At 38.5% G+C, this 72,089-nt stretch overlaps 2 protein-coding genes across 10 annotated transcripts; both read right to left on the bottom strand.

Annotated features, from left to right (window-relative positions):
* Positions 1–17,821: 17,821 nt before the first annotated feature.
* LHX9 (LIM homeobox 9) lies at positions 17,822–41,244 on the bottom strand. Of its 9 annotated transcripts, none has more exons than XM_072648303.1 (6): positions 34,437–34,682; positions 34,029–34,147; positions 31,651–31,853; positions 30,198–30,553; positions 23,519–23,721; positions 17,822–19,254 (listed from the first exon to the last, which is right to left on the bottom strand). In XM_072648303.1, exons 2-6 carry the CDS (start codon positions 34,143–34,145, stop codon positions 19,198–19,200), a joined length of 936 nt encoding a protein of 311 aa, XP_072504404.1. In that variant the 5' UTR covers positions 34,146–34,147; positions 34,437–34,682; the 3' UTR covers positions 17,822–19,197. The 9 variants fall into 9 exon arrangements, with proteins under 9 accessions (XP_072504404.1, XP_072504407.1, XP_072504403.1 ...); XM_072648306.1 differs by lacking the exon at positions 34,437–34,682 and adding an exon at positions 41,173–41,244 and having other exon boundaries at positions 18,562–19,254; XM_072648302.1 differs by lacking the exon at positions 34,437–34,682 and adding an exon at positions 40,048–40,197 and having other exon boundaries at positions 18,562–19,254.
* Positions 41,245–45,518: 4,274 nt separating this feature from the next.
* Positions 45,519–54,763, bottom strand: C2H1orf53 (chromosome 2 C1orf53 homolog). The gene is made up of 4 exons (XM_072638179.1): positions 54,568–54,763; positions 50,452–51,062; positions 47,092–47,193; positions 45,519–45,661 (listed from the first exon to the last, which is right to left on the bottom strand). Exons 1-4 carry the CDS (start codon positions 54,761–54,763, stop codon positions 45,590–45,592), a joined length of 981 nt encoding a protein of 326 aa, XP_072494280.1. The 3' UTR covers positions 45,519–45,589.
* Positions 54,764–72,089: the final 17,326 nt, after the last annotated feature.

Genomic DNA, 72,089 nt, shown 5'->3' on the forward strand with positions numbered 1-72,089 from the left:
TTTGGGTCATGTTTATTGTGTTGAAATCATATTGTATGTCAATAAGAACATTTTTTAAAAAGTAATTAATAAGGAAAATTCCCAAATGAGGAAACATATTCCATCAATATAGGTCAGTTCCTTCTCTAAAACTTTGAGTCTTATAGTAGTACCTGAAGCACTAGGGCATTAAGCGACTTGTCTATGGCCACACAGCCAATATGTATCAGAGCTGGGACTTGCATAAAAGACTATCTGACTTTCAGGCCAATTTTTATCCACTATTTAGTGTTGCCTCTCCATCAAAGAAACAAGATAGTCAATAGATTACCTGGGAGTTCTATTGTAACCCTAGTAAGATCAAGAGCCCAAAAGGAAGCATATCAAGTGGACCTCCTGTGATGAATTTAGGGAAAAACATAACAAGAGTCACATAAGATGTGCAGGCTACGATGGGTTGTGAGCTGTATCATTGGAAGGAGACCCAGATCAATGAGATTCCATTGAAGTTAGTACAGTGGATAGAGCAATGTGCCCAGAGTCAGGAAGACCAGAGTTTAAATGTAGCTTTAGATATGTACTAGCAGCATGACCCTGGGCAAGTCACTTAATCTCTGTCAGTTTCCTTATCTGTAAGATGGGGATAATAAAAGCACTTACCTTCTAGGTTTATTATAAAGATCAAATGAGATAATAATTGTACAGTGTTTAGCACAGTGCCTGGAACACAGGAAATGCTATATATATGATAACTATCACTATTTTAACAGAATGATGAATACATGTCATGGGTGATCTTTCTCATCACCTGATCCTAGGACTTCAAGAATTCTGTTCCTCAGTTTGAAAGGAAGGGGAATTTTATGAGATCTTTTCCTTTCTCACAGTCTCAGCTATGAAATTCACTACCACAATAGTCAAAAAAGTAACTCCTAGCTTCCTGTCTCAAACCTTTTCCTTCAATCCCAAAAAAGAGCCAGGAAAATCAAAGGAAATGAGAGGGCAAAAAGAAAAAGTTCTAGAATTCATCACAGCTAAGGTACCATATGGGAAACCCACTTCTGATTCAGCACAGGATAGTGCCACTTGAGACCAACTTCTATTTGTTTCCCCATAAATTGTGACCTTTGATGTATTCAGTTTAATTTTAGGAGATTGCCAGAGGGGATTCATGATACAGGCAGAGGATAGACTGCATTACTTCTGAAGTCCCTTCCAACCCTGGAATTCTATGAGTCGACCCTTAATGTAATCCTTTGTTTATCTACAAAGTCTTTCTTTAACATATATTAACTAAGAGCTTGAATTCACATAGCATTTTAAGATTTGCAAAGTGCTTTATGACTATTAGCTCATTTTATCCTCCCAACAACCTTTGAAAATAAGTGTTATTTTTATCCCCATTGAGAAAAGAAAACACTGAAGCAGATAGAGTGACTTGCCCAGGGTCGCACTCTCCCAGGCTAGTGAATTCCTGAGACAAAATTTGAACTCCAATCTTCTGGACTACACATTCAGCACTCCAACACTTTACCACGTATCTGCCTCTGCTATCAGAACATAACTGAAGATCCTTGTTCCCCTTTACTGGTCTGACTATGTGAATCATCTCCTCTAGCTAAAGCCATTCAGGTTCAAGTCTTCTCATCACAGGAAGCAAGGTTCAAGTAACATATTTGTTGCTTAAGATATTTAGGAATTCATCAAAGACTTCTGTGAAAATTTCATAGATCAACTACTCAGTGAATAAATATTTGTCAAGCACTGCCTAGGACCATGCCAGACATTTGGGGAAGATATGAAAAGAATATAAAATATTATTGCTGTTCTTAAGGAGTTTTAATCTTACAAAGGAGAGAAGACTTACAACTGAAATAGAGAATAGAAAATAGCAAATAATTAAGAGAGAATATGTACGGCACAGGCAATTACAAAAGATGTTGTGTTGTCATAAAATAAGAAGTGAGTTTGAAATTATAAGACCAAGATTCAGTTCCTGGCTCTATGGTTCTGGAGCAAACAGTCTCTGAATCTGTTTCCTCATCTGTGAAATGGAAATAATAAGTATCTCCTGCATTAAGTTGTTGAAAGGATCAAATGAGATCTAGTGTGTAAAGCACTCTGTAATCAGAGCAAAATTATAGAATTTGACTATTATGTATTTCTGGGTGATCCAGGTCCCCCTGATCTGCTGGACTGGGCCAATCTGCTACAGAACTGAATATGGACACTCCAGCACCTGGGAAAGGGCCATGTGCCCTACAGATTGAGGGGTTCCCTTAATCATCCCTGTTACAGAGACAATGTGGTAAATATGTTGTAGGAGTCCAGGGATTCATTTTCTTTACTATTGGACATACATGCAGCCTTTCAGTGGTCTTCTAAGGATGAAAAAGAAAGCCTATATATGTGTATATGAATAAATGTGTTTGTAATTCTATTAAATCACTATCTAATATGCCATGTGAATTTCAGACAAATACAAAAAAAAGCAAGTTCCCAGAACAGGACTGCTATCAGCACTACAGGTGGAAAAAAAAAAAAACCACCCCAGGACACTCTCCCCTATTAGCCAGAGAGGAAATAGGAACTTCAGTTCTGACACATGTCAGCATCAAGGGTGAAGAGGAAAGCACTCATGCAGATACCAGGGAGCACAACTGCCTTTGATTGCACTCTCTGCTCTTTATTCTGGAAGCAATCGACAGTCACCACAACAGGGGATTTACACACCAGGCAAGCTGTCCTCCGGCTGTGCAGACCTTTGGAAGGGAGGCATTTTTTTTAATCTTGTTTTTGCACTTGTGAGTGGACTGTGAAATTTTAGGAAATCTTGGAAGAAAAGAAAAGACTACTGTATGACTAGAAAGAGCACAAAACACTTGGCAAATTTCCCAGTGTAATGCTATATGGCATATACTACATGTGTGACTATCTTAGCTAAATATTCCTTCCATGAGCCTAATAATTCTCTTAATTCCTAAAACAGCATGTCCTAAGTCAGCGATATCAAACAAATAGAAATGAGGACCACTAATCCACATACTGACAGTCTTAAAATGTAACATTATCTATGTTTTATTATATTTTATTTATTGTATTACATATTTCCCAATTAATTTTTTTAATCATTTTAACAGTCAGGAGTGTTGTGGACTGTATGCCTTGGGATGTGTGTTTGATCCTTAAGATAAGATAAAGGGACTGAGAGTTTATGTTTTCATTTGAGTGCTCATTATTATGAAAAATGGGTGGGGGTTTTTGTTTTATTTTATTTTTTATTAAAATGCCAAGTGTATCAGAGGCCATCCCCTTTCCCTCAGCACACATAAGTACTCCCTATCTACTTCTGGCCACCATGTGCATGACTCAGCATTTAGACATTTTGGAAGATGACAGACTTTCTGGCTGCTTCCCAATTTGTGGTGACCCATTGCTGGAAAGACTTGGCATTATCATATTACGGTTCCCTTCTGTCCATTCACACAGCTACCACTCTCTTGAAGGGTTTCATCACTTCTTGCCCAGACTATGGCAATATCCTTCTAACTAGTCTCCCCACTTCAAGCCTTTCCCTAGCCCAATCTATCTTCTACTTAACTGCCAAAGTGACCTTTTTAAACCATAGGTTTTACCATATCACACCCTGCCCTCCCCCACTTCCCCACTCAATAAACTACAGTTTACCCCCAGGATCAAATATAAAATCTTCTGTTTGGCATTTAAAGCTCTTTCCAACCTGGAACACTCCTATTTTTCCAGTCTTCCTATACTTTACTTCCTGTATACATTTTACGATTCAGCTACATGATACTCCAATCTCTTCCCTCCATGTATTTAAACTGGTTGTCCCTCATACCTGTAAGGTATTTCCTCCACACCTGAGACTCCTAGTTTAAAAGGCTTCCTTAAAGACTCAACTCAAATGTCACCTTCTATAGGAACCCTTCTGATGTTAACCTAAGCTCCCAAGACTGCTTACCATTTACACTGTGTGTGTATGTGTGTGTTGCATGTATACAGTTATTTATATATTGCCTCTGCCCTCCTGTCCCCAATAGAACCCTTTGATAGCAGGGACCCTGTTTTTGCCTTTATTTGTATCTCTGGTGCTTAGCACAATGCCTAGCAAATAATAAGAGCTTAATAAGTGGTTGTTGACTTACTGACCGAACTCTGAATGATCCTTCATTTTGTACTGAATGAAAGTTTTTTTTTTTAAAAAAAAAGATGTTTCTGCATATCCTTTTAGTTTACATCCAACACAAGGTACTCTGAATATTTAGTAAATGCTTATTTTTTTGTGTAGTAACATAGAATATTAGAAAGAGCAATGAATTCAGAACCAGAGGACATTGGTTAAACCAGAGAGCTTCCAAAGACCCCTCGAGATCTGAAATCCTGTGATTCTGTGACCTTAGTTGGAATCTCAATTTTGCTGCCTACTTCTGGTATAAGTGCAGCGTTCACCCTTTCTGGGCTTCAGTTTCTTCATTTGTAAAATGAAAGAATTGGATTATATTATCTCTAAGGACCCTTCAATATTTCACATTGTGAGATTCTAAGAGAAAAAGATTCTTCAGTTTCTCTAAAACGCATGGTACACTGTATCCTTAGATATAAAATAAAGATAGAACTTCCTAAACTCAGTTGATGAACTAAAATACACTAAGTGCTTTCTACTATGTTAGGATCTATGTTGAGGTAAAGATATCAAGACAAAAATAAAATAGTCCTTGCTTTCAAGGAGCTTAGTCTATCAGGGAGAATAGCATGTTTACATAAAAGTATAATGGGGGATTAGAGCATTCCCAGATCATCTACAATTGAGAGACCCAAGTGGGAGCCACCAGAGACCTGCTTCTGGGAGAAAGACTTGGTGCGTTCCTGGACATCCTACAGTTGGCCTACCATGTGACTGGGACTAGTCTCTTTCCATTGGCTGTATAGCTACAATTGACTGCATCTTTTAGACCACTTAGTTGAAACACTCTCAGTCTCTCTTTATTCTGGATGCCAGGAGGAAAGATTCTTTTACTCACAGAGGTGATACCACCTAAAGAGGAAGGGCGAGAGAGCCACCTGCCTCTCCCCTTAAGACATGGCCCCCAAAAATACTGTTGGGGTTTTGGTCTATTTTGTGTATTCTTTTGTTCTAGGTACATGGAATGGAGTCTGTAACCCAGGAGTCTAAGCAGTGAGGATCTTGGAGCAGAAGATTCCAAGCTAGATGTTGCAGCCAGCTCAGCAGGGAAGCCCTCAGAAGCCAGGGTCCCAAGACCCAAAGGAGGGGGCCATGTGTTAGGTTTGAATTTGGGGAAACTAATGCTAAGAAATAACTGAGTTAAGCTGCATATCTTATCCCATGTCTCTCTCTAAAAACTGAGGTATAGGAGGAATTATATTCCATTCCACTTCCATGTTGGGGGAAATGCTTATGTTTATTATTTGTTATGCCTTCTTTGCAAAGCTAATCTGACTATTAAGTGATTTAATGAAACTAGGGTGTTTGGACACCCAAAACTAGGGGAACATAATTGATTAAGTTTGCAAATGGCAAAGAAGAGAGACCTCTAACCTAAGGGGGGGCTCTTCAGGCAGCAGGCACCAAAGAATCAATATTGCATAAGTACATACAAAATATTTTGGGTAGAAATGCTCTAACATCTGGGGTGATCAAGAAAGACCTCATGTAAAAGGTTGCATCTGAGCTGAGCTTTGAAGGAAATTAGGGACTCCAAAAGGTAGAAGAAGGGTATAACACACTAGAATTTTGCCAGAATTCCCTGAATACCTGAGGAAAAAAGAAGTATCTTACTTTCAGTATTGTACCCATCCAGATAATCCAGAAAAATCTCTACATCACTCTATATGGGGACTCTAAGACCTTTTTTAATAAGCATATGGTTCATAAAATTTTTAAACCAGACATTTGACTGAAAAATTGAAAGGGAAAAAAGAGCAAGAACCTAAGTTAGAATCTATAGGAAACACCCATCCTCTAATGAGTTATCCTTTTCCAAAGACCCACAGAGACTCTCAGGCACTTGCTGACAGTGGCAAATTTGCAAGTTCTTCTCTATATTGTGATCAGCAGATGTCTCAAGGTGTGGCTTCTTCTGCAACTTCCTAGCTGTTCCCAGGAGACACTGGCAGGGCTTGTTCCCTGTGCATCATGGTAACATCTTGTAGTTCTGTGGGGCTTCTATGCAGCATCAGGTACTGCATTATCTCCCTCCTTAATTTTCTTGTTGCCTATTTCTGTGGTTTTGTAAGCCTGTCAGTAGATAATGTCAGGCATTGTTCACAGGCGAGGAAAATAATTTTCTACCTCTGAGGTCAGATTTTGCCAGAGATTCTTTCTCAGAGAGATCATACCTCTCCTCTCCTTGGAGCTATTCCACTTTGCCACTACTTCTTGCCAATTTCTGATCTTACAAAAGCTTACCCAAGGAATAAGCTCTTGCCTGAAAACCTCCATCTGGTCCTGGTCATCAATTCAATTTCAAATATGAAGTCTAGTAAGGATACCCCATAGTGTCCTTTCTCCAGCTGATATCTCAGAAAATTGTCTTTTAGCTAAGGAAGCACACCTCATTTCTTTTGTATCTGGTAATTTCATTTCTTCCTGATTAGCATTCACATTTTAAAGACTCTTTTAGGTCATTAAGTGGGACTATTCTTACAATTCTGGAAAGATATCCTGAATAAATCAGAGGAAGTTGTACATCCTCCAGATACTTTAGCATGCCTTTCTTCAAGGCATTCGTTTTAAAAGAAGAAAAGAACAGTCTCTGAACCCTCTATATACTTGTTGAATCATACATTTAACTCTGAATCTGATCTTGAAAAAGGATAATCTTAGAGGACCTTCAGCACAGATGTCCTAAAGGATGAGCATTAGAAAAATGATTGAGACCTCCTGCTGAAAACAAAGAAATTACTAATTGCTCTTTGTTCTAGAAGGTATTGAAAAAAATAGTACCACTCCTCAAGTGGTTAAAATGAAACTGTCAAAACTAGATTCTGGATAGGCAAAATGGAATCACTGACTCACAGACCAAGACAAAGCATGAAAGCTAGAACATTTTTTACCTTTACTGGCTTGTTCCCATTAGCAATGCTCCCATTCTTTCTCTTTTCACTAAACTATTTTTAGCACCAAAAAGGGAATAGGATACATGAACTAGAAAAGAGAAACCAGTGTAGTTAAAATTCAGAAAGTCATAGGACTGGAAAAGATATCAAGAAATCATCTTTTAAAGTGTTATCAAATAGGAAGACAGGAAAGATGTTGATAACATCTAAATCATCCCATAGTTCCGGAGGATAATATTTTTAAATCTGAGAAATCTTTTCCAAAACCATCAATCTATGATGTTAATAACCTATTTTTTATATGATTACCCCAAAGCCTCATGATATATTTTCTTTATCCTCATTGGAAATGAGGATATTCTATCCACCATTCATCTCCAATTCATGGGCTTAATCAGGGCTTAATAGGATTTAATTGGACAGCTAGGTGTTACAGAGGATAAAGCATTGAACCTGGAGTCAGGAAAGCTTGGGTTCAAATACAGCTTGAGACACAGCTGTGTGACCCTGAGCAAGTCACTTCACATGGTTTGCCTTCATCTATAAAATGAACTGGAGAAGGAAATGGCAAAGCAACTCAGTATGCCAAGAAAACCTCAAAAGGAATCATGAAAAGTCAGACATGACTGAAAAATGACTAAAGAACAAGGACTTAATTAGGACTATTAAAGAATTAATGCTGTATGAAAGGAGATAAATGCATATTTCACAAAGTAGATGATTATCAACTGGAGAATGGTAAAGAAGTTGTGGTACATGAATGAAATGGAATATTATTGCACTGTAAGAAAGATGAATATGAAAAATCCAGGGAAGCATGTGAAGACTTATATGAACAGATGCAAAATAAAATAAGCAGTTCAAGGAAAACAATATTCACACATACAATGTAAATGGGAAGAACACTAACAACAAAATCTTCAAATGAAAGACTGAAATTAAAATGACCAAACTTCACCCCAAAGAAAAGATATGAGAATGCACCTCTCCCTTTCTGCAGAGGTAGAGAACTGCAGGTAGGCATCACTACTTACAATATTAGAATTGATAGATATGCTGGTCAATTTTGCTGATTTTTTTTATACTTTGTTTTAAGGGATGGCACTTGCAGGGGCAGGGGGGAAGGAAGGATAAACTGGGAAGTATAGACGATGTCCTAACAAAAAAAATCAATAGAAATTAAAATACATATTTAAAAAAAAATAAAACAGTTCCTGTTCTCAAGGCATTGTAAACCCTATAAAATATAAAATTGTTCTTATGATAATAATGGAAACCTAGGGTTACTTGTAAATATTATCTAGAAAATTAAAATAGGCCCTCCCAGTAGAATGTAAGCTCCTTGAAGTCAGTTCTCTTTTTTTTGTTTTGTCTTTGTATCTTCAATGCATGATACAGTGTCTTGCATACAGCAGGAGCTTAATAAATGCTTGCATATATATATATATATATATATATAAATGCTTGCATATATATATATATATATATAATGTATACTTCAAATACCTAAACTAAATGAAATAGTTCCTTGAAGATAATAAAGTTTGTAAAAATTGATGAATTTGGGGAAAAGTTATTGGGAATATTCTACTGATACAGGCTAACATTCCTGTACTTTTCTATGAAGACATTATCTCTGGTTCTTGGAATCTGCTGTGTTTGGGGAATTCACAATGATGCATGTTGGAATAAAACGACAACAAGCAATAACCATAGCAACAGTTCATGCCTGAGCTCTGAAGTGCCAATGTGGAAGGCTAGAGATTAGGAAATATATGTCATATACCAGGAAGAAAAAGAAAAACTAAAATGCACCTTTCTCATATAAGGTTGTAGCTTTTTCCCCCAGATTGCCACATAAAGAAGCCACTCTAACAATAGCTCTTTATAATAGATCTTGTGCCCTCAACTGTCCCCCAGAGTTCTGATCAAAAACTGCTTTCAAAGACTAGTCTGTCTACTGAACAACAAAAGTTTTATTTTACTATTCCCCAACTCAATTCAGCAAGGTTTGATTGAGCACGTACGACATTGGGGATAAAAAGTCTTATGACACTGAGCTCTCCTCTTCAAAAAAAAATCACATAATCTTCTGGTTAAGGTAAGACTTTACAAAGAAAAAACATTTAATGGTCTAAGAGAGACACAATGAAAAAAAAACACGGAGTTTTAAGTCAAATAGCCTGATTTTGAATCTCACCTTTATCACTTACTTACCTGTGTGACCTTGGGCAAGTAGATTAACTTCTCTGGGTCTTAGTTTCTCCATCTCTAAAATGAAGAGTTTAGATCAGGTGGTCTCTAAAGTTCTGATGGCTCAATTTTTTGGTTCTTTAAAGGACAGTGTGTTATAAAAATAACTTTAATCAAATACATATTGTAGGATATGGACAAGAATGCAGTCAGGGAGAGGAAAAAGATTTACCATGAAAAGAATTATAATTATAATGTGAGCCATCTCTAAGATTAAAAGAGAGATTTTAAAGAAAGAGATGAAAGATTTTAATAGAGAGGCATCATTTTCAAAAGCACTGGAGCTGGGAAAGCTTCATGGAAAGGATAGTGCCTCAGCAGGACCTTGATGGGATACAAGGATTTCTACAGATAGATTTGGGAAGGAAGCATCTCTCAAAGCTGGGGACCCTAGGAAGAAGCATGAACAACATTTGATGGGGGACTTTATCATCTCCTATGTCAGTTCACATGATATTTGCAGAAATCCACTATGAAATAGCTCTAGTTTATTCCTCAGTCTTAAACCAATCAATTGTTCCATGTTTGGCTCTAACTGTTGCTCCTGGCCCCACAAATGGGTTACTTAGGAGACAAGTAAGATGATCTGGTATTTTCTTCTTTGAGGACTTACCACATTTTGTTGTGATCCACACAGTCAGAGGCTTTAGTGTAATCAATGAAGCAAAAGTAGATATTTTTCTGGTGTTCTTACTTTGTCCCTATTCCAGTGAATGTTGGCAATTTGGTCCCTGGTTCCTCTGCCTCTGAAAACTAGCCTGTTCTTCTGGTTATTCTTGGTTGGCATATTGCTAAGCCCAGCTTGCAGAATCTTAAGCACAATCTTGCTGGCATATGAAAAGAGAACAATTGTTCTGTAATCTGAACATTCTTTGACATTGCCCTTCTTTAGAACTGGGGTATAAACTGATCTTTTTCAGTCTAGTGACTCAAATTTTCCAAATTTGCTGTCATATTGAATGCAGCACTTTAACAGCATCATTTTTCAGAATTTTAAATAGCTCACCTGGAACTCCACCACTTCCACTAGCCTTATTGTTAGCAATGCTTCTTAAAACTCAGCTAAATCTGATCTTCAGGATGTGTGGCTTTAAATCTATAACCTTATTTTTTAAATTTATATTCAGAGTAGATCATACAAAATGCCAGAGTGGATGACTCAAAAGCCAGAATTAAGATTGCTGGGAGAAATATCAACAGTCTCAGATACGCAGATGATACCACTCTGGTGGCAGAAAGTGAAGAAGAACTAAGAAACCTCTTGATTAGAATGAACAAGGAGAGTGTGAAAACTGGCTTGAAGCTTAACATAAAAAAAAGCTAAGATCTTAACAACTTGTCCCATTGCTTTCTGGCAAATAGAGAAGAAATGGAAGCAGTGGCCAATTTTATATTCTTGGGCACAAAGATCACTAAAGATGGCAACTGTAGCCATGAAATTAAAAGACACCTCCTACGGCAAATCTGTACAGCATACTAAAAAGCAGAAACATTACCTTGCTGGAAAAACGTCCACCAAAGCAGAAGCAATATGGCTGTGAGAATAGGACTATAAGGAAAACTGAGCACTGTAGAATCAACATTTTTTAATTATGAAGCTGGAGAAGATTTTTGAGAGTCCTTTTGGACAGCAAGGAGATTAAATCAGTCAATACTTAAAGAAACTAATTCAAACTATTCACTGGAAGGTCAAATACTGAAGCTTAAATACTTTGTTTACATAATGAGAAGACAAGACTTATTGAAAACAACCCTAATGGTAGGAAAGATTAAAGGCAAAAGGAAAAGGGGATGACGGAGGGTGAAATGGATAGATAGTGTCATGGAAGCAATTAACATGAGCTTGGACAGACTTCGGGAGGTAGTGGAGGCCTGGGCAATGCTATGGTCCATGGGGTTATAAAGAGTCAGACATAACGAATGACAAAACAATATGAAAAACAAACATGACCCAATATCTGTTATGAAACATGGAGGAGTAGAGAAATTTAAAGAAAGTCAGTGAGATTCCCTCAAGTAAATTGGCATATTCTTTACTATTTAGTGGCTTCAACACAAATGTAGACATAGGGGGGAAGCAAGAATCATATTTTCAAAAGTACAAGGCAAGAGAGGTCAAAGACTTACGGGCTATACAGAAGTCTTACAAATATCAGTTAATCAATTAAGTGTCTATTAAAAATGTCTTATGTGACAGGTACTATGTCAGATAATAAGACTACAAAGATAAAAAAGAAAAAAGAAAAAGAAATTATTCCTCTTTAGCTCATGAATACTTCCTTAAGCTCAGCTCATGAATATTTCCTTTAAGAAGAATGTGTCAAAAGAAAGAGCAAAAAATAACATCATAAAAAATTAAATTGAGTATATTTTACCAAATAGAAAATGATTGATGAGAAATATGTTTGCCAAAGGTGTCATAGACCTTTGTGATCATGACTACTGTCACAGAGGATATCTGGCCCAGAATTCAAATGGAAAAAGCATTCCCTATAGACTGTGAGATCTTTCAAATATACCTTTTTGCAAATGACATTGTGTAGATTGAATTATGCCCCAGAACAGTTCAAGACAAACTAGACTATTTGATTTACTCTATACATAGGATTACATCTTGCACCTCTGTAACTTTGCACAAGCTTTCTCATTCTTCACTTCTAACTCTTAGGGTCCATAATTTCCTTTAAAACTCAATTTAAGTGGGACTCCTACAAAAAGATTATCCCAGTTCCTTCAGTCACTAGTGTCCTTCCATCCCCAAGAAATCACTTTCTATTATGTATGTATTTTTAAATTTAATTTTCTATGTGCATGGTATTTTCCTGTTAGAATGTGGGTAGAGATTGTTTCCTGGTACATAGTAGGTAATTAATAAATGTTTGTTCAATGAATAAGTGAATACTAAATGAAATCCATAGTTACTCAGAAGACTGTGGTCTAAATATCCATGCTGAGTAAAAAAAACCAAATAGAGAAAGAATATCCATTGTCCAGACTACAATATACAATTTAGATAAACAACTTGCAGAGTTGCTTGATCTTGAACAAGCAATACAGACGGATAGTGAGTTAGACCTCAAATTGACCAGAACGAGGAAAATGGGTTGAATTGACTTTGGGAAATTGTATAGTCGTTTTAGGTACCCTTACTCACTGAAATAAAGGGGCATGTTGGTTTTTAATACCAATAGTCTTCCAAGGATTGTGTATGAAGATATCATTCAACAATTATTAAATAATTACTGCATGCATGCCAGACATTTTGTTAGCTAAAAGTCATAGAAAATATACTACATTCTATGAAATAAAGTTTCTGATCACTAAAGGGCAAGGGAGAAGTGAATGAAGGAACATGACTAGAATGCAACATTTTAGCAATGTAGAATTACACAGGATAACTGCATGAATGAAAACACGTTTGTTAAAGGATTCCTATATGCAAAGTACTGCACTCAGCAGTGGGGATACATATTGAAAAGTAAGACAGACCCTACTGGTTTGTTGTTGGAGGAATTCAAGTTCAGGTATGAGTTAGTCCAAAGAGATTCTGAGATCCCTTGCAACATTGAGATTCTGTGATTCAGGAAGTTTTTGGAAAGAAAAAATTTAGCATACTCAAATCTTATACAATGTGTTGCATTTAGAAGGCACTCAAAAGATGGTTGTTGGATAGATGGGTGGGTATTAGAGACCCCCTAAAGAGAACAATCATTGTTCAATAAATAATAATAAAGATGTCATTAAGGGCTATGCTGCCAAGCTAAAAATTCATTTAATTTCACTTTCTTGCAAGGATGAGGCAGCTTAGAATAGTGGGTAGAGGGTTGTCCTCTAAATCAGAAGACCTCCATTCTAGCCTTGTTTCTGATGCATATTGACTGTGTGGTCCTGGACAAATCGCTTAAGTTGACTCTAGCCACATCTTTAAGACTATAATTTGCAGAGAAGTTGCTGACCTGAACATGTAGTGAATTTCTTCCCGTGGACGCTCCCTATCCTGATGAAATTACAAGTCTAGTCCATATTCCTAGCTTTCAAGGGTGAGAAAAATAACAATTTTATTGAAGGCTAAACTGGTGTTCCTATTAGTGATTTTCTTTGGATAAGTCTAATGATATTTGGATAAGTCATTTAATAAGAGAATGAATAGACCTTTCCTGAAGTGGATCTATTTATCTGAGGTCCTTTTTCATGCTGTCATTCTGAGATTATATCAATAACTACCTCCTAAAACCTGACAGTGATTCATTTTATTGGTGGCCTTTTCAAGTATGCTACTCTGAACTAGTGAGAATCAGAGAAGTCCAGAATTGATGCTAAATTCTTAACTTTGTGTAGAGTGCCTTACTAAAATTTTACATTTGCTGAAATGTATAGTGTGGTTGGTTTTATGTCCTGGTCCCATCAATTTATACACTTTTTTTTGCTTCCCACATTATGTGTGGATATAAGTTTATGTTATAACTAACATTTTTAAAGGGGCTTATATCCAACTAGTCTGAAGGACTCGCTAGTGTTCAAATTAAACTATTCACTTGAGATGTGAATGTACCTTCCATTTCCTAAGCATATCTTTGTAAGCCAAGTGAAATCTAATTACTAAAGCAAGATCAGCCACAAACTAATAGTTGGACAGCTCACTTAACTTCTCTGGGCCTTAGTTTCATCACTTGTAAGATGAGAGCCAGGTACAGACTAACTTTACAATTCTGGGACTCTATTCACCCATAGGGAAATTTTCTTATATTTTGGATTACACTAAATATTGAAAGTCAACCTGACCATGAAACAAACAGGACAATTTACAGGAGCAAAGTCATCAACATCCTCCATTAAGGCTGTATTAATTAAGAGTTCATTGCATGCATGCATACATAACCTAAAAAGATTAATATGTTGATTACCCACAAGAAGCTTATAAACTAAAAATATAAAGGGGGTAGAGAAAGTTGAGACATATGAAGCACAATCTTTCTTATAGTTTAACAAAAAGATAGAGACTTTATCAAAGAAAAAACTCAAAGAGCTTTTGCCATTTTCTACTTTGAATTGAGATGTGGTTTTAAAAAATGAACTACAGTCATGAATGACGTTTTATTTTTGGACTGCCCTACATGGGAAGCAGGAAAAAGCTTTTGGTTAACACAAAAACATTCCATCTAGGTTCCTGACTTGCAGAGCTCAAGAAAATGAAATTGAATGAGTTAAGAACCTTTTAAAAGATCAATTTTTCTACTTCATTAAAATTTTCTACTTCATGTTCTGGCAAGAAACCCAAAATCTGCATAACTAACAACAAATTAAAAGAGGTACCTAATTGACTTTCTAAAGTAGATCACCCAAATGTATTACCAAAAACAGGATTCCTTTTCAGGCATGTGGTAGGAGGAATATATACCCAGTGTACCACACCATGTAAACTTTTTTTTTCCTTAAAAGTATGAAACCATTCTCCAGACTTCATTAGCTTGGAGAACTAAAGGCTCTATTGGCATCACTCCCTGATCAATTGAGTAAGAAAAGCTTGGAGGAATTCTAGATCTTCTCTGATGTTTGGCTGGCAGACCACTCTGGGCAACTCAAAGGCAAAGGAGTTGTGAACTGTGACCTTGCTGCACTTGCTATGTAGTTTTCTCCTACTATGACAAAGCAAATCTTCTTTTGTCAACTGTTGAATGGTCTATGAGTCTCCTTTAGTTCAGACACCAGACCTACACTACCAGAAGACTGTTCAGTCAGGCTGTAAGGTATTAACATTTCTTCACAGCATCTTTGTCAACCAGATATATTATTCTGAATATGATTTCTTTCATTAACTTACGCTTGATTTTTAAAAAAGAAGTCATTGTATTTGTTTATAAAGTTCAAACCACTCAACTGTTTCAAAATTGTGAAATACATCTAAGCTTTTTTCACATTTATAAAGGATATTTTATTGCCAAAAATCAAAATTAACTAGATATAATAAAGACAAAACTTCAAGTAATGCATACTGACAAGATCTGTGAATGTCCAAATGTAGACTAATGACCCTTTCATAGCTCTCTGCTGCCCTAGAAGGAAAAGAGCAGGAAATCAGTATTAGGATGGTTAAGGCAATAACATCAGCCTCACCCTGAAATTTCTTCATCTTTGTCAGTTTGTCACAGTCACCAATTTAAATATTACTTTATGGTTAATATTTTGTTTCAATGGGAAAGTATAAAACAAAATATGTTTTAATTAAGTTCACACATAAATATGAGGCAATGGAGACTAGAAAATCTTCTTTTATTTGCAGCAAATTTTATTTTCAAATAGCCAAAAAAAGGTATCCATTTATGGTTTTTAAGATAACTTTTAAAATCATGCAAGATGTCAACATAAAATCCAACGGGGGAAAAATCATTCCTGACAATTCTAAGATGTGAGGAGAAAGCACACTTAGATGTACAGCAGGAACTTCTTAAAACAGATATCCAAACCTTTCATCTCTAGATTTTGAGTCATAGTAGTGTGAGATCAAGTCAAGTATAAAGAAACATAAATTAAGAATTTGGATTTGGAAAAATGTAGGGAAGATACTTGTATTAAAGGAAGTCTGACTATATAAAAAACTCCCAAAGAAATGAGAGATAAATAAGAATAAAGATTCACTTTTCAGCACAGTTGAAAAAGAAAGTCATTTGCAGAGAACATAACACTAAATAAATGTGTTACACGATATTCACAGACTTTTTCTAGAGTACCATGCACAATTCTTATCCTTTTGCTATGACAATATAGGAAATCGAAGCATATCTTTCAGGAGGATAATCAAAATAATACATTACCTTAAAGTAATAACATTTGAAAAAATGAAGCAACAACTGGAAAAATAAGGGAATAATGCCACTCTCCTAAAAGAGATGTCCATAGGAGAGCTGAATGAAATTCTTAAAAAGCAGGGACACAAGTAAAGAAAATAATGCCTTAAGTGGAACATTGGCAATAAAATAAAGATACATGCACCAAGTTTAAAGCTAAAATTTAAAGGATAAAGCACGATTTTTTTTATTTAAAAAGTTGGAATTGGTTTCTAACAATTAAAAAAAGTATGAATAAAATATTGGCATATACTTCTAGTTTCACAAAAAAGTAGGCTGTGGTTTCTTGGACTTGGAGTAAATTTTAATTTCCTCTACTTATTCTTGGTGCTTAGAGATTTCTGACTGCAGAATTTAAATAGTGTTGAATATTCCATTGACTAAAGAAGCTCTCTACAAGGAAGTCTAACAGTTTTATTTCACTGTCAAAATATTATTATCGTAAATGTAAGCTATAGTGCCTTGCAAAGCACTATACCAGTAGTTGCTTAATAAATGCATTTCCATAATAATGGTTTGATTACCCCAATTCCTGCTCACTACTGATGAATCAGAAAATTCATAATACATACCCATGTTTATACCCCACACTAGGATATTTTGAAGAAAAAATGAGATATTTATAAGATATTTATTAATTGCCTTGAGCTCTTTGGAAGAAAGGTTATCTAAATACATGATATTGTTAGCATACTTTAAGAGACTTCCATTGGAGTTTGGATACAGTAAAACTTTCCCTTGTAAGCTATCAATTATCAAGTTTTCAGAAAGGTTTTGAACTTTTATCAGCCTTTTCAAAAAGCCATCACTTATCAAAACGTCCGATTCAACCACTATTATCTCCAGTAGTATTCAGGAATCTCAGTGAATCCTTTTTATTTTCCCATCCAAGATTAACTTGCTAGAAGATAGATAAGGCTATCCTCAGCTCTTTGTCCATTCCACAGTCTAGATGGAGAAGCTATGAAAACATGCTGCTCCCGCCTCAGAATTTCACGTTATTCCATTCTCTCTCCAATACAAGAAGTAGGCAGTTGCCCAGATTCTAAGAACTGCTCTCTAATGCAGAAAACCACAGTAGTCCTTCCAACTCTGAATCATATGATTTCTACACATCCAACCTGCTTAATTAGTTCTCTCTCCTTTTTTTTTTTTTTTTGGTAAAATATGCCTGTTCAACATTAATATTACATTGAGCTGTTTTTCCAGATATTTTTTCATATATTTTTCAAATATGCCCTTTCACCTTTGGTCCTTTCCCTCATTTAATTTACCAGACAAATATTTAAACATCTATAGAACTAGGAGAGGTGCCAAGATATTTCTAAATCAAACTGTTGCAGGTAAGTGACTCGGGAGAAGAGTATCTCTGTAGAACAAGAATTTGAATTAACTGGCATGAAGTGTATCGCTAAAATCTATTTAAACAACTGTAATTATGAACAAGCTTTCACTGAATCATAAACATTCTAGTTACTGACAAAACCAGCATGTTTCAAGATCTCTCAGAATAATTTTTATATCATGTCTTGTTGCTTTCTTATTAAGAGCTTCTCTCTTTCCTTTTTCCTTTCTTTTCCTTTTCCTTTTTCCTTTTTGGTATCCAGAAGATGAAAACATTTAAGAAAACATTCAAATACTGAGAATACAGGTGAAATATTTAATGTCTGTCATAATTATTCATAAAAGTTACATCATTTACATAGGGTTCATTTGTATATAATAAAAATTTCATCTTAATGAAAAAAAATTCTGGAAAGTATTTTATATGTTAATTTGTTTAACATATGCTTTGGATATACAGCTAAATATGAATAGTTTTTTAAAAAATTCTTTCTGCAAATACTCCTTCTAACAATTAAAAAAACCTCATTACTAAATAATGGTTTATTTTTCCATTCATTTTTGCTTGTAAAATCATATGTAAATTGGACTGTGCAAAGATCAGATCCTTTCATAGTTCAGAATATATTTTTATATGTCAATAAATTTGTTCATTGCATAGTGAACATGTAAACTTATCAAGAATCCATAAGTTTTATCCTAATAGTCTAAAAAATGTTGTTGATGCTTTTAAACATGCTACTCTTTCTCAGAGATTTGTTTTTCTTATTGTTGTTTGGGTTTCCTCAGTCTTTATTTTTATTTTAAGTACGTTTCAATTGCATACAACAAATGAAAGTAAGTCATGAAACATTAAAATCCAAGGAAATTGTTTTACACTAAGCTACCATAATGCCACCTTGTTGTTCTGATTATTTGGTTTTATTTTTCTCTAGGTATAACAAATTGGAAGTTTACCATCCTGCCTTTTAAGACAGTGTCCAAAATATTCTAAATTAATTTCAACAGCTAGATTAGGTGTGTTTACATAAAGTTAACTATGTTTGCATCAAATAAAATGTTTATTCATGAAAGCTATTTATTGTACAAGAAACATCAAAGAGAAGTCATCATACAGAAATGTACACTATAGGTGACAGATGTAAAAGTGCATGCAGATTTTTCGGCTTTTAAAAAAAGAAAGCATAAACAATAATGCTAAAATTACTTAGTTTTGATCCCTATGCTCTTAAATGAGTGATAGGTTTTTTTTTTGAATTTACAAAAATGCCATTTAACAGATATGACTAGTACACATTAGCAAGCAGGTGGAACAAATGTATTTGGATTTTATTTTACAAGTATTTGTGCTTGGCAAATGTGCTATATTTTTAATTTTTTAAAGGAATAATTGTCTTCCAACATGGGTAGGGTATACTACTGCCAGGTTGCTCTGGTTTGTACACAGCTTATCTAACTTTTGTTTTAAACCACACAATTTTGTAAGCCTTCATTTGCGTTAGATGTCATAAAGAACATAAATTTTGTTAACATTCAGATAATGACATTTAAGTCTCTCTCTCTCTCTTATTTTTTTTGGCTCAATAGATTTTTTAATGTATGATTATCATAACCTAATATTGTCTTTGTCTTCACTGCAGTGGATTTCCGATCAAACTTTTCCCCTTCTTTTAATACTTTAGGGAATTTTCAAACGTCGGGATGTTTGGCTGTAATGCCCCAAGATTTGTTCTCCCTGAAAGAAATCATAGTGACAATTTATTAAACTACAGAGCAACCTGGCTTGTAGGGGTCTGCAATTTCTATTGGGGTTTACCATTATTCATTTGTGTTAAATATATCTAGCATTGAATCTTTATCATATTTAGGTGATTTTTTCATGCAATTACTTTAGCTGCTGTTTAGCTTCATTTTTAGAATCTGAAACTGGTATTGTTGTATCAAATCAGTGGGGCATTTTTTTGTATCCAAAAATTATTTTTAAAGGAATCTGGAATTACATTGCATCCTCAGTGGCACACACAGTGAATAAGAACCAACGATTGAAAAGCTAGAGACTAGTTGTCTGGTTAAATATTTATAAAATTTGCATTACCCTTTTAACATGATTCAGTCATAAAAATTGGAAAGCAGGGAATCACACCAATTCAGGGAGACTTTAAATAAAACTGATGGGAAATAAAACTCCTTAGATTCAAAATGGTTTATTCACACAAATTTAATAGTATATATCACAATTGTTTGGTCCATAAATATTTAGGGGAAATAGTTTCTATACAATGTATTTCTCAATAAACAAAGAAACATGGACAATTTTGCTAGACCACTTACTGTACTATAAACACGAAGCTCAATATATAAGATTATTGAATTTATCAACTATATTTGAAAGAGTGCACAACTGCTTTCTATGACATGTTTGTCCCCTCTAACAGGATACACCATAAAAAGAGTTTCAGAAATAAGAGGTAAAACAGTACAAAACTAGTGAGGTGTCAAAAGGGCTTAAAACAGTTAATTTAACAAACAACACATAGATCCTGATTTTTCACAAACTTACTTCCAAGTTATATCATAAGGCACGTATTAGAACTGAGTTATGATTAGTCTACTTAATAAAGTAGATCTATAGTACCATATATTGTTCTGTCAAAGAACAAAATTTATATGTTTCAATATTTTTACCTGTAAAAGTGTATTAATAAGATCTCAGCCTTACCAAGGTTGTTTGGTCTGGTTAGTGGTAAATGCCCATAATGTAATAGAAATAGGAAAAGTCAAGATTTAAGCTCCATATAAGATGATAACCATACTTGCTAAATATATAATGGCAATCACACCTTTCTTCTGTTACAGTGTTAACATCTCTTCCATCATCTTTTTTTTTTTAAAAATAAGCTACTTTCTGTGCTAATTTTCTAAAAACCCTGAGCAAAAGTTACAATAATGCACTTTAATGTGGGCAGTGAACTGTCAATATGTAACCACACATTTATACAGCCAAAAGGACACCTTTAAATATATTAAATAGCCACCCTGACCACCAAAAGAGATTAATGGGGCCAAAAAAGTGGAGAATATGTGCAAAGTTATTCTTAACAATCCACTAAAGCAAGACATATATCTTGACTTTTTCTGAGAAAATTCACAATCTAATTGGTATTTAACTACAACAGAAGCATACAGATGAACATTCACCACTGCCCAGACCATTAAGATTTTTAGTTTAAATTAAAAAGAAAAAATGCTATTGTAAACTAGGAAATTATTTCAGATCAGCATCCACAAGGCTTCTGAGTTTATCTGCTTCAGAACAGTTTACTACAAATGCCAAATTTCAGAAAACCTTTTTTTTAAAAAAAAACACATCTTCTTATACAAAAGTAAAATAAAGCAAAACAAAAGAACTTAATGTTGATAGAAACAACACAAATGTGCTGAAGTTTTAAAAGTTTTTTTTTTTGTATGTGTGATGCCAGGAGCAATTGTATGGAAAATCTGAAGTAAATCAGAATAGCAATGAATCAAATTAACTAAACCACTTTTCTAAACATCTTAATGAATTATATTTTGCTTATTTCCATTTTCCCTGAAAAAAGGAAAGTAATTTATAGAGAATTACCTCATTACTATACACTTTTCAGTCTTTGGAGACTAAAAGTATAGAACTTTAAAATTCTAAGTGGAATTTTCATGGCAGGGGAAGTGGGATAATATCTAGAATGTTAAAATGAAATAATAAAGAGTAATTTTCTTGTTGTTGTTCTTGAATTATATATATGCCCATGGAAGGAAAATCCAACTTCCCAGAGTAGGTTCCTCCAATTAATCACAAATCATCTTAGAATGTTAAAGCTGGATGGGATTCTAATCATTGGACATTTATACATTTCTAAATCGTTATTTTGTAGTGCTTTTGTCTAATCACATTTTTCCATTTGAACTTTTTGGTGCATGTGAGGAAATCATAGTCATCTAATTTTTTTTTTAAGTTGCAAAAATAAAAATGTGAAGGCTGCAAAATTCAAGAAGCATATGTGTCATTGCCAGACAGAAAACTCCATTTGGTGATAATTATCTGATTCTTTTTTTAGCCTGGTTATTAGACTGGGAATGGGATTCTTTGCCCATAATAATAAAGCTCATTTTTCCCGAGATTCTGGAAATAAGTAACATACAATTTTAAGAGGCACTTATTAGAATGAGTCAAAAACTTCCCTTACCTACTGAAAGACCTAATGATTTTTTTTTAATCCAAATACAGTTTGTAGACAAAGTATGTTCACTTTAAACGAGAGACATGACTGTAAACTCATTGGCCAAGTGGCTGCAGATGCTACACACCAAGCTGTTGTTTTTTTTCCCCCAAATATCTTGTGGGTTAAAAAAAAAGTCTTGTAAATAATAAAAAAATAATAATAATAATTAGAATAATAATAAAAAAGAAGAGGAAGAATTAAAAAAAAATCCAATGTTAGAAAAGGTTCGTTAAGGTAGTTTGTGAGGGGCTTCCGGATTCGTGGCTGTCCAAGTTAGAGGTCACGGATGTCACTACAGTGATAGTGGGATTGGTCAGGTCTGTTAAAGTGGTCGCAGTGCCGGGTGGAGAGAGAGCGCCGCTGTCTGCTGAGGGCGGTGCCGGGAGCGACGTGCCATCAGCTTTATCAACACCCCCATTCTCCTGCCGCAAAAGATTCCTTCTGAATTTGGCTCGTGCGTTTTGGAACCAAACCTGCAAACCAATCCCAATTGATTTCTTTACCGATGTTTGTTTTTGCTGATTGTTTTTATTTTATTTTATTTTTTGATGTATGTTTCTCCTTTTAAAATGTTTTGTTTTGTTTTGTCCTTTTTTAAAGAAACTGGTTTTTTCTCTTTTTCACTTTTTTTTTTTTCCAAATAAACTTCTTATGCTCTCTGTGCTAGGCTGCACATAACCCCCCAGCATGACAAGTGCCTCTTAGGACAACTGGAGCTGAAGTTAAGAAATAATTCAAATTAAGCATGGATATATAAGGGGGGGAAGAACACTATGCCCTTAACTACTGGTCATTAAGAGGGCCTGCTCTGAATCTTTTGAAGGTAGGGAACAGTCATGGTCATTGAAAATATCTAAAGGTGAATAACAACATGGATGGCAGTTAATGCTAACATACTTTCTGATTGCTGAGATCACCTCCCCTTAGACCTTTCACAGAGTGAAAAACCTTTCTGTCCCTTGGCCACAGATGAACCTTGGTCAGCCAGGCTGCAAATGCATGCTAGTGGCCATCAGGCAGCCTGGGTAAGAAAAAAGTGTCTGTCTCAGCACCTCCCATCACCCACTGCTGGAAAAAGAACTCACAGTGAGACTATAATGTCATCTTCCCACATGAAGAACCTACATTAAGGGAAGGAGGCATACGGCAGAGCTAATTATTTGGAATTTTTCTTTTCACTGTTATTCGTTAGAAAAATTTATTAGTTAGAAACTGACAATTTGTTGCCGAGGGGGGAAAAATCATATCCTAGGCCTTTGGAAAGCGGAAAAGGGGGACCACCCGAACTTTGAAGACTGTATCTATTCAAACTCCCTGCCATGTGACTAGGATTGCCACGATTTTGCTGAACCGAGGACTGCAATGACAATTCCCCAGAAGCCAATAGACTAAGCCTCATAAAATACCTCTATCTTTGCTTTCTAACACACACTGTGTCATTGCTGTGTAAATTACATGTTTATAAGCAATATGGTAAGCCCCGCATTCTCTATGGGACCCACCTCCATAAAAGAAAGAAGAATTTGACTTCATTTTTTTTTTAAGTTTCCTAGGCCTTTCTTTGGGTACCCTGCCGTGTTCCCCCTCAAATCCTCAGCACACCCACTTGGGATATAGCTAAATCAAACTAATGAGAAACAGTACAGACAATATCTATATCACTCTAAGAAGGGAAGATGGCTACTTTCACTGGCAAGGGGAAGGGAAATTTTGCCCCAGCCAGTGGTGGTGACTTCTTACCTGCAGAACTCTTTTGGTCAGGCCCGTTTTCTGGGCAAGCTGCTTGAGGTCCTTGGCGTCCGGGTTGTGGTTTATAGCAAAGTAGGATTTCATGGTCCGGAGCTGGTGGTGTTTGAAGGAGGTACGCATGCGCTTGGTCTTCTGGGACGGGGGATAAGGCTGCTGGTCTCTGTCCAAATGATCCGCCTCATTTTCATTACAACCTGGTGAAATGACAGTAGGCGAAACAACCGGTGAACGTAAAGAACCCAGAATTAAGAAAACAATGGAGGATAGTTGTTTGTTTGTTTGCATCAAAGTAACTGCTTGGAAGGTGAATGGAAAGTGATAAGTAGGTGAAGTGAGACTGAAATAAGCACTTTGTTGTTATGGGTAAAGTTTCTTTTAACTTTTTTTTCTTTCCTAAGAGGAAAGAACCAAGTTTCAAGGAATCAGAATGTAGACTGCATGTAGAACTTGACAACTACATTTAGCAAATTATGAGATATTTTGTCTCTCCTAGGTGAGGAAGTGATTACTTTTGTGGTCCTAGGTTCAGATTCTGACTCTAATTAATACTACTTCTATGACCTTAATCAAATCACTTAACCTTTTTAGGACTCAGTTACCTCATTTGTAAAATGAAGGATTAAAAGTATATTGCCTGATTGCACATATATAATATATCAAATTTCTTATCTTCATAGAGAGAGGGGAGGTGAGGGAGTTGGGGCTGGGGGGGATTTGGAACTCAATTTTTTAAAAAATGCTTAAAATTTCCTTTACAAGTAATTGGGGAAAAATTAAATACTATTTAAAAATTTTTAAATCTATATGACCTCTGAAGCCACTTCCAGCTTTAGATCTATGAACCAATGCGAAAATATAAAACAAATTGAAGGGTAAGGTAAAACTTGGTCAGCTTTTGTTTTTTTAAGCTTATAGCCCTTCCTTGATTCTTCTCAATCCAGAGAAAATTAGCAAATAATAGAGAACAAAGTTCTTTCAGATTTGAAAAAAGTAAATAGAAATTTGGACATTTCTGATATCATTATAATTAGACTATTTTTAAGTCATTGTGAACTTCTAGGTACAAATGGTTAAATTGTGACTTTACATAAAAGGTGTTCCCTCACCATTGGAGGAATTTTAATACACATTTCTGAGGAAGTATAATCCTATACTTACTTTTCTTTACTCAGGTTTATGCCTGAAGCATCCCCCTAGCCTGCATTTCAGAGGGACCAGGTAGCAGACTCAGATCTACTTCCTTTATGTAGTAAATATGGGTAGGCCTAAGAAATGCGCCTTTAGCTGGCCTTGGAGAGAGCCATGTGTTTCCTTTTCACCAGTGTATGCTCTACAGAAAACATCTCTTTAGCACTAGAGGTGCTTTAAAGAAGAAGGGAAAGTAAAAAAGATACTTGAAAGCAGCCTAAAATTTATTATCTCTCAAATGTCACTCATACAGAGGCTCTGACTAATAAAATGAATGCATCACTATATCTAATGGCACAGCTAACTTCAGAACAACAACAAAAGATAATTTAAAACAAATATAGACCCTATCCTCAAATGTAAATGGCCTATGTTCTTTGTTCAACTCTATTAGGATTTCACTTTCAAAAAAGAATCAGTGAGTTCTAAAACCAACTTCAACATGGGAATGAGAAAAGAACGTAATTTTGAAGGAAGTGTGATACAAAGTACCATTAATTCTTATTAATCCTTCATTTTTATTCATTTAAATGTTGTCTAAAAGTTACTTTATGGTTAGACTTATTTTTCTAGTCTTGGTGAAATCCAAAAGAAAATAAACTACAAAGACTATATTTGGTAATTTGTTAATGCAAAAAAATGGAAAAGATCAAATATGCTAAAAACATCAGGTAAGCAACTGCTCCTAAATAGTTCTAGCTATTTACTAAATGTTTCCTTTCTTAATATTTTCTTTAAGATATTTCCTGTAGGACAGGACACTTGACAGGCTAACTCCCAGCTAAAACCTCACCTTCTACAGGAAACATTTCCTGATCCCTCTTAATTCTAATGCCTTCCCTCTGTTAATTATTTCAATTTATCCTGCATTTCTATTTGAATCAAGTTCTTTGCATGTTTTCTACCCCATTATATTGTGTGCTCCTTAACAGCAGGGACTCTCTTTTTCCTTTCTTAGTTCCCCAGAATTTAGGCACCTTAGGTACCTGGCACATAGAAATACTTAAAAAATGTTTTTTGACTGACCTAATGAGGTCAAGTGAGTTTTATTCTTTAAAAAAACCAAATAAACTTGATAAAGAGTCAGATGTGTAAACATTTAAACATTGTGCCCAGATACCTTAAACCTTTTCAGAAATTAGGTATTTTTCCTTGAGATAATAGCTAATTCTCTTCTAACTTTAGAATTTATTTTATTCAGATGTAGCCAAGGATGTTTTAGTGCAAATTTATGTAGTATTACCTTTCCATATCATCAAAATGGTTAAACTGGCAACCAGAGATCAGCTGTAAAACTAAGCTTAGCCCGGTGAAAACAATTCTTGCTTCAGGGTCTGAGAACAAAACTAACTACCAATAGCAAAATGACTAGAGGAGTATAACTCATGCTTCAGAGATCTCTCTGAAGAAAATGTATATGCCTAGCAGAGGTGGGTAATAAAGCAAAAGGGGCAAAAAAGTGGATGGCACGTTAGATAATAAACATACTTGGAATAGAAAATTTGATTTCTAAATGCATACTCAATTTTTCATACCTTGTTCACTTTTTTATTTTTTAAGAAATATGTTGGTACAGTTACTCTTAGATGATATATATATACATATATAAAATCACTATTCTTTAAACCACATTTCTGCAGGAAAAAAATTAATTTTTTAGAAAATTTCTTCATTGCTGTACTTTTGTAACCTTTTTTTTAGTGATGGGTGGTAAGCAATATATTTTAGTGCATTCAACAAACTACATAGTAAATCTTATATAGAAATACTAACTAGTGAATCAAGATATGGTTGAAATATTTTATTTTATTAGAATCACTGAGATTTCATTCCTATCAAAATGTTATTTATATTGTGCGATTTAATATAGGAAACACTTTCTACTAACATATATTCTCTTAATTTAGTTAAGTTTTTGCTGTATGGGGTAGGGATGAACTTTTGATTTCATCTAAGGAGGAAACTCTTGGTGTCAAAATTCCTTCCACCAAAGAAGATCTGCAACTAGTCTGCAATTTTTAATCTTATAGAGTTGCCTGGGACACTAAGAGGCTAAGTAACTTGCCAAAGGTGACACAGCTAATCTGTGACAGACACAGCATTTGAACACAGAGTGTTCCTGACTTAAGGGCTAGTCTTCTATCAATCTCACCACGCTGCCTGTTTATAGCAAATATATTAGGTGAACATACAGTTAATTGTCTTCCTCAGTTCATCATCATATTAGTTCATAAGTTATACTTTTTTATTTTTGAATTATAGAACATAAAACTTAAAAACAACATAAAATAGTAAGAAAATCTAAATACTTGTTACTCCACTTAGGAAACTGAAATGTCCTCTTTGTTGCTGTTTTTAAAAGCACAAGTTAAACCCTCTAAAGATACCACTAGGGGTCACTGCCACATTCATTTAATAGTTGAAGTAAGTAGAAAAGTTTGAAAGGTTAAGGAAAAAAGGTAAAGAACTTGGGGAGGACACGTTGGATAGCTTAATGGATTGCTAAAATAATTTCTATCTTATTCTAAAACTAAATAACCTTTTTCCAGACCATGCATCTCACTACTACTTTCCTCATTTTTGAAAACTGGTCCTCAGAATCCCAAATAAACTTTAGATTTCCTTCCCCAAACTGCCTGTTTGATTCATTTCTCATTGTGAAAGTAGTTATAATTTAAATATGTATGTGCTTTGGTACGCACTTAGTATATTTCAGGTATTAAATGACCTATATAAATGTTCTCAAATTTTGAAGCATGCATGTATGTTTCTTCTAATATACATTTGATGTGTGTGGAGATAAATATATATATGAATACATGTATATATGCAAACAAATGCACTATGAACTTCACATGTACTGATATATACTTCTAATTAGTAAAGTATAGATGTATATTTCTATATGTACATATATTCTTGTGCACATATACAATATATCATGTGTAAATCATATTTGTTTTCTTCTATTAATGTGTCACCTTATATATAAGTATTCTGCGTATTAGAAGAGATGCCAGCCAGTACAAATTGCAATGAAGACTAGAAATTTAATGAGGTAAAACTGTTAGACCATTTTATTTCCTGCTTAAGGAAATGCTTAACATGTTTTTAATTCTCTAGGGTTTCTTTTCCTCGTTTTAGTGCCAGACACTGGCATTAGATTCGTAAACACTCTTTTTAAAAATGGTTTTGTGGCTCCTGATACTTATTCAAAGTACCACTTAAACCAGTTACTGAATTTCTGACATCACTGAACATTTCTTGACCCTTTTGTTTAACCCTTCTTTTTAGAAAAGGAAATGTTCTTCATCAGCAGGGGCCCCAAGGTGCTGCGAGTCCTTTTCAATAGAATCTTTATCATTAAGAACTCTAGAGGGAAGAGATTTCTTAACACACACAAGTTTAGAACTAAATTAAAAAAAACAACAACAACTTTTTTTTGCCTTTTCGTTGAAGATGGTGGCACCATCGACTCTAGACACTCGGTTTTTGAGGAGATTCTTCCCTAAATTGAAAACTAAATACCTGGATGGCCCTTGTGGGTTTACTGATTTGTTTGTTTGTTTTTAAAAAAACTTTGCGTTGGGTTCTCCATTTTTTCATCGAACTCATGCTGACCACACCCTATTGTCCCCTACGAGGGGTGGTTGGAGAATACAAAATCAGAACCAACGAGCAAATCAAACAGAATTAATTAGGTTAAACAAACAAATGCAAAACTCTGTTTGTAATTTGGCCAGGAATCCCCCCAATGCCCGGACTTTCTATAGACTGCAGGGAATCCCTAGCTAGAAAGAACTCTTCTGTCTTTTTTTTCCTCCTTTTTTTTTCCTTTTCTCTTTTCCTAGAGACCAATTAGGGCCCCGGTGAGTGGCCAGGGATTCCGATGTCATCTTCCATTAATAAAGAACAATTAGTGCCCTGATTGCCCCGGCTCCGAAGGCCACGCATCAGAGGAGATGAAATAACCCCACTCGGTAATGCAGCCCTGGACCAAAAGCCCCTTAACGAGCCGCTACAGGGGCAGGGGCACCGGAGGGCGGCCGCTCGGCTGGGGGTTGGCAAAACGAGGAACGGCATCCTGCTGCCCTCGGCGGAGAAGGATTAAGCAGGTCCCGGAGCAAGCTGCAGGATTTGGTTTTTTCCTTTTCTTTTCCCTCCCCACCCCCACGCCCCCACCCCTATTCAAAACTGCCCCAGATTGAAACCACGATGGACTAGATAAATCCTCGAGAAACTCTCACCATCTCTGGACTTTCTGGGCCCTGTGGGAGTGGAATGCTCCCAAGGAGATGACGTGTCATATTGTCTCCCCCACCCCAGACTTCTTAGGGGTCGTGCTGTCCCCACCAGAGAGAGATGCTGCAAGAGTTAAGGACTGTTGATAAAAAGGACACCGACTTTTTCATGAATTTGAGGAACCTGGGGTAGGAGCCTTCTTACTCTTATTCTCTAGGATTGAGAGTCGGAAAGGGGCAAGAGCAGGAGGGATATAAAGGTTTAGGCTGGCCAAGGGATCCCTTAGTAGCCTTAAAATAGGACTTGGACTTTTTGAGACTTTCCTCAACAGCGCTTTTAGAGACTTAAAGGAGGAAAGCTCAGACCTGCTCTGCTTTCACCTCCAGCCACCCTGCTAATAGGAATTAGCTAATAGGCTTAGATGGGAGTGGGGGAGGGGGTTTGAAAGCAACCAACCTTCCCTGCCACCCCCAAGTATGAGAGACACCCAGACAGATAAGCAGACAAGTTAAGAAAAAGAGAAAAATAGTGGCCCCAAGAGAATAAGAGAATCTCACCCCCCTCCAACTAGAGAGGCTTTCATCTCACTTCTGGAAAAAAGAGTAAATCTCAGATCTGAACCCCTGGAAATGCTACCCAATAACTTAACTAGGGTCTCTCTCAACCTGATTCCACAAGGCCTAGGTGACATTAATTTGTCAGTCATTCAGAGTGTGTTCAGACTGGTCATTTAACATATGTAACCAAATTGCCTTTCTCTGACACCAAAGGCTGATTGTTATAAGCATATTTGGGTTTACTACAGCTAAGGACCACTCATCATCAATTTGGGGCTAGCTAGTAATCAAACTCTGCTTTTTCAAAGTTGAGAATGAAATGAAAGCTTCTTTTCAAAGTGTTTAGAAAACCCTCCGCTAGGACTTGTGTATGGTAATCCACAAACTGCCCTTGGTCTTTCCTCCAACTGAAGATCCTGAAAGTAACTGGGCCACCATTGGTACCTGTGCAGCTGGGGGTAGCACTTATCTCCCTGCAAAGCCTCCAAGACCCTCTGGTTGTAGTTGGTCGGTGTGCCTAGATAAGGATTTTTTTTGAGGGGAGAGATAAGGTGGGAATGGGAAAGGCTGAACTGAGCAAGATCAGCCCTAACCTAGTGGGGTTCACAGAAAGGAAGGAAACCTGGGGTTTTTCCTCAGGGTGCAATTGAGCAAGGGGTTAACTATTGGTGTCCTGGGCCCACCTGAGTTGTAATTGACGATGTCCACTCCGAGGGCAGGGCTCTTTCTTTTTCTGGGCCTTCCTTTCTGGACAGTGCCAGTGCCGTTGAAGTAAGGCAGTGCCAACCCACCGCTCTTAGCCGCTAATTCGGTGTAGCTAAGCTGCGGGGGGTATTCTCCTTGTAAGAGGGTCTCAAAATGGGCTCGACAGTAAACCAGGTTGTCCTTCATGCCAAAGTGATCGCCGGTGGTCAGAGTCTTGTTGCAAGTAGTGCAGGTGAAGCAGCTCAGGTGATAGACAGACTCCCTGGCTCTCATAACCATCTCAGAAGCCGAGATCCCAAGGTGGCAGCGGGCACATCTCTGCACGGAGAACCTTCTGAAAAGAAACATCAGAATAGGAGCATGAACTTAGAACAGGCAGAACCACGTTCCCCTTGGGAGAGGGGGAAGGGCGACGAAAGGGGGGAGGGTGAAGCAGCTGGGGCTGGTCTGCAGCTATCTGACACCTTCCAAAGGCAGCTTCTTAGGAGTCCAGGGGCAAGTAAAATAAAGGAGTTTATTTTACGTGTTTGAAACAAAGGACGAATACTTTGAAATCTTCCTTTCCTTTTTAAATTGACTCAACGTGTGTATATTATATGTGTATTTCTTATTATGTAAATATGTGTATATACATATATGCAGACACACAGGTGTGCCTGTGGATATTCACATTTTAAAGGAAGACCCTCTTGTTTCGCTTACCTCGATCTGGCTGAGATTTGAGTATGATCCCCTGGACACACATTTATATCCAGCCCGGTCCCAAAATAAACAAAATAAAACCCGGTAAAAGTCCATTTAAAAAGCGCTTTCGATTTCTTTCCAACTACTAGGGCAAATTGAAAAATTCTGTGACCTCTTTTATAAAGAATTTCACTCTTGGATGGCTTAAAATGTGCCCCTTAGAATCCTTTCTATTTTAATATACAGGGTCCTCTCCAGGATCGACACTATGGCAATCAGAATCACCTTGGATATTAAATCCAGTAAATAGATGTAAACCTTCCCTTTTTCGTAGGAAACGGAAAGTAGTGAATTGGGGGAGAAAACAAACCCTCAAGTCTTCCTCCCTATAGGAGATACTGCTCTTAAACTTTACATGGTTATTCCCAGGACCCCTAGAACAAATACCAAGAAAGCAAGGTGCTTGAGTAGTCTATTAAGGGTTCTCTAGATCTAACTACTGCTCTAAGAGATCCGAGATTTATGCATCTCAATGCATATGTTTTCAATGATGAAGAGGACAGAAATGCATGGTATTCACTGAACCAACCCCAGTGTCATCTAGGGGCAAGCTCTTTCCTCCTAATTACATCAATAAATATGAAAAATACGGGTTGTGCATGGGACTTCATCTCTCGATCTTAGCTTTGTTTGTGCAGGGTAGTATTGTCTGTGAACCTGGATAGAAAGACTTATCTGCATGAATACCTGTAGTAATCCTCCTTGCAGTAAATGCTGCCATCCTTGGCAAAGCAGGTGAGCTCTGACTCCAAAGCCAGTTTACATTCACAGCACTTAAGACACCTCAGGTGCCATTGTTTGTCAACCGCCAGCAGGTAATATCTGTCTGAGATCTTCCCTCCACAACCAGCGCACAAAGCAGGCTTTTCAGGGCTCATAGGGGGCATACTCTGAAAAAAACAAAGGAGCCAACAACAACCACAGGAGAGATGGGTTAAGAAAAAAAACAGAAAAGGCAAACATTAAAATGGAAAATTGGAATCTAGATAAGATGGATGGCACTGGTGAACTAAAAGAGATGAAGAATTTTCCAGAACCCAACACTGCCCTAAGAAATTGTGAGTTCACGGCATGAAAGAGAAACCGGTGCCTATTTTGGTAAATTTGGAACTTAAGTGTTTGTTTCATTCAATACCATTCCTTCCATCTGTCTTTTTGTCTGTACTCTGGGCTACAAAAAATATATGAAACTATGGTAACCTACTCCCAGATATCAGACTACCAAGCAAAAGGCCTCAGTAGGGAAAGAACTGGGAGTTTATTAACAGAAATCTGGAAGGAACTGCAGAATTAGTGTAACTCCAACCTAAATTGTGTCAATTGTCTTTTTTGCAATGGGCAAAAAGAAATCAGGGAGAAATGTACACAAGAGGATAGATTAAGACAAAGACTTGATTTTATTGTTAGGTTAAATTCTCAATGATATTATTTAAATCCTAGTAGATGTAGGACCAACCAAAACAGAAGAAAAACCTTACGTTGTTCCTATACCTGTACTCCCAGTTTAGCAGATGATAAATTTCTTCAAAATTTGACAGATCCTGAGTGTGTCATAACTTTGCAAAGTAGGCTGTAGGGTTTCTATCTGATAAGTTAATAGAGTAGATATATAATACTCAGGGTGTCCCAAATGAATTAGTGTAGTTTTAAGCTATACTAAGAGTTTGGGGACGTTCTGTGTACGTACACACATTTGTATAATATTCATTGTTCACATGTAAATACACGCAGACACATCTTTATACTGAAATTCGTGGTCTAGTAGCAGTCATGCTTCCTGTGTTCAGCTCTACCTGACCAAGAGGATGGCATATATGAACTGGGCAGAATCCCATCATTAACAGACGCAAGCTGGACCAGAACTTCAGGTTTTGTGTAAAAAAAAAAAAACACACACGGAAAAATGCCAAAGCCATCTGTTAGGTATTTTCGTCAACAGGAGAGAAATGTTTTGTTCTACTACCGCCGCCCCTCCTTTTACTGAATTGTAAAAGCAAAAGAGAGTTTTCTTGTTTACAACGTCTTAGGGTGAGCCCAGACGTCGAAATTACACACACGATTCCGTTTATCAAAACAAAACGAAATCGCTAAAGTGGTTTTCCAGGCCTTTACTTTGTTTGATAATTCCCCATGAATGATTTGTAGGAGATATGCAAATGCGAGGAAAATATATATCTTCCTTTCCTAAAAATCATTTCCGGCGAGCGTCCTGGCTATTTTCTCCCAGTGTAAGGGGGAAGTGTTTTCGCTATGGAAGGGTGTCTTAGATGGGTCTCCCTTGTTTTGATTTTGTTAAAAATCTTGAGGCTTACTTTCAAAAATGATCTCAAAACTCTTATAATTAATTTCTCCCGAATCTCTCCCCTGTCTCCAATAAGGGGGCTCTAGGTGAAAACCGAGATACCTTGAAATGCTTTTGTGCAGGGGATTCAGGATGAAGAGGGGGAGGACATAGGGACCATAGACTTCATTTCTTTCTATTCATTTCCCCACTTCTTTCTAGCGGCATGTGCAACCCCGAGGGAAAGCTAAGGAGATTCCTTCCTCTGTAAAGGACTCTGACTCCTGATTGTCAAGGACTGGAAACAGCCTCAGCCCCCGGGGTGTCTGGAAGCTTAATCGGCTCCTTAAGAATCCGCCCAGGAGCAACGGGGAAGTTTAGGACCAGTCTGCCGGGGATTTCCATAGAGAGCAGAAACTTCCATCCAGGGTATCCCCGCTTGCTCTAAAAAACCCGCCATCGCTACAAGGCGATCTCTCCATCCCAAACCCCGGAGCAGAGAGGCCCGTTATTTCTCGAATATTTTAAGTAAGCAATACACAATCTGCAAACCCACCAGTCTACAGCAGAACAGTCGTCCCTCTTTACCCCCAGCACACACACACACACACACACACACACACACACACACACACACACACACACACACACACACACACCAGAGACTCCGGACCCGTCTCCTCACTGCTTCACAGAGCGGAGAGGTGGAGGGTGTAAGACATCTTTTTAGCCAAAGAGAATTGAGAAAGAAGTGTGCCGGGACGAACAGCCCCGGGCCTCTTACCGCTTCTCTGCCATTCATCTGCCCTCCTTTGGCCAGGCGGGACTCAGTCTTGGATCTCCTCTCCATCTCTTCCATGATCCCCTGGATATGGCCCCCGGAGATTCCGTGGAAAAGCATGGCTGGGGGACGGAAAGGACAAGTATTTTCTTCGGCTCGGCACCCCACTATTTCCATATACAGACACCCCAAAGTCTCAGATCATCCAAAAGAAAAAAAAAGTCTACACCGTAGACGGTCACTGAGTGGGGATGGGGGACTGGGGGGAGAAAAAGACGAAGAAAGAAAGAAAAAAGGAGAGACAAATTGCAAAACCGACTTCTTGAAGAAAAAAAGCACCACGGCTTCTGGAGATGTGCGGAAAACAAACAAACAGGGGGGGTGGGAAAAGGAGAAGAAGGCGAATCTTACTGCTCTGGAGAGATCGAATTACTAATGGGAAACAACTGGAACGGGGGGAGAAAAAAATCTGGTGGAGACAGAAAATAGTTTTGAACACAAAGAAAGAAAAAGAAATGCTATTTTCAGCCGTCCCTGGATGCTTTAAAGTTCCCAGTGCCTGTAGGTTGGATTTGGGACTGCTGCTTTCCGGAGCTGTGTCCAATTTGTTAAGAGACTAAAGCCAGCCCATTTTTGATAATTTAGTAGGAGGAGTTCTCTCCCTTGAGCTGCCACTGATTTTTATTCAGACAACAAAGACCTGTCATACTCCTCTCAACCCCCTAGTGATCCGCCAGCAGTGACAAACATTACAATGGGGGGAGGAGGGAGGCAAGGAAAAGGGGAGGGGGACATTTTATGCAAGCCCCCTCCCCATCTCCGCGCAAATACACATCCCCTCCCCTACACACACATGCATACACACCCCCTCCCGGATACACTCGCGCGCACGCACACACACATACACCCACCATGGCGCACACGCTTACACACACACACACACACACACACACACACACACACACACACACACACACGCCTTCCCCTCTAGATACACACTTCCAATGGTTCCCAGCGGTCATGTTTTAGAGGCAAAAGGCAATTCTCATTGTCGTAGGCTGGGCTCAGGAAATGCAAAGCGGGTCCTAGGTCAAGGACTAAATAAAGCCTAGCCAAGGGGAGACAGACTACTTCAACTGCGCAAACTTTGCCGGAGGTCCTAGTTTGGGGTTCTGATCTTAAGCCTATCAGCTCTGTATCTATGGTCCTAGTTTGGGGTTCTGATCTTAAGCCTATCAGCTCTGTATCTATTACCGAAAACAGACACATCTAGTTGAAATAAAGGTGCTGTTTTCTTCTTTCTCCTTTCCCATAAAAGAAATGTATCCAATCAAGGGGTTTCGTTCCTTACTTTCTCCGTTTGCAAAGTGTCGTTCGAGGAGTTGATTACCGAAGTTGTCTTGTTTCTGTTGGCTGAATGTTTTAGCCCTCAAAAGACTGTGTGTGTACCTTTGCATATGCAAGTCTAATGTGTAGCTTCGGGACTTTATTTCCAAGTCCAAGTGAATGGCCGTCCTAAGGAAAATTTCTCATAACTTTTAAGTTTTGTTCGAAACTTGCCAATAAAGGCCACAAATCCCTATCAGTCACCATTCCTATTTATCCAACAGGTAAGCAGACAAATCAATTACAGACCCGACCACTGCAGACTTTGCACATCTCATAGCCTTCAGGGGTGAAAAGGGTTTCAGGAGTAGGTAAATGGGGGGCGGGGGAGAGGAAGGCGAGACGAGGCATAAGAGCTAAGAATGACAAGAGACTAAATTGTTCACATAGACGAAAGCCCTTCACAGTTTTCCCCCCATCAAAAGTACCTGACCACACCAGGCTGTTGTAGGTTGCTTCTCTTATTCAACACTACCTACCCACCCCAAGTCCACGGAAATCTAGTGGGCTTCCCAAGTCAGAAGGCTAGACAAGAGACTAGTAAATCCAGGCTAAAGATGCGATTCATCAATTCCTCCTCTTGCTTCCTTCCTATCTTCCTTCCTTCCCCATGCCCTGTTTTTTTTTTTTCACAGAGTTCTCTTTCCGTGCCTTTCACTGAAACAGCTGCCGGCTGTTTCCTGACACCTCAATCCCTCCAGAAGGATCTTCCTGGAGGCAGAGCTGCTCCCCTGGTCCGCAGGGATTTCTACACTAAACCCAGCCCAGTCGTGAAAAAAACACCAGGCGGGGCCCCGCTTCATTTCCCCCAGCATCACAATCACTCCTCCTGAGGGGCTGCTGGAGTCACCTCTTCCATGAAACCCAAGATGTATTCGGCTTTCTCCCAGCTTTTTCTCTGAGTCAAAATTAATGTTATTTGCAGATCGGCTGTTGTTACATTCCTCCGCGTGCCAGAATGCAGCTCATAAAACACCATTTCACACAAAAATGAAGTCAACCAAGTGAAATAAGCCGAAGATCCCCCCCTCCCCTTCTGTTGGCACACGACCCTGGACAGCAGGGCTGCTATTTACTGTAAGTAATGTAATTAGCCCTTTTGGATGAAAATCAATGTGCTTTAAGCACACGCGCGCACAACAAAACACCAAGGGCTACTCAGAGTGAAGTTTAGGAGTGTTAGTTGTCTTTTCACCAAAGGTCCTTTCACATAGAAGGGAGGCAGATTTCCTTTAGAGGGGTCAATGTCTAAGGTTTCTGAGGAGAAAAAGGAAGTCTCTCCCTAGGGAGAAAAAACTAGTCCATTAGCACAAGCCACTGGGAATTTAATTCGGGGTAAAGAGTTTGCAATTTTTCTGACGATCTCCTCCCACCCCACCCCCAGAAAGGGAAAGTTTGGAATTATTTGTGTCTGCTTCATACAATAACATCAACGCAATTACATTCTGGGCCTCAGTTTCCTCATCTATAAAATGATGTTGTTGAATTAGAAATGGTCCTTCCAGCTCTTATACTTTTATGATTCTCTGATTCTACCAAGATTCGCATTTCAAAAACTGGAATTTCGTAGAATGGGGTTGCGAGACGCTTGACTGAGAGAAGACAGTGATTAAAAATTATGAGTGCTCCACGTCTTTAAGCCGGCAAAGCACGGTCTAACTCGCTTGGGGGTGATACCTAAATTCCGTGTGCCTTTTCATATTAAAATTCAGGTTACAATTCTCTCTCCCAGCATCTCAACGCCTGCTGCCTTTGCTTCCTTCAATAATGTCTCATATTGAGAACGCTGCCTCCTCACTGAGTCCCACAGGCCCGGAGAAACGTGTTTGGTTCGCATTCTGTTTGGATTTGGGTTTCTGTTGTCTTTGTAAGTTTCACTCTAAATAACTCTCAGTACAATCCGAGCCTTACTCAGAGCCTCCGGATTCATATAAAGAGGAAGTCCTTAGGACGCTCCCCGCGGAGCGAGAGACCGCTCAGAAAGTGGAGTTTTAGAAGCCCAGGAGTCTTGAATTGTGCCCTTAGGGGTGCTGACTTCCATACAGGAAAAGCCAATTTCATTCAGAAAAGAGAGTGGGCTAAGAACAATTCAACTCCCCTTCCTTTCCGAAGTAGGAAGAGGAGTGGTCTCAAGTCCTCGAGCAGTCGGGACTTAAAATTTTAAAAATTTAAATTTAAAAAGGGACTTTATATTCTTTATCGTTCTTCCGACTTTCTGTGCTTTCCCACTCCTTACTTTGAAAGTAGCCTCTTCTACCACAGGAATTTCTTCTGGTACTAATGGAAGAAAGCATCCAATAGTCTACCTACCCTACTCCACTTCTCCTCAACTCCAGAATAAATTGCCTGGAAGTGCCTATAAAAATTGAAATATTTGCTCTTCCCCTCCTCTCGCCCCTGCTCCCTCCCCCCCCCCCCCCCCGATTTCTTAAGCTAATGGTCTCCGCCTTGTTCAATCCAATCTGCAGGTGCAAAGAGGCAGCTTACGCCATCCATGGGCTTTGGAAGAAGGTGCTTAGCCTCCTTCCCTATCTTAACTCAATGACACTATTAGAAATAATTGGACAGATCTCACAAGTCAACTCAGAAGCGACTAAATCCCTTAAATTGGGCCTACTTAATTAACTATAGGCTCCTTTCTTTCTGCTCCACCAGTCATTCTTATGCTACTATTGCCAATGCTGCTCTTGGCTCTGAGAAAATCAGTGTTTTCTTGGGTTAGGAATTACTAATATCAGAAGAATCCCAAAACAGGGAGTCTGGGCTTCCTTGGACAATATTCAGATGAGGCTACCAGAGTTGTCCAAGAGAACCCTAGTACCGAAAGATAAAGTTGAGTTCCTAAGACATCCTTACCTTGTAGGGATGGCAAGACAAATGGTTTGATTAGGAAAGAAAACCTCTCTTGACAAACACAAATCAAATGATTGCAAACAAATCAGCTGATTTGTCAATCAGCATGGTTGTTGGACAAAATCTGAAGCTAGAGTCCTTTGCCCTGAGGCAATAAAGCAAAACTTCACATAAACCCATATTGCCCACTTTAATTCAGCCGTTAGGTAGGGCCAGGTTTTCCCTTTCCCTAAAATGTACAGACATTTTTGCAAATACAATGATTGGGATTGTGAGATTTTGTGAGAGCCAGATGCTTTGTGTGCCCTTCAGATCATCACAGGTCAAAGGCTCCCTCCTGCCCCCCCCCTTTTTTCAGCTCCAACAAAGCCTAATTCTCTTTTAATCAATAAACATTTATTAAGTGCCTACTATGTGGCAAATATTGTTCTAAATGTCAGCAGAAGAAAACCTTGTGGTCTTCACTACCATCATCTATTCTGGAAACAACTCAGGACCTCTGGCAACGCCCTAAAATCTAAAGTGAATCTTTGTTGGGTGACATTTCTTAATGGCGACTGGTACCCCTACAGGTCATAGAATACTGGACAACAAATGTCCCAACTGAAGAGGATTTGATTGAACTTGGCCTCAGTAAGTTTCTATACAGACCCTGTAACAGAGCTTTCTTAGGGTGGGAATTTCAGGACAGAGTGAAAAGAGAATGAGAGGTAAGAGGTGAGAATATACTCAGCCTTTGTCAGAAGGAATCTCCCACCGGGAGCCAAGCCACTTTTCAGTCTCTTGTCTAGGGCAACTTCATGAGCAAGTTCCCTCAGAGCTCAGAAGCATTGTTCCTTGAGCTGAAAAGGTCAGCACCACTCCCCTCTGCAATACACACCCATCTCCTTCACCAAATTTTTTACTGCTTGGGGAGGAGTTTTCCATGGGTAGTTCATATCTTCTAAAACTCCTTTCCTGAAGCCCCATAAGTTCTCTCCAATGGCGTAGGTGTTGATGTTAGAAAAATCTTTCAAAAATTAAAAACCTTTTACTACTGAGTTTCCCTATATTCATATCAAATCACACTCCAATTATCAACCATGTGAGTATAAAGTATTGGTTGTCATAAGGGATGGGAGAGATAAGAATTTGCCTTGTGACTTAACTAAGTAAGGCATATCAAATAGATAGTACTTCTCACTACTCTACAATGACCATGTTATTTGAACCGAGCTTGTAGTTAAGGTATATCCAGTGCCAGAAACTGTCTCCTGTTTGCTACCACTTTTCCATCAGGTAATGTCCATCTTCCATCAACTCTCTCTACGTCTCTTATCCCAGTGAACAAATGCTCAATGGAACAGGTATGAAATCCTCTCTTACAACAGACCAAGGTATTTATCCTGTCAATTCAACTCCTTCAACTGTGCCCTGCACCGAGCACTGACTGGACCCTGGAGAAGTGCAAAGACATTCAAAGCAAAGGAAAGAAATGATACACAAGATCATAAAAAGATAGGAAAACTAAATTCTAAAAAGATGGGTTGAGGGAGGGGGAAAGAAGATGAATCTATTCTGTATATCCATAGCTGGATTACTGTCGCATTGGAAAGTTACTGAATATTTTAAATCAAAATAAAATTCATGCAGATTCATCCCCCTAGCAGGCACGAGAGCAGAGACACAGGAACACAACCACAAACACAGAGACGCAGACACAGATATAAAGACATACACAAGTGCAAGGGGAGTGTGGGATAGGACATAAAGAAAATGAGACGGAAAGTAGAGTATAACTGACCTGCCTCTAGAGTGGTGCCGTTCAGCATCCTTAAGGCTTAATTTTATCTCAACTTTAATGGTACTTGCCCGGCACTGTAATTAAAAAGCAGCGCGTTAGATTCCCATTCAGATCAGATCAGTGTTTTCCTAAGCAGCACGGTCTTTGGTTAAGCAAGGTTAGAGACTAACGTTGGTAATCACAGTCACAACCTCTAGCTGCAGTCAACCGCAAACTCAGGTGAAAGATGCAGCTCCCTAGCAAATGAGGCTTTTCCCCTTTAGGATCTAGAGAGGCTCAATCTTCTGAAGCTGAGGGGAGGCGGAGAAAAGATACCAGACGTTTGCCTGAGATTACACTAGGGGAATCGGCCATCCTGTACTGTTAAAAGGGGGATGACACAACGGCACTCACCCGCAGCTACCGGAAAAGGAGGGAAAACCCGGCAGAACCTTACCTTGAGTTCCCAGGTGTCCCCCCAAAAAACTGACTCTTTAATAAGGGAGAGAAGACAGAGAGGCTGCGACTGTAAGCCTGCCACTAGATGGGTGTTGTTCCTCGTTTCTCGCTGAGGGTACCTCTGTTAATCAAAATAAACAAACTGCTGGATGGGAAGACAAGCCTCTCTCTCTCTCTCTCTCTCTCTCTCTCTCTCTCTCTCTCTCTCTCTCTCTCTCTCTCTCTCTCTTTCTCTCTCTTTCTCTCTCCCCCCTTCCTCCCTCCTTTTTGTGTCTGTCTCTACGTCTGTGTCTGTCCTGTATGTCTCTCCCCGCTCTTTTCTGTCTTCCATTGCAGCCTCGAATAAAGAATTGATGTGCATCTCTCACCTCTGACTTCATCTGCCAAGGCTTTCCACCTGTCTTTTATTTTCTGTTTGTTTCTAGTGACTGAGAAAGAAGGGGAGAAAAGGAGGAAGAAGGTGAAAAGAAAGAGGGAGAAGGGAAGAAAAAGGAGGTAAAGGGGAGGGGTAAGCAAAGAGCCCACGTAGATCGAGATGTTAGGATCCCTTGTTCAGTTTTTTCAACCCCTCAACGATCAAGTAAAGTGTTAATGGGGGGAGTCGGCTGTAAATAAAACTAATTTTTAAAAAGAACGTCTTTAGAAATTTGCAGAGTTCTATGTCTGGAGTCTCTGAGCAACCTGTACCTCCAGGCTGGTGAGCTCGGATTTTCCTTCTTGGAGCCTGTGCCTGAAGATGCTCCCACCAGTAACTTCTCACACAGCAAGCACATGGAAGAAGATGAATCGGAAACAGCTACCTCTATGGGTAGCCTGGCGACTGCTAAACAACAAATCTTTCTCTCTTTCTCCTCCTCCCTTTCCCGAACTCCCCATTTTTCCCCTCCCAGCCCTCCTCCCGTCTCATCTCTCACATTCTAGTCTCCATTAAAAGAAAACTCCATTCTGATCTGATCTGATGCGATCTGATCTCCTGATATAACCGAAGGGAGCGGTAGCCCACAACCCACCCTTGTGTGATTTTGGCATTGCCTCGCTAGGCAGTCAGACGCAGGGTAATCAGCAAAGTGAATCCAATTTAACCCATTAGGATGAGATCAGATGCCAGAATGAATGGAAATCATCCTTGCGAAAGCTATAGTTCAGTGACAACCGGCCAACTAACTGAACAATAGGCACCCACCCTCTGGTAGAGAGAGTTTGTTTGTTCCGTTGTTTGGTTGGTTTACCTGATTTCAGGTTCCTAACAGGGGCACTGCCTGGTCTTAGTTGACCTAAGCAAAGTCCACCAGGAAGTTGAAGGAATAACCAGAAAAAGATTTCCCATTCACCCATTATTTACAGACTTTATTTTTTCTCCTCTAAGAAAGGAGGGGGCAGCAAAGAAAGGGGCGGGGAATTTGGAGAGAATTATTGGGAGGATCATCATCTTTGTGGTTGTTGTAGGGGCAGAGAGATTGGCTGCCTTCCTTAATGTTTTTCCATGTGACAGTGCCAGCCACCCCCACTCTTTTCCCTTTCCTCCTTAGCCCAGCCAAACAATGAGGCTCTTTAGCATATCTAACCAACCTCTTTTATTCCAAGTGACAAACTGTGTTAATGAGCTTCCGAACGTTGGCTGAAATAGACAGTTTCCATCCAGAGGGGCCTATCAGAATAAATTTTCTTTGGTACCTCCCATAGAAATGGACCTTCTGAAATCAACCAAGGTTGAGAATCAATCAAAGACAGGACACTATCTCTGGGAGAGGTTCAGCAACACCTCTTAGGGGAGGAGAATCTCTTGGTTCTTGTTTCTCTCCTTTATTTCTAGCACTTCGGAACTACAGCTGTCACTCAACCTTGGGTCATGGTGAAATGAAATGTCTGTTTCTAGCCAAGCAGTTAGATTTACCAGCAAATTCCATTGGTTTACCTTTCTTCCTCTCCATTCCTTTCTTCTTTCTCTTCTCTCCTCACACAAAATTCTTTGATCCCTTAACTTTCCCCATCCCATTTGGAGTTAAGGAGAGGGGAATCTTTGAACTGCCCAAAGTTCTTACACTTGGCTGATTCAAACATCTTGAATTAAGTCAGCAAGGTGAATGACATTAGAAGACAAAGATATTACATCTGGGAGAAGGCTCTTTACTTTTGTCCTTCTCCACCTAGGATATTTAATCCTATTTGCACTGAGAGAGATCAGAGTCATAAATGGTGAGGGTCTTCAGTTCTAAACTAAGCACTGGAAAACTCTGCTAGCCATGTTTATAGGAAAACTGTGATATACTAGTCTGTGTAGCCAATATGGAACAGTGTATAACAAATTAGCAATCTTCCTCCTGTGTATAGTCCAGTCATAATATTCAATCAGGCTTTGCCCCTAAGCTATTATTGGACTCAAAGATGCTGCTGATGGGTTTCACTTAATTATCCCAGAACCAGGACCTACTGTGAAGATTTTAAAATGTTTTGTCCCTACTACTTAAAGACTCTTTCCCAGGAGTTTAAATCTGCCTGCCAAGGGCAATTTCTAAACAGAGCCCAGGGTCTAAAGTTAATACTGAGTGCAGAAACGGGATATGACAGCAAATGGAAAGAAGAGAAAACTGAGGTTGATTCTGTGCCAACACAAGAAGTCCATTTGATTCCCAGTGAATTCACTGTAATGCCAAGAAGCCATATTTCACTTGCCTGGCACCGTGGCTCTGTCCTGTGGTCTCTTCTGGCGGGTGTTTGTGCCTGTGCCAATTCTGTGCTGCCAGGGGATGGTTGTAGAAGCAAACACGAGGAAAGACTCTTTGAGGAGCAGAATACAGGTTAGAGGAAGCTGTCTAATATTGTCACCGGGGGCAGCTCACACGCTTCCCATGGTCATCATCAGTTATCTCATCAGGAACAAACCCCAAACACGGCTTGGGAAGCCAACATTTTAATCTCTGAAAATAAAATTAGTTCCGCCTCTGCTCCCCTCAATTACCAGCATCTAAATGGTTGGAAGAGAAAGGAGAATATGCAAGGGCATAATAAGCCACCTGCTGCGCCGCGTCTCAATAATAGCATGTTCTATTTCATTGTTACAGTACATGATTGCTTCCCAGATAACGCCACTAGACCTCATTCTGGAAATTCTCCAGCTAATAAGTGAATTGAAGGTGCAGGATTTTCCTGGCTGACAATAAGAATAACAAGCTCTTGTTGGGTCATTGAATTTTAGAAACGATCATTTGATTTCCTGCACAACGGGGTAAAAGGAATGCTCAGAAACCTTTAAATAGCAGTAGCAGCTTAATACGAAGTTTTGGACTGTGTGTATTTCTAAGTGTCCACACGAGTCTGTACACACACACACTAATATGCCCTCATTTTTACTTTACAACGTGTGAATACAATATAGCTCCAAGCACTTGAAGTGAGTCCCATTTATGTGGCCCTATTCTGTTTCATGTGGGAGCGGTCTCACTGCCTTTACCAGATGTGTTCCTGACTACTGTCTCATTACCAGAACTAGAGCCTGAGTATTGCGGCCCTCAGCTTTCCAGGGTCCAGATAAAGGAAAAGACAAAACCAGAATGGGACAGGTATCACCACAAAACTATTCTCTTCAGAGGCGGACTCCTTAAGGTTACGATGACGCTGGTCTCTAGGAACAGATCCCTCCCCAGGGAAGCATCTCAAAGGCGAGCTGCTGGAGTCTTCCAGTGATTGAGAGAAGTTGACGAGAGATTAAGGTATCTTCTCTATTCCTATGCCCACGCCTACTGCAACACAGCCCCGAGCAGAAGAAAATTGATGCCTCTCCGAAGGTATCTATCTAGCCCGGGAGGATTTCATTTGAACAAAATCTTTCACAAAATCTTTTTCTATTTATGTATTTATTTTTGCTCTCCCCTAAAAATCTCTTCCTCCTACTTCTCCCTGCTGCTAGTATACCCACTAACTGGCCTTAAATGAGAGACACGGAAGCTGCTTCTTCTTGTAATTAGAAAGCAGAGAAAACTAGCAATAAGAAAATAACATATATCGGATTTTCTGGAAATGCTAAACCACTCTTCAGGGTCCACAACATTGTTCTCTTCAGAAGCCCATGGTACTCCTATGAGGCAAAATCAAATCTTTCTCGGACCCTAACTCCTGACTGGGTAGATTCCTCACAGACTCAGAGGATGCTATTCAGAAGGTCTGATAAATATGCCATTGGAACCCTGGGTTCCCTGAGGCTCTTTCAATACCTTTGAATCTATACTCCTGAGAAGGTTAGGGTTTGTGGGCAAGATCAATTTAACAAGTTCCTTGCTTTTCACTAGGGCTCCCAGCTACACAGAAAGATTCTTTGGGTCTTCTGGACACTGAACAAAGCAATGGAGAAAGGTATAGATAGGGGAGGCCTCAAATTACTTATGTGAGACCCTGTTCACCTTTCTATCACACAGCAAACTCCTTGTGAGTTAGTGGGAAAGAGTTTTCCCCTTAGACAAAACATGGGGAAAGAAGACCTAGAATGGAGGGGAAAACTAAAAGTACAACACAAAAGAGGAAGGAGAATTGTCAAAAACCTTCCCTCCTCTTTAAATTCCTGACCCCCAGGTTGCAATGATTTAAAGTTTTTATTGAGAGAACAGATGGAAGATGAGAGCCATTATACAGCAAAATTACACTTCCTGGGCTCTCCTATGCCCACACAAAATAGGGTTATGACAATCTTTTTATACCTGTAGACAGACATTAAATGAAGTATTGATTCAAACTCCATTTGCCAGCAGTCAGCAACCCTCCTTAGATGGATCATATATATAAGAGAATAGTAGGAAAATTTGAGGTAATATATAGAATCAAGAACTACCAATGTGAACTTATTGCCACTATTTATTTAATGGAGCAGTAATTTTCTTGCTTTAACATACGTGTCTGGTAATGAAGTTAGAGGGAGGAAAATAACTATTGATGTGTTACTTCTGTAACACTTGAGCATACAAAAACAACAACTAGTTTTAATCTTACTTTAAAAAAAAAAGAATCAATAAAAGGGAAATTAATGCTTCCACAAATAACAATTCTGGGTTAGACTTTTTATTGTATTTTATTTTGCAGGTTGTTACAAGGAAAACACAAATTGAAATCATTCTCAAATATAAAACAGTGAGTTGAATCGCTTCCTCTTTGACAGATCTTTAACGTTGATTTGGCCATATGGACACTGCAGAATAAATAAAATAAATCGTTATTGCATTAGAAAAAACCAATCAGCATGAAAAACTACAAGGCTCCTTATGATGAAAAAGGAGATTGTTAATGATGTTATACAGCTCATTTGATCTATCGTGCCCTCCAGACTAAAAGGAAAAATAATGGCATCCTCAAGCAAATGGTCCTAATTAGTGTCCAAGAAACCACTTCCTAAATGCTCCTTCGAATTTTAGGGGTTTTACAGTGCAAACCCTCTCCTTAAAACAAACAAACAAACAAACAAACCAATCACTTCAATTTATTTGGGCCCTTACTCCTATACATCTTATGTACTCAAGCTTGAAATAGTTATTGACAGAGACAGGAAAACTCAAAAGTTAAATTTTTGCTTTTGAATACTGATTACAATTAACATAAACATTTAATGCTCATTTTCAGTTGTTAAAATGGATCACCAATGAAAATATTCTCTCTATCCCTCTAAGTAATACATCCATTTTCTATCTTATGGTTGATTCTAGTGCAAAATCCTAAATGAATTTTTTTCTTAATCCATTGAAAATATACAGTATTGCATTTTGCTCAGAACCATATTGTGCCTTAACTTGGAACATAAGCAAGTTGGAGTATAAACAAATTCTCTAAACTGAAACTTGCTATCTGTTTATGCACCCTAGACCTATCAACTTCTCTCCCTTTTCTAATACAACTTGAAAAGTCACATCAAATAGCCTCTTCTTTCCTTGGTAATCTCACAAACTGTGTGTCTGAAAGAAAATCAAATTAAGACTTCCTGATCAATAAATATGATATGTTGCTATATCCACTAATAACATACATTATAAGGAGGAAATAGAGTCATTTTTAATAATCCAGTCTTTGCTATTTTCTAACCATTCTAAAGGAAAGATACATAAAGAAAGAAAAAAGGGAAGGAAGAGAAAGAAGAAAGAAAAGAAGAAAAGGGAAGATAGAAATAGAGAAAGCAGGAAAGAAGAGAGACAGGGAGAAAGAAAAGAGAGAAAGAAAGAAAAAATTACCCAAAGCAAACCTGTGAAACAAGTTTTCAATCATTTCAGTTCAGGTAGCATAGCCTGCAATACACTGGCTCTCAGCAATTTGCCATTTAGGTTTGCCTAGTGAATGTAGCTTAATTTGAAAAACAATGAAAAGTTTCCCTGTAATAATGAACTCCTGTGAATTTCAAATCACATCATTTCAAGAACCGATGTTCATGTGAAATGGGGGCAAAATTCTATTAACTTTAAAGATCCTTCATTGGCCCTTAAGGACTTCATTGTCTTTGGCTAAAGCAGCTTGTGAAAAGTGCACTCGAGGTCCATTTAGATTTTTATTTGACTTGTTTTTCAAATAATACCTATTTACGAAGTCATAGCAGCGAGGCAAGCTGCAGCGATAATAGGAGAGTTTACTACTCACGTGTCTGCAGGCAGAACCACAGCAGTCCCCTCTCTGCAAATGGGCCACTTTGGTGAGAACTAAATAGCCAGTGGTTGGATCCACATAGTTCAGTTGGCCATTCTTAAAAATAACAAAAATGATTAAAATTTTAGAAATCTCTATAGTCTTTATATTCATATTACACTTTCTATTCATCAGAGACCACAATATTTCTATAAATATTTGCTTCCTTCCCTGGAACCTACCCCATTAATGGCTAAAGATTGCTTCTGAGTTACTGTGCATTATTTACATTATGGAAGGAGAAAATGCAGGAATTGGGGAAAAAAAAATTAAACATAAGAAACCAAAAACTCAACTGCATCCAATGAGGGTTAAATTATTCTTCATCTGATTTCTCTGGCCCTTAGCAATTTCAGTTTCTTTAACAACTTACAAATCTGAAAATGGACAATCACTCTCAAGTTGCAGGGGAGCTTCCTTGAATGTGGCATTCAACTTAGATTTGTACAGAGGGATTTATATTTCCAGAAAAGGTACCAATCAGAAGAAACGGCTGTTGCAGAGAAAGTGTAGCATGTGCTGTAATTTTACAATCTTCATCACACTTTATATGCTATGTATCCTCACACTTTTTTACATTACTTTCTTTTTTGAAAACATGTCTTATTTTGAAAAAAAAAAAACTTTGTTACAAAATATTAAGACTCATTGCCTCCAACCTTTGTTTGATCAAAAGTCACTCTTATCCTAACAGTTCCAATGCAAAAGGAACACACGACAATTTGCAAATTTAGCAAAATAAATATTTAGTGTGAGAGTAAATACCACTGCTTCTTTGAGTGGAAGTCAGCTATATGTGTCTCAGCATAATGGTTGGTCTCACAATTTCATAGACAAACTTTTTATGAATGTTTTAATATAGAACTCTGGACATGCAGTAATTCTGTCATTCATTCTTGAGAAGAAATTCCCTTCATAATCATTTAGAGGCCATTCAAATATCTTTGATATACAGGGGGGTTTTATGTGAAACATAAAAGTCACTTCAAATTATTTAAAAGAAAAGTGGGAGAAATCATCTTTGCCAAAGAACATTTTATGCTGATTTAACCCTCTACCTTTCTCTCCTCCATTAGGTGAAAAGTGTACCATAAAATGAGAGAGTTCAGTGTTAACTGTACTGCAACCCTTATCCCAGAGGTAGATAAGAGAGGGGACTGAAAATTAATCCATCCTGAAGAGTGGGCGCATAATACCTCCAAAATCCTTGACACTCACGAAGAAAGACCTCTTAGAACCTGAAGGCATGAAACTCCACCTCAGAATTGCAGATAACTTTATCTTTTCTTCTTTACTTTGGAAACAGATCTAAGTTTGGGATGTGAAAAGTCCAGGAATCAGTAGCAACTCCTCCCCTTTTCAGTAGCTTCTAGGAGCCTTCTGAGGTCACCCAGCAACCTAACAGATTACTCCTGATCTTGCCTTCCACTCTGATGGAGAGCCTTTGTCCATAAGAATTTAATTTGTCTTCAGTAAATGAATTTCATAATGGTGGTGGGTGGATGAGGCTGCAGCCAAGGTTCTGACAGTTTGGTTGAAGACCAAGATGTGAAATGATAATCATTAAAGCAAGGTGGAAAGGCAAGAGAGCAACCTATCTACCCTGTGACTTTGAAGCAGGGCTTTTAGGTGAGTCTGATTTGTTGTTAAGAAGAAAAATCACAACAGTGTCATTAGTGGCTTGATTCATGAACTTGAGTCATGACACTGACACGGATGATACAAATATGGCTTTCTCTTGTAAAAAGAATGTTACTTTCAGTCATTAGGTGGAGGCGGTCAATCAATTCAAGATCATTTATTAAGCACCTACTTAAGTAGGTGCCAGGCACTGTGCTAAACATAGGATACAAAAAGAGGCAAAAGTTTCCGCCCTCAAGCTCACAATCTAACGCAGGAGACAACAAACACATATAAACAATCAAATGAATGAATAAATAAAAAGTAATTTAAAAAGCGGGAAAGCACCAGATTTAAGAGGGTTTGGGAAAGACTTCTTGTAGATGATAGGATTTTAGGTGGGACTTAAAGGGAGGCAGGGAATATAGTAGGCAGAAATGATAAAGGAGAGCATTCCAGACATGGGAGACAGCCAGAGAAAATACCTGGAGCTGAGAGATGGCCACCATCACACTACTGATTTCTGTGGCTGTTAAAAAAAATGAACTTGCTTTCACTCATGCCTAGATTAGAATAGAGAAGGAAAGAATAGGAGTGTGCCTTATTTGGAGCCCTTAAAAATGAAACTACAACATGGCCAACAATTTGTTCCCAAACTCTGGCAATCTGTAACTAGAAGATTTTAAGGCAAGAAATTGCAGCCTATAAAAGAGACCGTTGGGAAGTCTGTATCCATAGTACAAAGTAATTCCTATCAAGTTCTTCCTCCATCTAGCTTTCCTTTTGTCCTCTTCTGTCCAAGGCAAGTTCTAGCTTCAAATGGTAATTAGCATGAATCAATCCTTAATCGATTTGGATTTCAGTTATAGGACTCTCGGCTGGTCTTCCCATTACCTTCCAAAGGGAACCTTTATTCATTGCGTGGGTTTATGCCGTCGTTCTGACTGTGGCTGTTCTCCGGGGACAGTCTTGGACTCCAGTTTTAAACAATTATCAATAAGCCCAGGACATGAGAATGCAGTTCAGGTGTCTCCTAGAAACTACCGATGGGAGCCTCCTCCCAAATATTCCTGTGTATGGCGAACGAGGGAAGAGTAACGGGGTAGAGGGGAAGGGAAAAGGAGGCGCCCGCCACAGAGAGAAGCGTTACCCCGAATACATCAGGGCTGGTCAAGGTGGAACGACGCGTCAGAGAATGCCTCGCATTCCTCTGGCACTGTCGTCGTTTACGCAATAACTCGCAGAGGGTTTGTTTCTACACCTGAAATAAACCTGCAGCTCCTTTCTCCTCCTCCGCCCTGCAAGTCCACACCCACGTGGGCGCACGCTGACTCACACACACGAAGTGCGTGCCGTGGGCTCGGTTTACAGAGGTCAGCTCGCAGGGAGCGATTTCCAGCTCTCGGGTGCACCTGGGCGTGCATGCGTCCCCTCCCGGCCCGGGACCGGCCCCGCGGCCCTGCCGGCCGGACCTATGGGATCGGCCTGGGCGGGGCCTGAGAACGCGAGGAGGTGGGGGGGGCGCTGAGGAGCAGGACAGCCCGGACCGGGGGAGGGCGCCTCCCGCGCGCCCACAGCCGGGCTCGGGCCGCGGCCTGGCTGCCAACGGCGCCGCGGCCGGGAGCCGGCAGGCAGCGAGCGGGGCCCAGCGCAGGCGCGCGGCCGCGACAAGAGAAGCGCAGGGAGGGAGCTCACCGCGCAGGCGGCCTCGTGCAGCCGGGCGATCCGCAGCTCCGCCGCCGTGAGCTCGGGGCTTTCGGGCCGCTCGGGCCGCTCAGGCCCCTCGGGCCTGGTGCCTTCCGGACCTTCCGGGGACCGCGCTGCCGAACCGTTTCCGCTGCTGCCGCAGCCGTCTGGCCCGGAGGCGGAGCACAACGTAGAGCCGGGGCGGACCCGAGGCCCCAGCGAGAAGGGCAGCGGCGACCCCTGAGAGCCTCCTGCCAGCGCCGGGAGCCGCCGCGCCGCCATGGCCTTGGCCGTGACCGTGGCCGCCTCCGCGGGGGGCGGAGCGCGGGCCTCGGGAGCCGGGACGGAGCGGCCGAGCTGCGCGCAGATTTCTAGGCTTAGAGCTGGAGGGGGCCTTAGAGGACATCCGTGCCCCACCGCCTTCACCTCACTGCCGAGGAAACTGAGGCCCGGAGAGGTGAAGGCACGCGCCCAAGGACTCAGTCTGAACCCATTGCCTCTGACTCCGAACCTCGCCACCAAACGTTGGACCTCGAAGCCTGCTCCCCAGACTGAGTGGGAAGAACCTTGCGGGTGTACCCTCACTGCTCCAACCCCATTTACCGACTTGGACCTGAGACCTGGGTTAGAAGCTCCGAGGCCCTAAGCTTGGTAGTGACCACACCCTCCTTTTGAGAGGCTAGTCCCCTGTGGTCCTCTTCCCCTCAGCCAAACGGGACCACCAGCAGAACCATTCCCGTCCACTCTTGGGGTGTTGAAAAGCCATAAATCCACCCAAAGAATGTCATGTGCGTGGGATTTCCATTGGTCGAGAGACGTGATGTCGTTGGTGTAGACCATAGAGTACCAACTGATGAGTTTGGTTGATACCAGTTAGAAAGTTTAGTCTTGATCGCTTCGGACACCGAGGTTTTAAGTGACTTCTCCAGGGTCACAGAGACAACTCGTGTCAGAGGCATTGTTTGATTCCTGGTCATCCTGGATTTCTGGCTCTTGATTTGCTGTAATGTCTGCATCTTCACGTACTTTATAACATCCCTGCTTCTGTTGAGGGCCATACCATTCTTCTAGTCAAGTTGGGAAAGTCTCTCTTTTTACTTACTTTGAATCCCCGCCCCACAGCCAGTCTGGATCCAGTTGCAGGATCCCTTTGATTCCACCTCCTCAACATTTCTTGTATTCCTTCCTATTTTTCTCCGATATACCTGTAGCTACCTTAGTCCAACTTCCTTTCTCACCTGGACTATCATTGTAATAATCTTCAAATTGGTCTCCCTGTCCATCTTCTACACAACTGCCAAATATGTCTAACATACAAGTCAAATCAGACCATGTTACTCCTGCTTAAGAGGCCTTAGTAGCACTTCATTGTCTCTAGGTTAAAATAGAAACGCCTTTGTTTGGCATTTAAAAGACCTTCATAATCTGTTCTATTCAGTCTTTCCATCTAGCTTGTATATTCCTCCTCACACAAGCTCCTCTTCAATTCAATTGGTCCATTTGCTCCTCTCTGTATACAACATTCCAGCTGCGGCCTCCACTCTTTAGATCCAGCCAGAATCAGAAAAAATCCTCTCCCTCCTCAACTCTGCCTCTTGGAGCTCCTAGCTTCCTTTAAGACTCAGCTCAAGGACTACTACCTTCTTCCAGGAGCTTGTCTAGATTCTCCTAATGGTTATTAACCCCACCCCCAAATCACTGTGTATTTATTTTGTTTACATAGTAGGGGTTCTGGAGATACTTTTCCAAACAGCACCCACATTGGAAGGATGAGTCCTCAGAATGTGGCTACTATCTCTCTAAAGATGATAGGAGTCCCCCTGAGAGGCTGGAGTGGGGGTGTCTTTTCTAGTGCTATGGCTCACAAGTTCCAACTCGTGCTTCATCCAATCATGAGTTGTTATTAGCTAACCAGTCAGATTTTATTTTTATTTAGGGTATTGTGACATATAAAAAGTTTGGAGAGACATAGTTTCTAGGTAATCAGTTATTTTATTAATCATGCTAGCAGATAATAAAAGGGGTCAGTGACACTCTCCAATGCCAAAGATTCCTCATGGAACCCACTCAATGCTTCTGTGCCGTTGAAGAGTGGGAGTTCCTGGGGGTGACAATCAACTTGGATTGGTTAACAAAGAGAAGAATGAATATTATAAGGAGAAGTGAACCCATTCTAATGAGGGGCTGGGAGATATGACTTTGCTCACTATCTCCCAGACCACCCCCAGCCTTGGGCATTCTAGACAAAGGATCTACCTCTACTCCAAGCTGGTTGAATACAACACAATGAGCTATAATTCACCTTAGATTAAATTCTTTGTAAAGTTCTCTTATTTCATCTCATGAAGCCCCTGCCCTTCAGATAACTACTCTTTGACCTAATCTCCAAATGAGGAAGGGAAAAATCCTGGATATCCCCAATGTTAAACAGTTGGTTATTTAATAATCATTTCTCTCAGTATTTATTAAAGTGAACTCAAATTTAGTATATAGGTTTGTGGGGTGGGGGGAAAGAAGGGTCAATTGAGTTAATCAATCACCTAACCCGATTTAAAGTAACAACAAAATATTCTAACCCTGGCACCTTTATTAGGTGAGAATATCTGCATCAAATGTATGCTCTTATAAAATCCTGTGATGGTTTTTGTAAAATATCTTTTATTTTGGGTAGTCTGTACCAGAGTCCCCAGAATAGCAATGTCTGCATAGGGAGCTGAGGACAAACTAGACACTAAGAGGGGAGACAGAATCAGGACTCTATCAGGAGTCCAGCAATAGGTTACATCACACCTAAGGGAAGCATTATGAGTCTCCCCTCAAAGAGAAGAAAGGGACTTTCAGAAAAAGGATTTCCTAAAACTATGTTACCCCTATCCTCTAAGCAGAAACCCATTTTCCCCTGGATTCTATGTATTTGTGGGAGAGTATATACTTATTTGTTGTTTGTTTGAGGGGGGAAATGGGGGGCATTAGCTGTGATGGTGGTGGTGGTTATACCACTATTCTTATTTTTTTGCCTTAGTAAATGCCCTTAACAAAAATAATTGTCTGGCTGATTAATATCAACTAATAATCCTGGTGATAAGCAAACCTGTGAGGCATCAAGACATTGGAAACACTCTCCCTGTTTCCCTCAGGTCCTACAAACCCAGAGGGGAGAAGTAGCTGCTGCCTTCTGGGGACCAAGTGCATATGTATCATATTTACTAATCTGTGAGCATTTTTTAATCCCTTCAGTAGAATCCCCATAAGGACAAAAAATGCCTGGCTTTTGTCTTTGTATCCCGTGTCTAACACATAGTAGGTAGGCCCTTAATAAATGTTTGCTGTTTGATTGAAGGGATTAGAAAGTAAAATAAGATGGGAACAATTGGTAAAAATGCAATTTTGGGAAGACTTTGGGAGAGATATCCAAAGAGGAAACATTTTGATGTTTTCTGCAGCATTTTTCTTTGTCCCAGCCAGAAGGTGAATAACAAACATTCCTTCTGCATTTGGGAGGGAAGGGGGTGGAGAGGGAGGACCTTCCATCTTAAGAATTGTCAAAAGCATACTAAAATGACAAATCAGCACATCATCAGATCTCTTGGTGTTAGAAGAATGAATGATCCAGTGGTAAATTTCAATCTTACTCTTTTATTATTAGGTGACCTAATAAAAGGTCATCTAAAAATGGCATATACAGCTCACCTCCAACCAGTGCCAATGTCTTATTGATTCTGCTCAGTCATTCAAACATTAAGCATCTACTATATGCCATTATTTGAGATTAGAAACCATCATTATCAGTGTCTGGTAGCTTAAAAGAGAGAGAGTTCCGAGCATGCTAGTATCACTGGGAGATGGGGAATGTGATCAGGACAGTCTCAGTCTCCTCCCTACCCACCTTGACCAGGACCAAACTTCAGGATTTGGTTTTGTTTTTAGAGTAGAATTTTTCAATTTGTTGAAAATAATTGCTATATATTGTTATAAATTGTTCATAAAATTCACAATAATCATCAAGTTCACATATGCATATATAACTCCTCCAATTACTATCATCTTTTATATAATGTTGGAAAGAATTATTTTAAATTCATTCCAATAAATATATTGCAGCTCTGTATCCAACCTGAATAGTACCTTTCAAGATGGTGAATGCTGGTGCCAATTCTGCATCATGGCCAACCCTCATGTCATGGTGCTCTAACTCCTCATCTTGAAATTTTTTAATTAACTGAAGTTTGGCATACTTTTCTGGATCCTCTTCCATTAATGTTCTAATTTGATTGTTAGAATGGTGTGCTATTGATTCTTCTATGGCCACAGTGCAAGCCATTGCCCCTTCCTTTCCAAGTAAGGTTGTTCCAGCACCCAATACAAAATCCCATTACATTCCAAAAGGGCATCAGAATAGTTGGCTAGAGTCTAAGGTGCTGACACCACACCTACAATATCATAAATTTTTCCACTTCTTTCGTTTAAGTACTGCCTTCATTTAAGTTGATGGTTCCCTGTCATATTGCAATACCTTTCTGATGGGTCTATGCCTTTATCCTCTTCCCAAGCACCCAGATGCCAAACTCTCATATAAATTAATTTCCCTCAAAACTTTTAGTGGTTTACCATAGATTTCCAAATAAAGTTCAGAATCCTTAGCTTGCCATTCAAGGCCCTATGTGATCTGACATCAGCCAGCCTTTTTGGCCATATGTCTCACTGTATACTCTTTCAAATATTCTACATTCTAATTGTACTTGACTTTTACTTGAAATCATCCTTAAATAGAGAAATACTCCACATATTTGCCTTTTGGAATCCTCTAACCGCCTTTAAACCTTTCTAGCTAGAATTCAGTTTCTTTGAATCCTGTACTTGGGATTGAAGTCTTATACAATGTATCCATCATTATGTCTGAGACAGAAGATTGCACAGATGAACCATGAGCTGAGCCTAGCATTAAAAAGAGAATGATATAGATCACTTTTGAGTAATTGTGAAGCTCTTTTACTGACCTTTAGCTTGTTATGAAATCAAAGGCCCATCTTTTCAATACTGACATTTGAACAGAAATACTATATTACAATAAGATGTGGAATACACCTCTGAACAACTGAAAATGAGTATCACAGAGAAGGCAAAAGAAAGGTGTGTGGTGGGTATGAAGAGTCTATACAGTATAATCAGTGAGGAACTCAGAAAAGGATGTCATTAAGAAATTGTGTGCCTAGGAGAGATGGACTGGTCACATGGCAAGAGCAAAGGGCGAGAGATTGACAGCCACACATACCCTCAGAATATTGAGAGAAATTAAGAAATGTTTCCAGCAGATTGAATGGATCCCATATGGTGACTTTTGGGTAGAACATGAACAAAAGACACAGTACAAGCAGGTATGAGTTGCTATCTGCAATATTACAAAGAATCCTTGAATGGATGAACTCCAAACCTTCAATTAAGGAGAGCCCAACTCAGACTTATCATTTCTCATCTGGCTGGACTACTTTGGAACTTCTCTGACTTCTCCACCATGGACCCAATAGGTACCCATTGGTACCTATTCCTCACCCACCTACCCCCTTTTCAGCTTTTCTTTTCTGTTTTTTCTTCCCCCATTAGATGTAAGTTCCTTGAGGATAGGGACTTTCTCTTTTGGGATCTGTATCCCCTGTGTTTAACACAGTTCCTGGCATATAGTAAAAGCTTAAATATTTATTTACTGCCTACCTTGAACATAGTAATCACTTAGTAAATTCTTGTTGATTGATTGAAAAGAACAATGTGTTGGCAGCTGGGTGTTGAAGTGTATAAGTACATCATCCCGAAGTCAGGAGGACCTGAGTTCAAATTTGGCCTCAAACACACTTACTAGCAGTGTGATCCTGGGCAAGTCACTTAATCCTAACTGCTTCATCAAAAAAAAAGAGAGAGAGCAATGTGTCTTGTTCATTTTTGTATCCTTCATAGAATCCAGTACAGTAACTTGCACTTAATAAATCTTCAGTGTTTTTGTAGGAATAAAGACTGGACCTGTGATTTTACTGATCTGGAAATTCTCTGCTGAATATGTTCTTTGTCAGTGCAGGTTTGAACCTTCTCTGCAGCTTAAAAGTTTTAGAGATTTTCCTAGAACACTCAGAGATTAAATGATTTGTCCAGGGTCCCGATGATATTATGTGTCAGAAGTGAAGTTGAACCCATGTCATCCTGGATCTGAGAACAGCACTCTCTCCAATATTTTTCTTTTGAGTAAATGAATTCATAAAATAGAAATAGGAACCAGGTCATCTGAAGATACCAGGAATTCAAGAAAGATGAATTCAGCAAAGGTGGAGGGAAAATTTGTTTTGAGTGAATTTAACCTAAGCCAAACAGCTAAGAAACAGAATTAGAGTTAGCATCAACACTAGTCCATCGTGAAGCCTAGACAAAGGAGAATTAAAGGGTAAAAATTTTGTTTTTCTCCAGCTTTGTGGGAAGAAACTAGGCCCTGACAAATTGAACATCCAACTGTTTTGACAGGTAGACAAAAATCATAGAACTTAAATCTGTAAGAGACCTTAGAGGACCACTATTCCAGCACCATCGTTTGACATGAGGAATTCAAATACTGAAGAGGTCGATGTGCCTTGTGCAACATTACACTAATATTAAATAGTAGAACTGAGTGATCTTTCTCCTGATAGACCTCATTGGAGAAGGGTATTTTGTCAACATGTCCATGCTTCTTTTCCCCTTGCCCCCTTGAACTCTGTATTCATAGGTCAACCTGATCTTAATTTGATTTTCTAGGTAAAACCTCCTTACTGGGATGAAAATGTATAACCACCTGAAATCAGAATCTGGTTACCTGGCCAGTTATAGATCTCATTCTAAATTAATGATTTGGCATAACAGCTTGTATCGGTATTCTTTTTCCTTTACATTTGATTGGTATAAATACAAACACCAAGATTCAATAAAACTGTTCTTAATATAAAAGACCTGCTCAGACTAAACCCTAGAGAATAGTTCCACATCTAGTTATGTATCCTACCTTGAGACCTAACAAAAAGTACAATAAATAAGGAGACTATAGTTTAAAAATGATAGCTTTTATAAAATGAAGTGCTTAAGAAGTTAGGAATTTCTTAAAAGGACTTTAATTTAGGGCATAGAAATTCTCAAAAGTTAAATAACCTTTGTGTTTATATAGCATCCCTTCTGGAATCATTCCTCCAACTGGACTCTTGCATTCATAGGTTGGGTCCCTTGCAGTGGGATGACTACTACTGGTTGGGGCTGTAGGGGTAATCCTAAGGGTTTAGAATTCTAATACTGTTGTTCATGAACCCTCACCAGTGTATTTCCCACTAAGAGTCTTTCACTATTGTAGACAAATTAGCTTTTAACAAAGGTGGTATGGCGAGAACATTTGCAACAAAATATTCCTCTCAAATATGAGGTCACACTCCTAGAAATGTACACAGAATCTGTGGGGCAAGTGACAGAGAACCATAATAGAGAAGACCACTCATAAAGAATACTTGTGGCAGAAGGGTGATTCTTAATTGTACTGGAAGAACGTTTTTTTCCTTGGTGGAATCGCTAAGCAGCTCCTCTTAGGTATAGATCTGCTGGATCTTGAGGTACCTATCCATAGGCTACAGTACTCTTCATACCTGAGGAGGCTTCCCCCATCCTCAAATGACTTTTCCTGTACATATTGCTATTTCTTTTATTGCCGTTGACCTCTACCACATCTGGTAGATGCTACAACTGCTATCATTTAGCCACAGCAAATAATATGACTTCTGGAATTCCAGAACTTACAAGGTCACCTGGACACTTACATCTAGGGATACTAGTTCACCCGAGATCATAAAAGAACAGATGCAGATAACATAGCTCATATACTTATGTCCATCTTGGCAGAGTGAGAAACAGGGAAGCCCCCTTCACCCGCCTAACTTGGGGAGGCAATTCAAAATATTTCTGCCTCACTGGAAGCAGCAAAAGAAAAGAGAAGATGGGCTGCTTCTTTTATATACCCATTTAGTTCTGGCTCAGCAATCCCTGAGCCATCAATTCTTTTGGCTCCGAGGTCAATTAGAAGTCTTTTCATGATCACTCAGTACCAGCCCCTCTCTTTTGTATGGCCAGAAACCAGCTCACCTCAAACTTCCATGTGGTCAAGGAATGGTTATGCATGCATGTGTTTCCACTATACTTCTAATAGATAAACAAGAGAGCTGGGGTGTTTGTTTCTTGTTCTCAGGGGAAAGGTCTTCTCTCCAAATGCCAACAGGTTCAGTGTCCTCCTCTTGAGGCCCTGTTTTTACCATCTTCTATCCCATCATAAATCCTTCCCTAGAGTCTTGGTGGAAATTCCTTAAGAGAGGAGAGATCTCTGTCTTCCTAGCAGGATGTGGACCAAATAAATTAATATTCTTCATAAATTAAAACTAGTGATGTTTTCATTACCACCCCCTCCACCTCCTTTTGTAGGACTATATAATACCTTTCATCTTAGTTCTTGTGTATCACTCTTAGATACTTCCTGACAAGCCCTGCAAGGTAGATTAGATGCGATTTCTTCATGGATGCCTTCTTTAACCTTCCCAGTTATTAGTGTTCTCTCTTTTTCCTCTTGTATCAGACTTATTTGCCTTCCTACTTCATCCCTCAAGTAGAATATAAGCCCCTTAAAGGTACTTTGCTTAGCACAAAATCTTTCACATAATAGTACTTAATAAAATCTTTGTTGAATTAAGTGAGTCATACATGTGGTCATTTGTGGATGATCATTTTCTTTAGTAGATTTCTATTGTTTACTTAGTATCCATCAAATATCTTCATTTTGAATGTAAATTAGCTTTAAAAAGTAATAAAAATGATCTTAAAACATTCTGTAATTCATATTTTTTCTCATCAGAGCAACTTCTTCATTCTAATTTGGTGGGATTAATAGTTTTTTAATGTCATAATAATTCTAGTAATATTACCTTTAAAATTCAGCCTTTTCAAGCTTGGGAAGTTGAATATAATTGAGAGAAAAGAAAGAGCTAAATAAACTTTCCTATTTTAATTGTTTTTAGTATATTAAAAATTTGTTTTTCTAATTGGAGTAAGATGTGAGTCACAAGACTGAGGATTTTATAAATAAATTTTAGTTCACGTTTCTTCAGTCAGTGTCTTGTTACATTTATAATATCATAGAATTTCTTTGCTTTTCGCATCCACTCAAATCACTACCTGTCCTTGTTGCTCTTAACATATTTTAGAATATTTCTTTGGTCCTCCTTCTTTACCTTTTCTCAGCACAATCCAGCTTCTTCCACTTGCTTCTCTAATGTTTGTGCTCCTGACATCACAGAATTTAAACCTAGAAAAGGGCTTCTTTTCTAACCCCTTATTTATAGACAAGGAAATTGAAATCCAGATTACTGGCATCATTTGACTAATGTTACACACCTAGATAGTGGAAGCATAGTCACAACACTAGCCCATGTTTTTTCTAACATGTAGCCCAGTATTTTGTTACCATACCCTGCCCCATACTAAATCTGTTTTATCACTGACAGCATTTTTGCAACAGATTCTAATATTTATCTTTGATTTTGACCTGGTTATTCAGATTTACCTTCTGCATGGGAAGTGTGGGTTGGGGTAATATTTAGAAGCATTATGTTATACTCCTTCCACCAATTCATTACCCTTAGGTTTTGAATATCATTTTAAATATAGTATAATTCTGATAAAACAACAAACACCTGTAAAACTCACTCAACCGTATCAGTATTTAGGTTCACATCTTTAGCAGATGCTTGTCATTATTTTTGTAATGTTGGTTGTTTAGTTTAAGATGCATGCTCCCAACTGTTGGACAAAAAATGTTATATGAGGCTTTTAATGAATTTCCTGTACATCACACTACCACAGCATAGCAAGCATTTAGTATGTTTTGAATAATTGCAAGCAAGACTGACTTTAAAGAAAAAGCAATATTCTGAAATATTTTTAGATTTAATTTATTAATTTACAATGTATGCCTTGCAATTGACAACAGGGTTCCTACTCAAAGGCTACAAATGCAGCCTGGATTTAATATAAAGAGTGCCTATTATTCTTGATAAACACTGAATAAACTGAATTTTTAATTGTAGACTTCCTGATTAGCTTTTTTGGATTCTTCAATACTGTCTACAGATGTCACACTAATACTCTACACTTCGTTTGTTTTGTACTGTCCTCTCCTCAGATGCTGATTTCCGCACTGGATGTTTTCAGATAGCTGTATGGTGTCCTGATATGTCATGCTCAGTGCATAGTGCATTATCACTACCAATTCTCGTGATTGAGGGCAAACGTTACATGCCCTTAAGGTTGCCTTTAGGGGATCTTTCTATCCTTTAATGGGACATCCAATAGCATACTATATACCACAGGGATGACCATAGAAAATTCTTTGGGGGATTCTAACATTTCTGTAATATAACCAGCTGAATCTGTGCTGATACCACAATGAACTTATTTCTCCACTGATGTTCCATATTTGAAACAACTTCTTAAATTGTCACTTTGTATGAGTTATCTTGTATTGGAAGTGCATATGAAATTGACTTTTTTATATGATGATAGTAAACATCTATAATCATACTGTTTAACAAAATACTGAGTATTATTCATGATACATATATAATGTGCTCCTGACTTTAACTTCACGGCACTGACTCTCCTTCACCAAGCAGTTATTTCCTCTTCAAGAAAAGTGCCCTGAGAAATCTACTCATATAAAGTTGTCTGAAAAGGCAAACTTCAGCAACATTGTAAGTGTCCACTTCTCCAACCAGAATGAAGTTGCCATGGCAAACTGATCCAATAATTATTGTACCACATTCTGAAGAACAACCTCCTTTTCCTCTTTAGGTTTTGATTTGTTCCCTCTTCTCTTTTTTTCCCTTGGTGTTAATATTCTTATCTGATCCCATTGGTTCATTTACCATTTTTTCAAAAATGACTCCAAATCCAGTCCTGTTCTTTCTTGAGCTCCAGGTCACCATGGTCTATTAGATGTCTCCATATTGAGCTCCCACCTAATTAATGTTCCCACCTAAAGCTCTCCCACCAAAAATCTTCCCTGTTCCTGTTGAGATCATCATTATTCTTCCAAGCATCCAGGTTCATAACCCCAATCATCCTTGACTCTCTTTTCTTTTCTCCCTCATAACTAATTAGTTGACAAGTCTTATGGATTCCATCTCCAAAACATCTCTTCCAATACTCCCCTTATTTCCATTCATATGACTACCCTAGTTCAGATCATAGTCAATTCTTGGATGGACTATTACGATAGCTTCCTAACTGATCGATCATCTTACCTTTAGAATCTCCCCTCTCCAATCTATCTTACACATAAATTGCCAATATTTTCCTAAGGCACATGTATGACCATTTTATTCCTTTGCTCAAAAAAATATGTCATTCCCTGTTGCTTCTAGGATTAAATAAAAATTTATCAACCTAGTGTTTAAGGTTCCTCACAGTCTGGATGACCAATCCTCCTTGACTATTTTCAATTACTTCCGTTTATGCTCTGTTTGTGTCAACTACCCATATAGTTCTTCCCTGAACTCAACTTACCATGTCCTGCTTATAATCATTTACAGAAGCCATTTCCTACAATCTTTTCTTATCATTACCTTCTTCAAGCCTCTTCTCATATGCCACCTGCATGAAGTCTTCCCTATTAGACCCGGTTTTAATTGCTCAGTTCCCCACAAATTACCTTATAATTCCTTATCTGTACTTATGTTTTATTCCTCACATGGAATGTAAGCTAGATGAAGGCAGAACCTTTTTCATTTTTGTTATTGTATCTCAAGAGTCCAGCATAGCACCTTGGATAGTGTCCTGCATTTGGTTGGCACTTAAATATTTATTGAATTGAATTGATTTGGCACATATAGGACCCTGGCCAATGTAATCCTATTCTCATAGCATGTGTATCATTTAAAAGAGGAGAGGCATGATTCTAGAAATGTATAATGACATGTAATGGAAGAACCCTGCTCTGCATTCAGAGCATATATGAATATTCTGAACTATTTCTAATTTGTTGCTGAACCAGAATGGAGAACGCATTCAAAAGACACTAACCAGACAAGGTGTTTCCTCTTGCCTATCTATGATCATGTTCAAATGAGGGAGCAAGCAAAGGATGGCTTCACTTTCTCTGTCCCTTCTCCTTTTTCTCCCCACCTGGACCACCACCAGATGACCCATGAACATATGGCCTATTGCTTCTTCTTTCTCTTTTGTGTCTATTCCTACCTGCTTGTAGGTGAAGGAGTATGATTAGGCTACAACCTGGTGAATTTTAAAGGTAAGGAGATCTAACTGTCAGAGGTCTAGGAGCCAGAGTTAGACTAGAGTTTGTGATCTGACAGCATATCCCTAAAGAATGACCAGGACCAACTCAGCAGTATATTGACCCATTACTAGATATGAGTCCTATAAAAGGGAGGGGTTCATCTAGTGGCGTGTTGGTAAATGTTTAACAACTGGTTACAGGGAGTGGGGGGGGGGCGATGCAGGACAGGCTTTTAAGTTTAATCTGCATTATTAACATTTTCTCTATCACTCTAAGTCTACACAATCAACAAAACAATAAATTAAGCCCTAATTTGTAGTGTTTGCCAATTTACAAGGTGTAAATGTTCACACTGAAAATTTAACAGTCCACCTGGCTCCCATACACCCTTTTGTTATCCTGAATTTGGAAGTGAAGTTAGTGAGGCAAATGCTTTGCAGAAACTTTTTTAAGTTTGAATTCACTATCTTCGGGGATCATGAGATGGTATAGCATAGAGCACTCCCAGGTATTAGAGGGAAATGTTTATACATCAGTTCTTAAACCTTTTCAGTAAATATTCTTTTGTAGACATTAATGTTAATCAGTTAAATGATGCTGGGATGCTAATCACTAGTGACTGATATTGGGGAGAACACACCAGAATCAGGGCTTAAATCCATGGCATTGGGCAAAGATATTATATAATCTCTCAGGGTACCCTTAGAACCCTGAAGAGAGACGTGGTCTTGCTTTTGGGGACCTGACTCATTAGCATGAATATAAATCAGGATGAGGCTCCTCAGAGATTTATTTGGTCTATACATAAAATAGCTTGAATAATTATCATAGGATCGTAGATTTAGAGCCAGAAAGGACTTTATGGCTCATTTAGCTTAAGCCCCTAATTTTACAGATAAGGAAACTGAAATCCAGAGAATTTAAGTGATTTTCCTAATTGGGGTCATCCAGGTGACTGTGAAGCTGGGATCTGAACCCCAGTTCTTTGTCTCCAAATCCAGCACACTTTCCATTGCATCATGCTTTGATGTGGGATCATAACTTAAACATATTTTCACTTAGCGTTAATACCTATTACCCAAACACAGTCTTTGATGGCTGGGAAAATAGTTAGTAAACAGTAATGGTATTTTCTTTGAGCCCTAGTAGACATAGCAAATGTATTTACATGATTTTTAAACATTTTATGAGAATCCGATCTTTTAAATAACTTTTCATATACCAACACAGTTAACAAAGTCAAAAGCCTTGACTAAAGTCACAAATACAATATACAAATCACAGTGCCGTTCTTGGCACTTCTGTAGTTGCTGAGGGAGAAAAGCGTGTCTGCTGTTCCATGACTGGAATGAAAGCTTTACTGACTTTCAGGTCAAGTATCTCTGACTTTGATGTGTACAAGTAGACTACTGAGTATGATACATGTTAATATCTTCCCAACGGTGGACAAGAGAGATATGCTTCAATGATCATCACACCATCCACAGTCCCCTTCATGTTTTTACAGGTGTACAGTCAAGGTCTTTGAAATCTGTGAAATGTGGTTTGCTTTCCCCAATACACAGTTAAATAACAATAGTTCATGGTTATATGGTACCTGGTTTACAATGTGCTGTGCATTTACTATCTCATTTAATTCTCTCTTATAATAACTTTTATTTGTAACCCTAAAGTTTACAAAGCACTATTCCTTACAACAACCCAGGGACATGGGTATTACTTTTGTCAATATCCCCATTTTATAGATGAGGAAACTGAAGTTTAGAAAGGTTAAATATATTGCCCAACATCCCACCCAGTGAGTGCTACAACCAGGACTCAAATCCAAGTCTCCAGACTCCTAGACTAGTGCCATTTCCATTATCCCACATTTCTGCACACTCTCAAAACAAATGGTTAGTGCTTTTCCCATGAGATTTATTGATTATTGTGCTAGACTGACTATCAGCTAATGAGATAATAAATGTAAAACATTTTTCACACCATACAAATGCCGGTTTTTACTGTTATTATGCTGATTAGCTCTTTCACTTATGTATTGAGGCAAGGAATATGCCCTTCAGAGAATCAACTGTTTCTTGGGCAAATATACATACAGGAATAAAGAGCCTTTTCTGCAGCAATCACCCTTGGGTTATAATAGCTCCAGAATTCTGAGATGTTCCATGTCATGGATATTCAGGAAGGTTTTAACCAATTAGAAAATGTCTAATATGACAGGTTCAGAACCCCTGCATCTAAATTGGAACAGCTCTAAAATGAATTCTGATGAAAATTCTTAGACAATAAGCAGAGTGACTCATTAGAAGTATCAATCAATGTATATAATAACGACTGATCACAAGCGGCAATCAGTGTATATAACATGACTCATCACGAACATCAGTCAATGTACATAAAGAGGAATTATGGTTCAGTAGGGATCCATCACTGCAGGATAGATAGACATCAGGGTGTGACCACTCATAGCTAGAGTGCCAAGTATTATTATACCTGAGCTGTGTAAGCAAAAGGGATGCAAGATAAGGAAAATAAATAGTTCAAAGCTTATGAAATAAAGGTCACTGTCATAAGCATTTTCTAAAAGTCTCTAAGCTCTGTGCGGGCCAGGTTACCTGGAGCAGCATCATGATTGGATATTTCTCCACGTCATCAATAGTAGGAGCTTTACCAAGTCATATATTTTTTGATGGCCCAAGACATTTGAAGCAGTGTTGATGAAAATATAGGTCTTCAATTCATCTAACACTGTAGAATTATAGTGAGTAAAAAAGTGATTATTATGTACGTGAGTATTAACAAAAAAAGAGAGGGAGAAAATGCTTTGTCCATCACTCCATGCTTGTTCAAGTGATCAGTGCTGTAATAACTTTGGAAAATAGCATTTATGAATCATTTCATGTTACTTCAGTCTAAAGTGTTCTTTTTCCTTAGGTACTTGTTTCTCTCACCTTCAGTTCTTTCCGCCCACAGAGCTTTGCTTGAATGCTTTACTTAGTCTGATTTGCGTACTAGCTCCCTTGAACATTAAAACTGGGTAAAAGCTTACTATAGTCATTGAGAAAATACTACAGTATATATGTATATATTACCATAGTAAAGAAGCCAGGACAGATGAAATATTGGTGCAGAAAAATACCACTCCAAGCAATAGTTATGAAAACTGCACCAGTTTTCCTCTCACTCAGAATATGCCTAGAGGCAGCAGATGAAAGTAGGGAGAAGCAGAAATTTCTGGCCAGGTAGGAGACACCCATTCTAGGGTTGCAAAGCTGTTTGTACTTACTGGTAGGAGGGAGAGCTATTGAGCCTCTTCAAAATAGGATATTATCACTGACACAGTCTTTTGTTCCTAGGTGGCTCCATAATTTGCAGCCAAATAATATTACTGAGAGAATTATTGGAGAATTGGTATTGGGCTTTTGCAATAAATAACTGTTAGGAATTATTAAAAGCACTGTGCAATTTCCCAAATATGACAACCCAATCTCTTCTTACTCAATTTCATCCTATCTCATTGATCTATATAGCACCTATTCAAGATATATCTATCTATCTAACTCATATAAACATCTTGCTCAATAAGATGTCTTTCATAGATGGGTCAATATGTTTTTCATCCACTTTGTTTTTCAGTGTTGGTGGTTAGATCAATCTCTTTCCTGCCTTCTTTAACAAGGGACAGAGCCTCTCCTTCCACAATTAGAGCAAAAGGCTTAGAATGCAAATGCCCTATTTTAAAAATAGCATTGACTGAAACTCATTCACACAGATGCACAATCAGCCTGTCAAGAAATGTAATGTTAACAAGGTACTTTCTCATTTTAATAGAGGAAGAACAAATTTAAAAAGCAGGACTACACTGGGCACCTGAACAGATGGAGAGGGGGGAGGAAGATATCAAGGGGAGAAAATGAAAGAAGGAAAAACTGAGGATGAAGAGTATACTTTTCAGAAACTGTCATTTTTCCCCAGCATGATGACATTTATTTGTCCATGAACACAGTGGCAGTTTGATGGTAGCATCACTATTAAGTTGTATGACACATGTCAACATTATTCTCATTGATTTATGAAGATTCTTTGAAATTTGATTTCTGTAGGGTTTGTTCATCAAGATATCTCCCAAATATGAAAGAACATTGAATTAAGAGTTAGACCTGGGTCCCTCTCCTGGCTCTGTCCACTAAGTAGGGGTATTTTATAGAGAATATTCGTTATCTTTCTGGGTCTTGTTTTTCTCATCTAGAAAATGAGGATATTAGGATAGATGAAGCCTAAGTCCTTTTTGGCTCTGTGCTTTGAGGATTCTAAGTCCCAAGTGAAATATAAAATTCAAGTTAATTCAGCATTTATTAACCGACTATTATGTACAGAGTATCAAGCTAGGCCCAGCGATTACAAGAGTAACAGAAGAGTTCCTGCTGTCAGGGAACTTTCTACTCTGTTGTGTTGGGTTTTGTTTTGAGCAAGGGCTGGAGATGGGGGTGGGGAAGACATAGATATGGGAGTGGGATATAGCATGTACACAAATAGCTAAACATATACAAAAACAATGCTCCCCAAAATTCTTTCTTTGTATGAATCTGGTTTTTAATTTTATTTTCTTTTAGGCACAAATACAGAATAAAGGACAAAAAATATCATAAACTTAAATATTGGAACTTAAATATAAAAAAAGAAAAAAAGCATGGCATGTGCATAGCAGAACATAAGAGAGGATTCAAAATATGTAACAAATTTCCTTCTCAAGAAAGCCTGTAGGATAAATAGTACACATTGTGTTGAGAGCTGTCCACTTTGCTTCCTTGTAAGTTTTCTTTTGTTCTCTGCGGTGCACTTTGTAGTTTGTTCTTTTTTAACCTTCCCCCCCCCACTCCAGTCTACAATTAAGTGCAGATATATTTCTTTATAGATATATACATAAGCATATACATATATAATATGTATATAGGTATATACTTTCCCTAACAAATTCTACTCCTGATCTTTGTTTTTATTTTTGTGCATATCTCTTGTTTCCTATCCCTCCTGACTCCTCTACTTTACTTCTGCCTTCTACCTTGTCCTCCTATTACTTAGCCTACCTCCTCCAAAGATCCTTTCCTTATCCTATTTCCATAAATCTAAACACCCTTCTATAGTCCCCTATAACCTATTCCCTCACCCTCCCTTCTATAGATCCCTCCCTTGTCCTCTCCCTGCTCCCTATCCTCTTACCATTTTATTTCTTCTGAATTTAGAAGACTTTAATACTCTACTAAATATAGATGTATTGTTTGCTCTTAAACCCATACCTGATGAAAGCAGATTACCAGAACTACCAGACCTCCTCCCCCATCTAATTCCTCTGAATTGATTCTTCCTCTTGTACCTCATTTGTATAAAATAATTATGTTTCTCCTGGCTCTTGTATGTCAAATCTTCTATTAAGTTTAGGATTTTTTAAAACAAAGTCTCGAAACTCTGACAATTGATCAAATATCCATTTTTTTTTTTCATTCAGAATGGTACTTGACTTTGCTGGGTATGATATTTTCATCCGGAGCCCCAGTGCTTCTGTTCTTTGATATATGGTGTTCCAAGACCTGTGGTTCTTCAGTGTTTCTGCTGCTAGGTCTTGTGTGATTCTAATTGTGGCGCCATCTTATTTAAATGGATTTTTTTCTCATTGCTTTTAATATTTTATCCATGAGCTGGGGGTTTTGGAATTTGTCTATAACATTCCTATGAGTTTTCCTCATAAGATCTCTTTCAAGTGGTGATTGATGGATTTTTTTCTATTTCTACTTTCCCCTCTTGTTTTAATGCTTGAGGACAATTTTCTTTATTTCTTATATTATCATATCAAGAATCTTTTTTTATCATAGCTTTCAAGTAGAATAATTATTCTTAAGTTTCCTCTTCTTGATCTGTTCTCTAGATCAATTATTTTTCTTATAAGATGTTTCACCTCTTTTATTTTTTCATTCTTCGTATTTTGTTTAATTGTTTCTTGATTTCTTATAACTTTACTGGCTTCACCTTGCCCAATTCTGATTTTTAAGGTGTCATTTTCTTCCTTAAGATTCTGAATCTCCTTTTCTAATTGGTTGATTTTCTTTTTATAATCTTATTTTTCCTTAGATTATTCTTATTTTTTTTTTAATTTTTCCTCCACCTCTCTCATTTGATTTTTAAAGTCTTTTTTTTTAAAGTTCTTCTATGAATTCTTTTTGGCCAAGTGACCATTTGACATTACTCTTGGGGTAGAACAGGGTTTCTTTGCTTCAATATTCTCCTCTGAAGACGAACCCCAGTCTTCTCTATTCTCATAATAACTTTTTATGGTTGGATTCTTTCTCCTCTACCTGTGAATTTTTTTGTAGTAATAGCTTAATTTTTGAAATCACCTGTAGCTCCCCATGTAGGGGCATGGGAGATGGTGCCTCTTGCCCCAGATCTTCAGTTCTCTCCTCTAGCCTGGAACTAAAAAGAAACCTCCAAGGCAATCTCCAGCCTCTGTAAGTGCCCACAGTCAGCAGAGCCCTGATCCACGGCTTCTGCACTTACCAGATGTGTGGGCTTGTGCTCTTTCCTTCTTATCCCCACCACTCTTCACAGCACAGTAGGGTCTAGTGTTCCCTGTCAGCAAAGATTCCCTCCGGCTCAGATGTCCCCTCACTATCCAGGGATAAAAAGCTCCTTTGGCTGAGGCCAAGGCACCCTTCCTAACCAACTAACCCCAGGGCTTTCTACTTGCTGTTAAAGCAGATCCTAGCCTGAAGGTGTTTACTCTTCCCCAGCGAGCAAATCCAGTCTGGGAATTTTTCTTCTGATTTTCTATAATTGTCCCAGGAAGACCCCTGTTGTGCCCCATTCTTACTTATTTTTTACCTGCACTTTGTTTGCCCTAAGGTGCTATTTTATCTTTCTTGTGGGGGGGAAATCTCGAGAACCTGGAATTTTCTGATCTACTCCACCATTTTCCCAGAATCCTCTACCCCCAAAACTCTTGAGTGTGTTTCATGTCATAGTTGATTAGTAAATGTTTGTTATTGAAGAAGAGACCATTGCAACTGAAGCGATCAACAAAGACCTTGAATAGGAAGTGGCAACTGAGCTGTGTTTGGAAAAAAAGCTTCAGGATGCTAAAAAGTGGAGCTAAAGGAGGAATGCATTCCAGATTCATACAACCTGTGTAAAGACATGGAGGCAAGAAATGGATGTTTAAATGTAAGTAAAGTAGTAAGTAAATAAAAATTGGTCATTGTAAGCAAGCATCTGAAGCTATTATATCTTCCTTGATACTTGTCTCTACTGCTAAACAAAGTGGCCCTTAGCATTTATTCTTAGATTGACTATCAAGGAGCCAAATCTCATCAGTATGTGTAACCCCTAGAGTCTACCATCTCTAGACCCAGGACCAAATCTCTCATCCCCCACAAAGATCAGTGGGTGTTCACCAGCAGTTTTATCTTTTTTAAAAGTCTATTTGTTGATTTCTATTTTTAATAGCTTAATAATTTCCCAATATTGTCTGTCCTCTCCCTCTCCCCCATAGAGCTATTTCTTGTTGAAAAATAAAATCACTCACTTAAATAAAACCAACTGACACATCACATTCATTTGGCAATGCACACATTTGGTACTCATAGTTTCTCATCTATCTAAATGGAATCTGTCCTCTGAAACCAATCTTGGTCATTACCTGGAATTAACCTTTAGCTCCTTTTTGAGTTGTTTTCATCGACAGTATTCTATTCATTGTATACGCTGTTCTCTTTGTTCTTTCTTTAATCTCAGTCAGTTTATATTATACTGCCCAAACTTCTGTGTATTCCTCATATTTGTCCCTTACTTATAGCACAATAATAATTTATTTGCTAATATTTATTATATTGCAAATTAATATTTGTATGTTATATTATCAAGAAGCATTATATATCATTTTAAGATGTGCAAAACACTTTACATATGTTATCTCATTTGATTCTCAAAACAACCTTACGAGGTAGGTGCTTTTATTATCTGCATCTTAAAGACGGGGAAACTAAGGCTGATAGAGGTTAAAACATGACTTGCCCAAGGTCACATTAAGTGGCAAGTGGCAAAATTTGAACTGATATTTCTGATTCCAATTCAATATTCTATTAACTTCACCATGTAGCTAAATTCAATACTCCATTACGTTTTATCACTGCCCTTAGTTCCTCCATGTTGTCTCCATTTTTTGGCTACTATAAGAAAGAGCTGCCATTATATAATACATGAGGACTTTCTGTTGTTGACCAACTTGAGGGTACCTGCCCAACAGATGGATCACTAGAACAAAGGATACAGAAAAGGCAGTTACTTTTCTTGCATAATTCCAAAGTGCTAGAATAGATGACTCTTCACAGTGAATTAGGAATCCTCCTATAACTTCTCCAACATCATTTCTGTCCTCTGTCATCTACCTATGTAACCCTGGGCAAGTCATTTAAGCTCTGGTTCAGTTTTCTCAGCTATTAAGTGATGGGATTGTACTCAATGGCCTTCTCAGTCTCTTATAACTCTAACTCTATGATCCTATGAAATTTTCCAAATGGATGGTTTTGAGGCAAAACCTCAAAGTTATTTGAATTGGGATTTTTCTTCTTAACGACTTGGACATTTTTGCATATTATTGTTAATAGTTTGCTATTCTTCTTTTGAAACTATATTTCATATCCTTTTACCTCTTAAAATATTGGAGTCTTGTTCTTGGTCATATATCTGCATCAATTCCCTAAGTTTCTTGGATAGGCCTTTATTAAAGATATTTGACACAAATATGTTTTCCCTTAATCAATAGTTTGTCTTCTATTTCCATTGATTTTGTTCATGCAGCAACTTTAAAAATATTATATTATTGATACTGTCTAGTTTTTCTTTTGTAACTCCTAGCACTTGATTGTGAATTCTCCCACTAATCAAAGGTGCTCTCACTGTTTAATTTTAAAATTATGTGATCTTTTGCATTCGGGTCTCTTAGCCATTTGAAAAGTATTATGATATATGGTATATGATGTCTGTCTTAACCCATTTTCTACCAAACTGTTTTCTATCATTCCCAGGAGTACGGAACAATAGAAGCCCAGAATTTGAGAGTCAAAAAGAGACTTCAACATCCATCTAGTTCAGGGCTGGGGAGCCTGTGGCCTTCTAGATCCGTAAATGCAGCCTTTTGACTGAGTCCAAGTTTTACAGAACATTACAGCCAGTCAATCAATGAACACATCCCTAGCACACCTGTTACCTAGAATCTAAATTTAAAACTTCTGCCTAATATACTCTCCTATTAGAATTTAAT

This window comes from Notamacropus eugenii, chromosome 2 (genome assembly GCF_028372415.1).
Source record: "Notamacropus eugenii isolate mMacEug1 chromosome 2, mMacEug1.pri_v2, whole genome shotgun sequence".
NCBI lineage: Eukaryota > Metazoa > Chordata > Mammalia > Diprotodontia > Macropodidae > Notamacropus > Notamacropus eugenii.

Bases quoted from the DNA above. Each gene is read 5' to 3' on its own strand.
- LHX9 (XM_072648298.1), bottom strand. From the start codon at position 34,202: ATGGAAATAGTGGGGTGCCGAGCCGAAGAAAATACTTGTCCTTTCCGT. The intron at 23,722-30,197 runs GTGGGCCCAGGA...TCATTTCACCAG, and splicing joins CATCGTCAATTACAACTCAG to GTTGTAATGAAAATGAGGCG. The intron at 22,252-23,518 runs GTAAGAAGTCAC...ATTGGTTTGCAG, and splicing joins TGACCAAAAGAGTTCTGCAG to GTTTGGTTCCAAAACGCACG.
- C2H1orf53 (XM_072638179.1), bottom strand. From the start codon at position 54,763: ATGGCTTGCACTGTGGCCATAGAAGAATCAATAGCACACCATTCTAAC. The intron at 51,063-54,567 runs GTACTATTCAGG...CTTCTAACCCAG, and splicing joins AGCATTCACCATCTTGAAAG to GTCTCAGGTCCAAGTCGGTA. The intron at 47,194-50,451 runs GTGAGCTCCCTC...GTTATTTTTAAG, and splicing joins TGCACGAGGCCGCCTGCGCG to AATGGCCAACTGAACTATGT.